Here is a 54,543-nt window from a genome sequence, read left to right on the forward strand (position 1 = left end):
CGACCCCATTAGTTGCAGCGTCGCACCAAGATCTCTCTCTCTCTCTCTCTCTCTCTCTCTCTCTCTCTCTCCTCTCTCGGCGATTGTCTATCTAAAGGACCTCCGACCACTCGTCTTCACCGCCGATGACACAGGTATGCCATACTTCACTCCTTCTTTTTTGATTTCCTCTTTTGCGGTTCGATTTTGAGATTTTAGGGCTTTTTGTTATTTTTTTGATTTGTTTCTCGATAGGGTTGTCACCGGAGATTTGCCACCTACGATGACATTTATTACGACGTCCGGCCACCATAGTAGCAGTTGCAAGTAAGGTTTTTTGATTTCTCAGTTTTTTTTTCTGATAATGGTTGTTTTCTAGTGAACACCAGCCACCATGTCGACTTCCCACTTCCAGCCACCACACCACCCACCATCCACAGAAATGTCAAATTTGATATATGTTGTTTGATTTTGTCGCACCCCAAAACCGGAACGGCGGAAACGTTCTGGGGTGGAGGACGTCATGTTTAGTATCACAAGTAATGCATCATAGTAAGCAAAGTAATAAACAACCATTTCATTAGAAAGAAATTGTTTACAAAGTATGTGATTCACATAATATAGAATACATAGCAAATCACAAAAAGACATGAAGCTCTACTGCTCCATCTTCTGAATCCCAGAGCGCGTACCTGTCTACTGGTCTCCTGAGAATACAAGTTATTTTGAAAGCGTAGATCAACATTTAAGCTGGTGAGTTCATAAGATTTTAATGATGTAGTAAGTAGTAAGAAAGTTGTAGAAAGTTGTAGTAAGTTATGTTTTTAGAAAAGTTTGCCTGTTCCTACAGAAAATCCTATATTTCCTGCTTTGATGAAAGATAAGTAAAAATGACTCTACAGTCCTTTCAATGAGTATTAAATGAATACAATTTATATAAAACCCAAAGTAAACAAACAATCGATTGTGTGTATATGCCCTAAGCCCACAACCAAACAACGAACAGGAAATGAGGCGGAAGGCACACATCCCATTGTTTGTTAGATCATCGTTGTATACAACCCTGGCGTATTCACTCGGTACTCACGGAATTAACTGTAATAGTTCCTTTATATTTGATGAAAAGATTATTTAAGAAAACCCTTATTTCTTATAATAAAAATGGTAACCACAGTGGTTCCTTCTATAATCACTTAGTTTATACTAGCTATATATAATCTAATATCGAACAGATAGTTAATTGTGTGAATCTGCCCTAGGCCCACAACCAAACAAGGAAAAGGGAATGAGGCGGAAAGCATACATCCAACTACCTATCGGATATTAATTATATATAACCCTGGTGTATAAACTAAGGTATTATAGAATTAACTACCTAAGGTCCTTTAAGTTATACTAGTCTAATAAAATGGATTAAACCCTTTACTAGTTAAGTTTCTAGTTTTGTATTCAAAAGTTCCTTATTTGAAAAGTATGTTTTGTACTAGAAAACGGTGCATTGAATTAGTGTCCTATGACCTGACCCATACCTGGTACCCCTTATGATTACTTAGTGTATACGGAAACATATATATATATATATATATATATATATATATATATATATATATATACATATATATATATATATAAGATCGGATAGATAGTAGGCTGGGTGTATCTGCTCTAAGCCCACAACCAAACAAGGAACATGAAATGAAGCGGAAAGCACACATCCTACTACCTGTCGGATTCGATTAATATATATCCCTGAATGCATACACTAAGGAATCATAACGTTAGCATTATAGGTCCCCTTCTACTGAATGTACTAGACTCGACTGTTCTGTTTGTCGTTTGTAAAATGTAAGTTTTCCCTAGTTTATAACTATCTTGACTCGAAAATAGTTTGCATTAACTTTCAAGTGGAACTGTCACAAAATGAAAGTAATGGGAAATTATAAGTACACAGTTGTCTTTTGAATTGACATCCTGACGTACTGATTGCCTTAAAACATGTTTGTTTTATTAAGGTCATAATGTGATGGCTAGTACCCATACTATACGCTCTCCCTGTTAAGAGATTCTGGGAACCAAACGCGACTTCCGCAAACAAGTTGCTAGGCCGTGTACATCCACATTAAAGTTATACGATCATGTATACCCAATTTAACTATCGCCTTTTGTTTAGAACAATCAGTTAGTGATTCATTGGTATAATTAGATCATGTCGTGTTCTCATGCTATAGCATCTTAGTATGTTCGTTCTGTTATAGTATCTTAGTATGTTCGTTCTGTTATCATGTATAGTGTATAGTATGTCTTTCTGAAGTATTGTATCTACCTCCCTGTTTCTCTTTATGTTATCGTGTATTGTATCTACCTCCCTGTTTCTCTTTATGTTATCGTGTATTTAATCTACCTCCCTGTTTCTCTTTATAGTATGTTCTAGCATCTAGTATGAACTGAACCTATAAACTATACCCCTTATAGTTTACTAGTATTTTACTTGAACTGTTATTGAAAAGACTCATTTTACTACTAAGTTATGCTTGTACTTTAAAAACGGAGTTTTGTTAAACTATAAAGTAACATAACTTTAAAAGAGTTTTTGAAATGTTTTGACTACTCATAAATGACATAAGCAATCCTTTGAAAATGTTTATTACAAACAATTACACAATTGTCATTGTGTTCAACTTGTATTCCCCCCCCCCCCCCTTAAAAGCATTTAAAACAGTTAAAAGATTCATTACGGGGTATGAACTCACCTTATGTGGGTGATTCAAACGAATACGTGTGTAAGGATGAGAAGTTCCACGAATGAAGTCCCGAGACTTAACGAGTCCTAATGACATATAATGGCATATATTGATATAAATATAGTGTTTAGAAGCAACCAAATGCAAGGAAACACCTTACGGGACTAGGAAACACTTTGACCAAGTGTTGGAATCACATGTGATTCACTTATAGGGAGTGTACGGCCATATGAAGGAGTGTGCGGCCATGGGTGTGAGGCCAGGGAGTGTGCGGCCGCACAATCATGGTAATGAGTGCACAAAAGTCTATTCTAATGGTAGGGAAGCTTGTAGGACTAATGCTCAGCAAGTGGTGAAGCCAGAAATGCATTTTGGAGGCCATTTTGGGGTCTTTTAAGGGGTGTACGGCCACACTTGAGTGTGCGGCCACACACACCATACCATTATGAGTTCTGATCAATTCTAAGGCCTTAATCTAGTGTTCTAAACATGATTCAAGCAAAGGGAAAGAGTACTTACGATCCGGAGCCTCGAGAAGGCTCAAAATCGCCAAGAACAAGTGTGTGTTCTTGGTGTTCTTGGTGAAATGGATGGAGATTTGAAGATCTAGTCAAAAGATGATTTCAAATGGATGAAATCAATGGATGTAACTAGTTTATGAAGATTAACAACAAATCGGGAGAAGAACACTTACAAACTCGAAGATCTAGGCTGCAAATCGGATGATAGTTGAGAGAGAATTCGTGTTCTAGGCTTGGGAGGGTGAAAAGAGATGAAAGGAGGTTGAGTCTACCTTTTGTACACGAGAGTGTGCTGCCAGGAGAGGGGTATGCGGCCGCACACCCATGTGTCCAGCCGTACACTCCTTGTGTTAGAGTGTAAGGCCCAGTTTTGATGCTAGAATTGTACGCGATCCATTCCTATGCTCGAGGCTTGAATGTACTCAGCTTTGAACCTTTAAACGGACTCTAAACAAGGCTAAACGATAGCAGAAATGAGTCTTACACTCAGTTGTGTTGAATGGTTGGACTTACTAGGCAAAAACTTAAAAAAATTTCGGGTTGTCACATCATCCCCCCGTTAGATGGAATTTTGTCCCGAAATTAGCTCTCTTAGCAGTACTATTGGGGTTGCGCTCTTGCGATGGACAGAATACCCACTCGTAGACCGGACACTTTGCCCTACTATTCATGATAAGATTCATACTTGGTCCATCTATCATTATCTCGTGTATACAAGTCGTATATAATTAGGATTAGTTAGACGGTCGGATGTGTGGCTCTACCCCAGGTCCACAACCAAACAAGGAACAGGAGATAGGGCGGAAACACACATACTAGATTTGCATAATCAAAATCATATACCACCCTCGCGTATACACTAAATAGTGATAGGTGGGCTGTATTCATCCTTAGCCTATGTGCTCGAACTTGGTCTGTTGGACGAGTGGTATTTCGGAAAGGTTTGTGGAACATACGACGGCAAGGTTTCGGAAGACAAAATACTCTTCGCATCAGTACTTCGGGGTTTAGAATACGAAAGACAAAATAGAGGTTTAGATCGGACTGTCGTTATGAATGATGAAGGTTTCGTGAACTTGACGGTCGAGGCGATAGAAACATATAAACTTAGTATGGTGAGGACCACGCCAACTCATGACGAATGATAGTAACGGACTCTTTATTGAACAAGGTTTTGGCCGATTTGAATGAAACGTTTGTTACACGATGATGTACTTCTCTAGTGTGCTCGAAAGTGTACTCTTTGTAAATGTTCTAGTGCTTTCTGTTTTCCTCTTGTTGATAACACTTCTACGTATCGTACCGCGATGTGCGCGTACATACCGTGAAAGTGCTTTGTTATCTAGTATTGATACTTAAACTAAAATCCTCCTTGGTACCACTACGATCGCCTTGAATATACAAGTTATGAATAGTCAAAATGAATTGGACGGTCGACTGAGTAACTCTGCCTCAAATCCACAACCAAACAAGGAACAGGAATTAAGGCGGAATCACTCACTCTAAGTCTACAAAATCTTAGCTATGCACAACCCTTAATGTACATACTAAACCATCATAGCTTCTCAGAACGGATCTCTTAGTTCTCTTGAATATTGTGAGTTATTTCAATAAGTGAGTTATTATAATTACTTTTAAGTGTTATCCCCAAGTTTTAATCTTATATAAATATAAATTAATTTTTCAAAGTAATTACTAGTTCGAAAACGTACCGCTGCTCGCTGGTGACTCCGAGGTTGATTCTCCTGTGTTGATCATCAGAATTCGTCCATCCGCTCCTGAGTTCCTTGTTATCGGGCAGTCCTGCTGGTAGTGTCTTGTCTCACCACAACCATAACAGGCTTGGTCCTCTTCTTCAGCTCCGGGGACTTGGGAGATCGGTTGAGCCGGTGCCCTGCAGAAACGGACTGTGTGTCCCTTTCTGTGGCAGTTCAGACACTGCATTTCCCGGCATACTCCGGTGTGGTGATAGTTGCACTTTCCACACTTTGGGAGGGTTGCAGGATATCGACTGGCAGGTGCTGGAGTAGCAGGTGTTGTGGCGGCATATATAGTACTCGTTTGTTCCTCCTGCGGGGTTTCCTGTGTTGTTCGCTTCGTCTTCCTCTTGTTCCCCGACTTCTGGCTATTGTCCTCTTCCCTCGATGGCTCGGGAACGGGGACTTCCACACCATGGCAGACTCCATGGTCGATGAGTCGTTGGGCCAGGCGTTTGGCACTAAAGAATACGGCTGGGTTAGAAGATAGCACATCTCCTTGGATCGGGGAAGATAGACCCCAAATGTATCTTTCTATCTTCTTGCTCTCCGGGGTAACCATCCTGGGGCATAAAGCTGCTAGGTCGCTAAACCTGTCAGTGTAGGCCACTATGTCTGAGCCGACCATCGCGAGCTCCCATAGTTCTTGTTCCAGCTTTTGAACTTCGCCCAACGGGCAATATTCTTCCAGCATTAACTCTTTTAGGTTCTCCCAACCTATTGAGTTAGCCACTAATAGGGTTAGCGACTTAACATGGCTGTTCCACCATGTCAGGGCTCTGTCAGAGAAGGTGCAGGCAGCAAACTTCACTTTGCTTCCTTCAGGGCACGAACAGATTTCGAAGACCGACTCTGTTTTCTCGAACCATCGCATCAGAGCGATGACTCCAACATTTCCATCGAAGGAATTGGGTTTGCAGTTCATGAAGTCCTTATACAAACACTCCATTGGGTGTCCGTGAGTAACTCCGAGGTTGGTTAAGTGGGTACCGCTACCAGATCCGAGGGTACCACTTTCGCCGAAATGAGCTAGAGCAGTTGCCACTGCGGAGGATATCACTGCTTGGAGAGCAGCAGGATCGAATTGTGGCGGTGGAGTTGGAGTTATCGGAGTAGTGTGTCTGTTTCATCTGTGAGGAGGCATCTTTGCTAAAAGAATACAAAGATGAGACGGAATAAGTCTAAAGCAATGGACATAAGCCGAAAGCTGAAAAGACAAGGTTATCCTAGTTCTGAGTGTATCGGGTCCTGACTTCCACATGGTTCTAGAAATAATTCATAAAAGAGTCTATACCAAATAAACTTTATGAATTTTGGAATGGCTATCCTCGAATGAATATTTGTTACCTGAATAACTGTTACCAGCTGCATGTAAGAAAATAATCCTAACACATAATGTGAGCGGTGCTTCCACTAACTCATTAAGTTAACAAGATTATTATTTATTAGTGTGACGCATAAGACGTTTTGGGTACTTCGGTTGATCCTTCTTTGAAAGCTTCTCATGAATTAGCTCTTGTTCCTCGTGGACACTTCTGTTGTCTATTATGAGGAAGTGGTTATATCTATCTGGGTTTGTCGTGCGAGAATGGAAGTGACTAAAGAATCTATGAGTTTTAAGTGAAACATTATGGGGTAATCCTTACAGGGTCCTTCTATAATTTCAAAATGTATACAAGTTGTATATAATTCAAGATAAAATAGACCTTCGAATAGGTGATCCTACTCCAAAACCACAACCAACCAAGGAACAGGTAGTGAAGCGTAGATCACAAATTCTAAGTCTATAAAATCTCCATTATATATAACCCTGGGAGTATACATTGCAAGATTATAGACCTATCCGTAAAGGTCTTTTAAGTTATCAAATAAGTTATTTATTTAGTGCCTAAAATACTCCTACAATATTTTAATGTAGTGAAGTTGGTATGTTTTAAACTTGTTATCGCGTTATAGTATCATAGAATACTCCTATAGTATTCTAACTCTATGTACTTGATCTAGTATTCTCTTGACTAGTATTAGGTAAGTTTTAAGATTGTTGCAACACCACATCACTCCTAAACACATGTCGGTCACATCTCGAATGAATATAGTTGATCAGACTATATTGATTCTAGCTATGATTACATAACTGTCCCGGTTTGACTATAGTTTTCAACCTTTAACTTCTTCTGTTCTGTTCTTCTCGTGATACTTGTTCTAGTATGTATATATGTATAAGAAAGTATGTATACTTTTATAAGGTATACTTATATATTTAAAATATATTCTTATCCAGAGCACTTCGGCCCCATTGTATTTATAGTTGTATATCTTTTATCGGTTGATATACTTAGTTCACTATAAACAATGCTCTGATACCAATCTGTCGCACCCCAAAACCGGAACGACGGAAACGTTCTGGGGTGGAGGACGTCATGTTTAGTATCACAAGTAATGCATCATAGTAAGCAAAGTAATAAACAACCATTTCATTAGAAAGAAATTGTTTACAAAGTATGTGATTCACATAATATAGAATACATAGCAAATAACAAAAAGACATGAAGCTCTACTGCTCCATCTTCTGAATCCCAGAGCGCGTACCTGTCTACTGGTCTCCTGAGAATACAAGTTATTTTGAAAGCGTAGATCAGCATTTAAGCTGGTGAGTTCATAAGATTTTAATGATGTAGTAAGTAGTAAGAAAGTTGTAGAAAGTTGTAGTAAGTTGTAGTAAGTTATGTTTTTAGAAAAGTTTGCCTGTTCCTACAGAAAATCCTATATTTCCTGCTTTGACGAAAGATAAGTAAAAATGACTCTACAGTCCTTTCTATGAGTATTAAATGAATACAAGTTATATAAAACCCAGAGTAAACAAACAATCGATTATGCGTATCTGCCCTAAGCCCACAACCAAACAAGGAACAGGAAATGAGGCGGAAGGCACACATCCCATTGTTTGTTAGATCATCGTTGTATACAACCCTGGCGTATTCACTCGGTACTCAGGGTTGTTAGATCATCGTTGTATACAACCCTGGCGTATTCACTCGGTACTCACGAAGTTAACTGTAATAGTTCCTTTATATTTGATGAAAAGATTCTTTAAGAAAACCCTTATTTCTTATAATAAAAATGGTAACCACATTGGTTCCTTCTATAATCACTTAGTTTAACTAGCTATATATAATCTAATATCGAACATATAGTTAATTGTGTGAATCTGCCCTAAGCCCACAACCAAACAAGGAACAGGGAATGAGGCGGAAAGCACACATCCAACTACCTATCGGATATTAATTATATATAACCATGGTGTATAAACTAAGGTATTATAGAATTAACCACCTAAGGTCCTTTAAGTTATACTGGTTTAATAAAATGGATTAAACCCTTTACTAGTTAAGTTTCTAGTTTTGTATTCAAAAGTTCTTTATTTGAAAAGTATGTTTTATACTAGAAAACGGTGCATTGAATTAGTGTCCTATGACCTGACCCATACCTGGTACCCCTTATGATTACTTAGTGTATACAGAAACATATATATATATATATATATATATATATATATATATATATATATATATCTAAGATCGGATAGATAGTAGGCTGGGTGTATCTGCTCTAAGCCCACAACCAAACAAGGAACATGAAATGAAGCGGAAAGCACACATCCTACTACCTGTCGGATTCGATTAATATATATCCCTGAATGCATACATTAAGGAATCATGGCGTTAGCATTATAGGTCCCCTTCTACTGAATGTACTAGACTCGACTGTTCTGTTTGTCGTTTGTAAAATGTAAGTTTTCCCTAGTTTATAACTATCTTGACTCGAAAATAGTTTGCGTTAACTTTCAAGTGGAACTGTCACAAAATGAAAGTAATGGGAAATTATAAGTACACGGTTGTCTTTTGAATTGACATCCTGACGTACTGATTGCCTTAAAACATGTTTGTTTTATTAAGGTCATAATGTGATGGCTAGTACCCATACTATACGCTCTCCCTGTTAAGAGATTTTGGGAACCAAACACGACTTCCGCAAACATGTTGCTAGGCCGTGTACATCCACATTAAAGTTATACGATCATGTATACCCAATTTAACTATCACCTTTTGTTTAGAACAATGAGTTAGTGATTCATTGGTATAATTAGATCATGTAGTGTTCTCATGCTATAACATCTTAGTATGTTCGTTCTGTTATAGTATCTTAGTATGTTCGTTCTGTTATAGTATCTTAGTGTGTTCGTTCTGTTATCATGTATAGTGTATAGTATGTCTTTCTGAAGTATTGTATCTACCTCCCTGTTTCTCTTTATGTTATCGTGTATTGTACCTACCTCCCTGTTTCTCTTTATGTTATCGTGTATTGTATCTACCTCCCTGTTTCTCTTTATAGTATGTTCTAGCATCTAGTATGAACTGAACCTATAAACTATACCCCTTATAGTTTACTAGTATTTTACTTGAACTGTTATTGAAAAGACTCATTTTACTACTAAGTTATGCTTGTACTTTTAAAAACGGAGTTTTGTTAAAGTATAAAGTAACATAGCTTTAAAAGAGTTTTTGAACTGTTTTTACTACTCATAAATGACATAAGCAATCCTTTGAAAATGTTTATTACAAACAATTACACAATTGTCATTGTGTTCAACTTGTATTCCCCCCCTTAAAAGCATTTAAAACAGTTAAAAGATTCATTACGGGGTATGAACTCACCTTATGTGGGTGATTCAAACGAATACGTGTGTAAGGATGAGAAGTTTCACGAATGAATTCCCGACACTTAACGAGTCCTAATGACATATAATGGCATATATTGACATAAATATAGTGTTTAGAAGCAACCAAATGCAAGGAAACACCTTACGGGACTAGGAAACACTTTGACCAAGTGTTGGAATCACATGTGATTCACTTATAGGGAGTGTACAGCCATATGAAGGAGTGTGCGGCAATGGGTGTGCGACCAGGGAGTGTGAGGCCGCACACTCATGGTAATGAGTGCACAAAAGTCTATTCTAATGGTAGGGAAGCTTGTAGGACTAATGCTCAGCAAGTGGTGAAGCTAGAAACGCATTTTGGAGGCCATTTTGGGGTCTTTTAAGGGGTGTACGGCCACACTTGAGTGTGCGGCAGCACACACCATACCATTATGAGTCCTGGGCAATTCTAAGGCGTTAATCTAGTGTTCTAAACAAGATTCAACCAAAGGGAAAGAGTACTTACGATCCGGAGGATCGAGAAGGCTCAAAACATGGATGGAGATTTGAACATCTAGTCAAAACATGATTTCAAATGGATGAAATCAAAGGATGTAACTAGTTTATGAAGATTAACAACAAATCGGGAGAAGAACACTTACAAACTCGAAGATCTAGGCTGCAAATCGGATTATAGTTGAGAGAGAATTCGTGTTCTAGGCTTGGGAGGGTGAAAAGAGATGAAAGGAGGCTGAGTCTACCTTTTGTACAAGAGAGTGTGCTGCTAGGAGAGGGGTGTGCGGCCGTACACTACTTGTGTTGGAGTGTAAGGCCCAGTTTTGATGCTAGAATTGTACGCGATCCATTCCTATGCTCCAGGCTTCAATGTACTCAGCTTTGAACCTTTAAACGGACTCTAAACAAGGCTAAACGATAGCAGAAATGAGTCTGACACTCAGTTGTGTTGAATGGTTGGACTTACTAGGCAAAAACTTAAAAAAAATTCGGATTGTCACATCATCCCCCCGTTAGATGGAATTTCGTCCCGAAATTAGCTCTCTTAGCAGTACTACTGGGGTTGCGCTCCTGCGATGGACAGAATACCCACTCATAGACCCGACACTTTGCCCTACTATTCATGATAAGATTCATACTCTGTCCATCTATCATTATCTCGTGTATGCAAGTCGTATATAATTAGGATTAGTTAGACGGTCGGATGTGTGGCTCTACCCCAGGTCCACAACCAAACAAGGAACAGGAGATAGGACGGAAACACACATACTAGATTTTCGTAATCAAAATCATATACCACCTCACGTATACACTAAATAGTGATAGGTGGGATGTATTCATCCTTAGCCTATGTGATCGAACTTGGTCTGTTGGACGAGTGGTATTTCGGAAAGGTTTATGGAACATACGACGGCAAGGTTTCAGAAGACAAAGTACTCTTCGCATCAGTACTTCGGGGTTTAGAATACGAAAGACAAAATAGAGGTTTAGATCGGACTGTCGTTATGAATGACGAAGGTTTCGTGAACTTGACGGTCGAGGCGATAGAAATATATAAACTTAGTATGGTGAGGACCACGCCAACTCATGATGAATGATAGTAACGGACTCTTTATTGAACAAGGTTTTGGCCGATTTGAATGAAACGTTTGTTATACGATGATGTACTTCTCTAGTGTGCTCGAAAGTGTACTCTTTGTAAATGTTCTAGTGCTTTCTGTTTTCCTCTTGTTGATAACACTTCTACGTATCGTACCGCGATGTGCGCGTACATACCGTGAAAGTGCTTTGTTATCTAGTATTGATACTTAAACTACGATCCTCCTTGGTACCACTACGATCGCCTTGAATATACAAGTTATGAATAATCAAAATGAATTGGACGGTCGACTGAGTAACTCTGCCTCAAATCCACAACCAAACAAGGAACAGGAATTAAGGCGGAATCACTCACTCTAAGTCTACAAAATCTTAGCTATGCACAACCCTTAATGTACATACTAAACCATCATAGCTTCTCAGAACGGATCTCTTAGTTCTCTTGAATATTGTGAGTTATTTCAATAAGTGAGTTATTATAATTACTTTTAAGTGTTATCCCCAAGTTTTAATCTTATATAAATATAAATTAATTTTTCAAAGTAATTACTAGTTCGAAAACGTACCGCTGCTCGCTGGTGACTCCGAGGTTGATTCTCCTGCGGTGATCATCAGAATTCATCCATCCACTCCTGAGTTCCTTGTTATCGGGGCAGTCCTTCTGGTAGTGTCTTGTCTCACCACAGCCATAACAGGCTTGGTCCTCTTCTTCAGCTCTGGGGACTTGGGAGATCGGTTGAGCCGGTGCCCTGCAGAAACGGACTGTGTGTCCCTTTCTGTGGCAGTTCAGACACTGTATTTCCCGGCATACTCCGGTGTGGTGATAGTTGCACTTTCCACACTTCGGGAGGGTTCCAGGATATCGACTGGCAGGTGCTGGAGTAGCAGGTGTTGTGGCGGCGTACATAGTACTCGTTTGTTCCTCCTGCGGGGTTTCCTGTGTTATTCGTGTAACACCGGGTTCATGGTATGATTTTATTTAAGTTTTTATCTTAATTTTGCTACGAACTCGGCGAGTCTGCATCCCGACTCGCCGAGTAGCAGCAGGGTGGACACGGGATTTGAGCGGTGAACTCGGCAAGTCGATGCATGGACTCGGCGAGTCCACCTGTCTGGATGAAACTCTATTTTCAGACATTGCACCCTATTTTACCCATTCTAAAACACCCATTTCGTCTCATTCTCTTCCAGAAGAACTGGAGAGCGAAACCCTAGCCCATTTTGATCCTTGAGAGTGATTTTGGCTTGGTGAAGGAAGTTTGAAGCTTAAGAGAAGAAGGAGGAAGTTGGAGGGTGCAAGGAAGTGTGGTAGATCCGAAATCTACCCTGGGAGAAGCTCCTAACCAGGTAAGAATGCTCCTTCTTAATCTTTAGTATAATAGATTCCCTTTTTGTCCCTTATATGTGGATTTCAAGACCTTAAACCTCCCAAACTCCGTGTGTTTATGCCCTAGGAGCTTAGATTTATGGTTTGGAACCATTGCATGTCTTAGTTTTGGCCAGAATGGGTGAAGAGTCGAAGGGTACTCGGCGAGTGTCCAAGTGCACTCGGCGAGTTCCATGAAGATGGCCTTACACTCGGCGAGTCCTATGAAGATTGCCTGGTACTCGGCGAGTCGTTCTTCAAACTCGGCGAGTCCCTTGAATATAGCCTTGAACTCGACGAGTTGTTCTTCCAACTCGGCGAGTCATATGATCAGTCACTAGGATAAGAAGGGTTTAAGTGTAGGAGGTCCAATCCTCCGTAGTCGCACGTGGAATTAGCAATTTAACGTGTAGCTACAGTCCCAGAATCTCCAAATCTCCAAGGTTGATGTTCTGATGGAAGATTGGAGCGATTTGTGAGATCTGTTCGTCGGACTCGGCGAGTCACCCCCTTGGACTCGGCGAGTCCAGTCGCGGGTTTGTTAGTTGTCCCCGTCTAGCGAGTCAGGCTGACTCAATGAGTGGGAACAGGGACCCGATGAGTCAGAGTCGGGCTAGACATAGAAGGACTCGGCGAGTCGCCATATGGACTCGGCGAGTCCAGTCAATCAGAAGGTTGACTTTGACCAAGGAGTTGACTTTGACCAGTCATTTGACCTTAGGGGTATTTATGAGTACCTAATCCATGTTTACGGATTTATAGCTGGAGGGATTACCGGTGCGGCAGCTAGGCGTAGTCTGAGCAGGTTTTCGGCAGCTACTCTCGAGGTGAGTTTCCTTCCAGTAGGGACGGGTCTAAGGCACCAAGGCCGGCCCGTATAGACGATATGTTAGTATCGGAGTGTGGGCGGAGCCCGTATCTCATAGCTGAGTTTGATTGTGTTATATGCCGGTATGATAGAATTGCTTATACTTGTTGTCTGTGTGATACTTGTATGTTATGGTTTAGTAGTGGGGTGTGGGCGAGGCCCGTATCTCCATGGATAGCGGAGTGTGGGCGAATCCCGTATCTCCATGGATAGCAGAGCGTGGGCGAGGCCCGTATCTCTCAGAAAGTAGAGTGTGGGCGAGGCTCGTATCTCCTAGCTAGTAGAGTGTGGGCGAGGCCCGTATCTCTATGGGTGTGGGCGAGGCCCGTATCCCTTAGCTTTTCATTATATGATTGCATGGTATGTGGCATTATGGGGGAACTCACTAAGCTTCGTGCTTACGTTTTATAGTTTTGTTTTCAGGTACCTCTTCAGCTAGGGGAAAGGAGCCGGCGCGGTAGCGGCATATCACACACTCTCATGTTTTCCGCACTGTGGATTTTCTGGGATGTACTCTGAATATTTTGTTATGAACGTTTTATAACGATGTTTTATGTATTAACCTAATTTAAAAATGAAATTTTTTTTTAGTTGGTATTTTTGGGGACGTTACAAGTTGGTATCAGAGCCCTGGTTTGAGGGATTCGGACACACCTTCGGGGGTGTCTGGACTCAAATCGAGGGCTTAAAAGATTTTTATAAAGAAATGATTTTCTAAAGACTAAGTAAAAGGGGTTTCTAAAAAGAAAAAGGAGTGTGATGTGCGCGACCGGCCGAGCTCAAGTAAGCTTTCCCCAAAGTACCCATACAAGTTTACGTTATGATTATCAGTTTCAGTTTCAGTAGAACAACATGCTAGAATAGGACTAAGGATCTAGGAATGATGCCTTATGTGCCTGCTTTATGTGTTTCGGCTTTTTGAGAATTGCATGCTAGTACAGATCAGTCAGTATGATAGCCAGAGTAGTATATACTTGATTATGTGTACTCAATGCCCGAATGCTGCTTGCTTTGTGCTATTAGGAGTTCTAGTCGTCTTTCACTAACTAGTGAACGAATATGCTAAGTTACATATTGCAAGGATTAAATAATTTCAGAAGGTTGGGTCTAGCCCTATTTCGTAGCTCTTGTTTGAGTCCAACCGTTGTAGGGTAGGACCTCTCATTCGAATAATTATCTAGTCTGAGTAATATGTAATAGTATTCGCGAGCTAGTTAGGGAAAGAAAGCAGGGACTTCTTGTGCAGCTGATGGCAGAGAGTGGGATGGCGATTACTTAGGGCAAGCCTAGGGCGAGAGTAGCACGAGAACCGCAGTATTAGTAGAAAGGACTTGGTTGAGTTGAGGCAATTCTTGAGGAAAGTACGAATAGACGTGGAAGGTAGTATGGGCCCGTACTACTGAAAGCGGAGGATCCGTACTCGATTCAAAAAGGGCCGAGGCGAGACCGGGGACTAGTGGTATGTATGTGAGCCTCGTTAGTGGAATATCGTTTGACGGTGGTTATGCTATGTTTTTCAGTATGGTGACCACACGACAGGGAGCGGGAGGCTCAGGATCGGGATCGGGTTCGGGTTCAGGGTCCGAACCAATTGATGAGGGTCTACGTAAGTTCATCGCGTCAGAGATTACCAGGGGCATCCTTGAGTCGACTCCCCTCATCTTCGGGTCGATCAAGGAGGGTATTGTTGAGTTGATGGAGGATCGCCTCAGGGCGTTCAGGAGTGATATGGCGGCTAGCCAGTCAGGATCTCGCACACTGCCCTTCAAGGACTTCAGGAGCAGCGGTGCGACAGATTTCCATGGCGCGAAGGACGCCATTGTGGCCAGACGATGGATCGCAGACATTGAGTATGCGCAGCTGACCAGCTTCTGCCCCGAGGGGTCGAAGGTGAGGTATGCAGCAGGATGTTTGAGAGACCGAGCTAGGGATTGGTGGGAGTCTGTTGGTGACTCATTGGGAGCATCGGCTGTTGAGGCTATGACGTGGTCGGACTTTGTGACCCGGTTCAGAGCGGAGTTCGCACCTGCAGTGGAACTCCAGCAGTTAGGCAGAGAGTTTTTGGATATGAGACAGACGACGGAGACTGTGGCGGAGATCACCGCCAAGTTCCGGGAGAGGGCGTTACTGGTGCCCCAGTATGCAGGTGATGAGGATATGAGGAGGACCCGCTACCATGACATGCTGCGAGCCGACATTCGGGAGCATGTCAGTTTTTCAGCTTGCCCTACCCTGGATTCTATGATTGCTAGGGCGAGGGAGAGGGAGATAGATCTGGAGCACATCCGGAAGAGGAAGGCAGAGGAGGGACAGACGATAGGGGCTTCGGGAAAGAAGCCCAAGGGATCAGATGGTAGGCCGAAAGGCCATTCAGGACCGGGCCGCTACAGGAAGTGCGGCAGGTCGCACGAGGGAGCGTGTAGATTAGGATCGACAGGCTGCTACAGGTGCGGCAAGACGGGACACTTCAGCAGGGATTGTACTGCCCCTGCTCCGGTTATTCAGACATCTGAGTTGATGTGTTTCCACTGCAACCAGAGGGGCCACAAGAGGGCCAACTGCCCCCAGTTGACAGCAGCAGCGCCAGTACAGGCGCCAGCTCCAGCGACCCTGCGGATTACAGATGGCCGGCAGGGCAAGGCAGAGGCTCCGGTGGTGAGGAGCCGGGCATTTCAGCTGACAGCCGAGGAGGCACGCGCCGCACCCGATGTGGTGACGGGTATGATTCTTTCCCTCTGACCTATTTATATGAGATTTATGATATTGATATGTGCTCTGTGTATATACGTTTAGGATCGTTCCATGTGAACGGTATTCCAGTCCAGGTGTTGTTTGATTCGGGGGCTACCCGATCCTTTGTTTCTCTTGCACTTAGCAAGAAGTTTCCTGAGTCCTCGAGCATGTTGGATTGCCCTTTAGAGGTCGAGATTGCGGACGACCGGTCGGTGCGAGCATCAGAGGTCTTCCGAGATTGTGTATTGAGGTTGTTCGAAGAGGGGTATTTGGTTGACCTAGTTCCCATTCCATTGCGGGGAAACAAGGTCATTATTGGTATGGATTGGCTGAGTCCCAATGGGGCAGTGATAGATTACGCGCAACAGTTAGTACGAGTCAGAGCCCCAAGTGGGGGAGAGTTAGTAATTCAGGGTGAGAGATCACAGCGAGGGCCAGCCTTCTGTTCGGCAGCGAGGGCAAGGCGTTACCTTCAGCAGGGTTGCGCAGGATATGTCGCATATGTCATGGACACCCGGGAGGCGGGTAAGGCGACGGTGGGCGATGTGCCCGTAGTACGAGAGTTCGCGGATGTATTCCCCGAGGAGCTGCCTGGGATACCTCCAGAGCGACAGGTGGAGTTCAGGATCGACCTAGTCCCTGGTGCGGATCCGATAGCCAAGGCATCGTATCGGTTGGCTCCTCCTGAGATGCAGGAGTTGTCTACACAGCTTCAGGAGATGTTAGACAAGGGTTTCATTAGACCGAGCAGTTCACCCTGGGGAGCCCCGATTCTGTTTGTGAAGAAGAAGGACGGGTCGCATCGGATGTGTATCGATTATAGGGAGCTGAATAAGGTAACGGTGAAGAACCGCTACCCACTCCCGAGGATTGACGACCTCTTTGACCAGCTTTAGGGAGCATCTTGGTTTTCCAAGATAGACTTGCGTTCAGGGTATCACCAGGTGAGGGTCATAGAGGAGGATGTGAAGAAGACGGCATTTCGGACACGTTATGGCCACTATGAGTTCGTGGTGATGCCTTTCGGGCTCACCAATGCTCCTGCCGCGTTCATGGACCTCATGAACCGCGTGTGTAGACCGATGTTAGACCGGTCGGTGATAGTATTTATTGATGATATCTTGGTTTACTCCAAGACGCGAGAGCAGCATGAGGAGCATTTGCGGGAGGTTTTGGAGACCTTGAGAAGGGAGAACTTGTATGCTAAGTTCTCCAAGTGTGAGTTCTGGTTGTGCGAGGTGCAGTTTCTTGGGCACCTTGTCAACCAGAACGGGATTTCGGTGGATCCGGTCAAGGTGGAGGCCGTGATGAGATGGGAGGTTCCGAAGTCTCTATCTGAGATTCATTCAGGATTTCTCCAAGATACCATTACCCCTGACCAGGTTAACGAGGAAGGATGTGGTCTTTCGTTGGGGGCCTGAGCAGCAGGCAGCATTCGAGACACTGAGACAGAGATTGTGCGAGGCGCCAATCTTAGCCTTGCCAGAGGGTATGGAGGATTTTGTTGTATACTGCGATGCGTCCATCTCAAGTTTGGGCGCGGTATTGATGCAGAGAGGGCATGTCATCGCCTACGCATCGAGGCAGCTGAAGCCTCACGAGGCGAACTACCCGACGCATGATTTGGAGTTGGGGGCTGTTGTGTTCGCCCTCAAGATTTGGCGTCATTACCTCTATGGGGTTCGCTGTACGATTTACACGGACCACAAGAGTTTGAGGTACCTCATGGACCAGCCAAATCTGAATATGAGGCAGCGTCGGTGGCTTGATGTGGTAAAGGATTATGATTGTGAAATTTTTTATCACCCGGGGAAGGCCAACGGGGTGGCCGATGCGCTTAGCCGCAAGGCGGCGCCGATCGGGGATATTTGCATGCGGATGACAGTGGTGACTCCGCTTTTGGAGCGGATCCGGGAGGCTCATCAGGAGGCTATAAAGGAGGAACATCGGAAGAGTGAGCGGATTGTGGGACAGGTTTCCTCCTTCGACCATGACAGCAGGGGATTATTGACATTACACCGCAGGGTGTGAGTTCCATATCTCGGAGGCGTGCGCCAGGTTCTGATGGAGGAGGCGCACAAATCCCGATTCTCCATTCATCCAGGGGCAACGAAGATGTATAGGGATCTTCGTCTGGACTATTGGTGGCCCTGCATGAAGCGGGATGTAGCATGGTACGTTGAGCGGTGCCTGACCTGCAGGAAGGTCAAGGCCGAACACCAGAGACCGCTCGGCAAGATGCAGCCGTTGGATATCCCGCCGTGGAAATGGGAAGACATCACGATGGATTTCATCACCAAGCTTCCCAGGACCGCGCAGGGAGTGGATTCGATATGGGTCATCGTCGATCGATTGACCAAGAGCGCCCACTTTATCCCGATTCAGGAGAGCATCTCGGCCGAGAAATTGGCCGATATCTACATCAGAGAGGTGGTGGCATGGAACGGGGTGCCAGTTTCAGTGATTTCGGATAGGGATGTGCGGTTCACTTCCAGGTTCTGGAAGAAGTTTCATGACGAGCTGGGTACTCGTCGGCATTTTAGTACAGCCTTTCACCCGCAGACGGATGGCCAGAGCGAGCGGACCATCCAGACTCTGGAGGACATGCTGCGGGCGTGTGTTTTAGACTTCGGTGGTAGCTGGGATACCTATCTTCCTTTAGCCGAGTTTTCATACAATAACAGCTATCACGCGAGTATTGACTGTCCTCCCTTCGAGATGTTGTACGGGAGGAAGTGCAGGACCCCGATATGTTGGGGCGAGGTTGGACAGAGAGTCATGGGGAGCACCGAAGTAGTGCTCAAGACGACAGAGAAGATTCAGCAGGTCCGGAGCAGGCTTCAGACTGCTCAGAGTCGGCAGAAGAGTTATGCCAATAGGCGCCGATCAGACCTGGAGTTCCAGATCGGGGATATGGTTCTCCTGAAAGTGTCACCGTGGAAGGGCGTCATCCGATTCAGGAAACGGGGCAAGTTGGGTCCCAGGTATATTGGACCGTTTAGGGTTGCAGCCCGGGTGGGCAAGGTGGCATATCAGCTGGACCTGCCAGCCGAACTCAGTCAGATCCACAGCACTTTCCACGTCTCCCAGCTGCGGAAGTGCATGGTGGACGATTCAGCAGTGGTACCTTTGGAGGACATCCAGGTTGATGACAGCCTGAATTATATCGAGCGGCCTGTGGCTATCCTAGACCGGAAGTCGAAGGAACTGAGGAACAAAAGGGTGGAGCTGGTGAAGGTGCAATGGCAGCATCGGAAGGGCTCGGAATGGACTTGGGAGCCCGTGGATGAGATGATGGAGCATTATCCGGAGCTGTTCCGGAAGGGAGCGGCAGACTTCGAGGACGAAGTCTAAAATAAGTGGGGGAGATTTGTAACACCGGGTTCATGGTAAGATTTTATTTAAGTTTTTATCTTAATTTTGCTACGAACTCGGCGAGTCTGCGTCCCGACTCGCCGAGTAGCAGCAGGGTGGACACGGGATTTGAGCGGTGAACTCGGCGAGTTGATGCATGGACTCGGCGAGTCCACCTGTCTGGATGAAACTCTATTTTCAGACATTGCACCCTATTTTACCCATTCTAAAACACCCAGTTCCCCCCATTCTCTTCCAGAAGAACTGGAGAGCGAAACCCTAGCCCATTTTGATCCTTGAGAGTGATTTTGGCTTGGTGAAGGAAGTTTGAAGCTTAAGAGAAGAAGGAGGAAGTTGGAGGGTGCAAGGAAGTGTGGTAGATCCGAAATCTACCCTGGGAGAAGCTCCTAACCAGGTAAGAAAGCTCCTTCTTAATCTTTAGTATAATAGATTCCCTTTTTGTCCCTATATGTGGATTTCAAGACCTTAAACCTCCCAAACTCCGTGTGTTTATGCCCTAGGAGCTTAGATTTATGGTTTGGAACCATTGCATGTCTCAGTTTTGGCCAGAATGGGTGAAGAGTCGAAGGGTACTCGGCGAGTGCCAAAGTGCACTCGGCGAGTTCCATGAAGATGGCCTTAGACTCGGCGAGTTGGATAAACAACTCGGCGAGTCCTATGAAGATTGCCTGGTACTCGGCGAGTCGTTCTTCAAACTCGGCGAGTCCCTTGAATATAGCCTTGAACTCGACGAGTTGTTCTTCCAACTCGGCGAGTCATATGATCAGTCACTAGGATAAGAAGGGTTTAAGTGTAGGAGGTCCAACCCTCCGTAGTCGCACGTGGAATTAGCAATTTAACGTGTAGCTACAGTCCCAGAATCTCCAAATCTCCAAGGTTGATGTTCTGATGGAAGATTGGAGCGATTTGTGAGATCTATTCGTCGGACTCGGCGAGTCACCCCCTTGGACTCGGTGAGTCCAGTCCCGGGTTTGTTAGTTGTCCCCGTCTAGCGAGTCAGGCTGACTCAATGAGTGGGAACAGGGACCCGATGAGTCAGAGTCGGGCTAGACATAGAAGGACTCGGCGAGTCGCCATATGGACTCGGCGAGTCCAGTCAATCAGATTGTTGACTTTGACCAAGGAGTTGACTTTGACCAGTCATTTGACCTTAGGGGTATTTATGAGTGCCTAATCCATGTTTACGGATTTATAGCCGGAGGGATTACCGGTGCGGCAGCCAGGCGTAGTCTGAGCAGGTTTTCGGCAGCTACTCTCGAGGTGAGTTTCCTTCCAGTAGGGACGGGTCTAAGGCACCAAGGCCGGCCCGTATAGACGATATGTTAGTATCGGAGTGTGGGCGGAGCCCGTATCTCATAGCTGAGTTTGATTGTGTTATATGCCAGTATGATAGAATTGCTTATACTTGTTGTCTGTGTGATACTTGTATGTTATGGTTTAGTAGTGGGGTGTGGGCGAGGCCCGTATCTCCATGGATAGCGGAGTGTGGGCGAGGCCCGTATCTCCATGGATAGCAGAGCGTGGGCGAGGCCCGTATCTCTCAGAAAGTAGAGTGTGGGCGAGGCCCGTATCTCCTAGCTAGTAGAGTGTGGGCGAGGCCCGTATCTCTATGGGTGTGGGCGAGGCCCGTATCCCTTAGCTGTTCATTATATGATTGCATGGTATGTGGCATTATGGGGGAACTCACTAAGCTTCGTGCTTACGTTTTATAGTTTTGTTTTTAGGTACCTCTTCAGCTAGGGGAAAGGAGCCGGCGCGGTAGCGGCATATCACACACTCTCATGTTTTCCGCACTGTGGATTTTCTGGGATGTACTCTGAATATTTTGTTATGAACATTTAATAACGATGTTTTATGTATTAACCTAATTTAAAAATGAAATTTTTTTTTAGTTGGTATTTTTAGGGACGTTACAGTTCGCTTCTTCTTCCTCTTGTTCCCCGACTTCTGGCTATTGTCCTCTTCCCTCGATAGCTCGGGAAAGGGGACTTCCACACCATGGCGGACTCCATGGTCGATGAGTCGCTGGGCCAGGCGTTTGGCACTATCGAATGTGGTTGGGTTAGAAGATAACACATCTCCTTGGATCGGGGAAGATAGACCCCAAATGTATCTTTCTATCTTCTTGCTCTCCGGGGTAACCATCCTGGGGCATAGAGCTGCTAGGTCGCTAAACCTGTCAGTGTAGGCCACTATGTCTGAGCCGACCATCGCGAGCTCCCATAGTTCTTGTTCCAACTTTTGAACTTCGCCCAACGGACAGTATTCTTCCAGCATTAACTCTTTTAGGTTCTCCCAACCTATTGAGTTAGCCACTGATAGGGTTAGTGACTTAACATGGCTGTTCCACCATGTCAAGGCTCTATCAGAGAAGGTGCAGGCAGCAAACTTCACTTTGCTTCCTTCAGGGCACGAACAGATTTCGAAGACCGACTCTGTTTTCTCGAACCATCGCATCAGAGCGATGACTCCACCATTTCCATAGAAGGAATTGGGTTTGCAGTTCATGAAGTCCTTATACGAACACTCCCTTGGGTGTCTGTGAGTAACTCTGGGGTTGGTTAAGTGGGTACCGCTACCAGATCCGAGGGTACCACTTTCGCCGAAATGAGCTATAGTAGTTTCCACTGCGGAGGATATCACTGCTTGGAGAGCAGCAGGATCGAATTGTGGCGGTGGAGTTGGAGTTATCGGAGTAGTGTGTCTGTTTGATCTGCGAGGAGGCATCTTTGCTAAAAGAATACAAAGATGAGACGGAATAAGTCTAAAGCAATGGACATAAGCCGAAAGCTGAAAAGACAAGGTTATCCTAGTTCTGAGTGTATCGGGTCCTGACTTCCACAGGGTTCTAGAAATAATTCATAAAAGAGTCTATACCAAATAAACTTTATGAATTTTGGAATGGCTATCCTCGAATGAATATATGTTACCTGAATAACTGTTACCAGCTGCATGTAAGAAAATAATCCTAACACATAATGTGAGCAGTGTTTCCACTAACTCATTAAGTTAACAAGATTATTATTTATTAGTGTGACGCATAAGACGTTTTGTGTACTTCGGTTGATCCTTCTTTGAAAGCTTCTCATGAACTTGCTCTTGTTCCTCCTGGACTCTTCTGTTGTCTATTATGAGGAAGTGGTTATATCTATCTGGGTTTGTCGTGCGAGAATGGAAATGACTAAAGAATCTATGAGTTTTAAGTGAAACATTATGGGGTGATCCTTACAGGGTCCTTCTATAATTTCACAATGTATACAAGTTGTATATAATTCAAGATTAAATAGACATTCGAATAGGTGATCCTACTCCAAAACCACAACCAAACAAGGAACAGGTAGTGAAGCGTAGATCACAAATTCTAAGTCTATAAAATCTCCATTATATATAACCTTGGGAGTATACATTGCAAGATTATAGACCTATCCGTAAAGGTCTTTTAAGTTATCACATAAGTTATTTATTTAGTGCCTAAAATACTCCTATAGTATTTTAATGTAGTGAACTTGGTATGTTTTAAACTTGTTATCGCGTTATAGTATCATAGAATACTCCTATAGTATTCTAACTCTATGTACTTGATCTAGTATTCTCTTGACTAGTATTAGATAAGTTTTAAGACCGTTGCAACACCACATCACTCCCAAACACATGTCGGTCACATCTCGAATGAATATAGATGATCAGGCTATATTGATTCTAGCTATGATTACATAATTGTCCAGGTTTGACTATAGTGTTCAACCTTTAACTTCTTCTGTTCAGTTCTTCTCGTGATACTTGTTCTAGTATGTATATATGTGTAAGCAAGTATGTATACTTTTATAAGGTATACTTATATATTTAAAATATATTCTTATCCAGAGCACTTCGGCCCCATTGTATTTATAGTTGTATATCTTTTATCAGTTGATATACTTAGTTCACTATAAACAATGCTCTGATACCAATCTGTCGCACCCCAAAACCGGAATGGCGGAAACGTTCTGGGGTGGAGGATGTCATGTTTAGCATCACAAGTAATGCATTATAGTAAGCAAAGTAATAAACAACCATTTCATCAGAAAGAAATTGTTTACAAAGTATGTGATTCACATAATATAGAATACATATCAAATAACAAAAAGACATGAAGCTCTACTGCTCCATCTTCTGAATCCCAGAGCGCATACCTGTCTACTGGTCTCCTGAGAATACAAGTTATTTTGAAAGCGTAGATCAGCATTTAAGCTGGTGAGTTCATAAGATTTTAATGATGTAGTAAGTAGTAAGAAAGTTGTAGAAAGTTGTAGTAAGTTGTAGTAAGTTATGTTTTTAGAAAAGTTTGCCTGCTCCTACAGAAAATCCTATATTTCCTGCTTTGATGAAAAATAAGTAAAATGACTCTACAGTCCTTTCTATGAGTATTAAATGAATACAAGTTATATAAAACCCAGAGTAAACAAACAATCGATTATGTGTATCTGCCCTAAGCCCACAACCAAACAAGGAACAGGAAATGAGGCGGAAGGCACACATCCCATTGTTTGTTAGATCATCGTTGTATACAACCCTGGGGTATTCACTCGGTACTCACGGAGTTAACTGTAATAGTTCCTTTATATTTGATGAAAAGATTCTTTAAGAAAACCCTTATTTCTTATAATAAAAATGGTAACCACAGTGGTTCCTTCTATAATCACTTAGTTTATACTAGCTATATATAATCTAATATCGAACAGATAGTTAATTGTGTGAATCTCCCTAAGCCCACAACCAAACAAGGAACAGGGAATGAGGCGGAAAGCACACATCCAACTACCTATCGGATATTAATTATATATAACGCTGGTGTATAAACTAAGGTATTATAGAATTAACCACCTAAGGTCCTTTAAGTTATACTGGTTTAATAAAATGGATTAAACCCTTTACTGGTTAAGTTTCTAGTTTTGTATTCAAAAGTTCTTTATTTGAAAAGTATGTTTTGTACTAGAAAACGGTGCATTGAATTAGTGTCCTATGACCTGACCCATACCTGGTACCCCTTATGATTACTTAGTGTATACAGAAACATATATATATATATATATATATATATATATATATATATATATATATATATATATATGTATATATATATATATATATATATATATATATATATATATATATATAAGATCGGATAGATAGTAGGCTGGGTGTATCTGCTCTAAGCCCACAACCAAACAAGGAACATGAAAAGAAGCGGAAAGCACACATCCTACTACCTGTCGGATTCGATTAATATATATCCCTGAATGCATACACTAAGGAATCATAACGTTAGCATTATAGGTCCCCTTCTACTGAATGTACTAGACTCGACGGTTCTGTTTGTCGTTTGTAAAATGTAAGTTTTCCCTAGTTTATAACTATCTTGACTCGAAAATAGTTTGCATTAACTTTCAAGTGGAACTGTCACAAAATGAAAGTAATGGGAAACTATAAGTACACAGTTGTCTTTTGAATTGACATCCTGACGTACTGATTGCCTTAAAACATGTTTGTTTTATTAAGGTCATAATGTGATGGCTAGTACCCATACTATACGCTCTCCCTGTTAAGAGATTCTGGGAACCAAACGCGACTTCCGCAAACATGTTGCTAGGCTGTGTACATCCACATTAAAGTTATACGATCATGTATACCCAATTTAACTATCACCTTTTGTTTAGAACAATGAGTTAGTGATTCATTGGTATAATTAGATCATGTAGTGTTCTCATGCTATAGCATCTTAGTATGTTCGTTCTGTTATAGTATCTTAGTATGTTCGTTTTGTTATCATGTATAGTGTATAGTATGTCTTTCTGAAGTATTGTATCTACCTCCCTGTTTCTCTTTATGTTATCGTGTATTGTATCTACCTCCCTGTTTCTCTTTATGTTATTATGTATTGTATCTACCTCCCTGTTTCTCTTTATAGTATGTTCTAGCATCTAGTATGAACTGAACCTATAAACTATACCCCTTATAGTTTACTAGTATTTTACTTGAACTGTTATTGAAAAGACTCATTTTACTACTAAGTTATGCTTGTACTTTAAAAACGGAGTTTTGTTAAACTATAAAGTAACATAACTTTAAAAGAGTTTTTGAAATGTTTTTACTACTCATAAATGACATAAGCAATCCTTTGAAAATGTTTATTACAAACAATTACACAATTGTCATTGTGTTCAATTTGTATTCCCCCCTTAAAAGCATTTAAAACAGTTAAAAGATTCATTACGGGGTATGAACTCACCTTATGTGGGTGATTCAAACGAATACGTGTGTAAGGATGAGAAGTTTCACGAATGAAGTCCTGAGACTTAACGAGTCCTAATGACATATAATGGCATATATTGACATAAATATAGTGTTTAGAAGCAACCAAATGCAAGGAAACACCTTACGGGACTAGGAAACACTTTGACCAAGTGTTGGAATCACATGTGATTCACTTATAGGGAGTGTACGGCCATATGAAGGAGTGTGCGGCCATGGGTGTGCGGCCAGGGAGTGTGCGGCCGCACACTCATGGTAATGAGTGCACAAAAGTCTATTCTAATGGTAGGGAAGCTTGTAGGACTAATGCTCAGCAAGTGGTGAAACTAGAAAAACATTTTGGAGGCCATTTTGGGGTCTTTTAAGGGGTGTACGGCCACACTTGAGTGTGCGGCAGCACACACCATACCATTATGAGTTCTGGGCAATTCTAAGGCCTTAATCTAGTGTTCTAGACAAGATTCAAGCAAAGGGAAAGAGTACTTACGATCCGGAGGCTCGAGAAGGCTCAAAATCGCCAAGAACAAGTGTGTGTTCTTGGTGTTCTTGGTGAAATGGATGGAGATTTGAAGATCTAGTCAAAACATGATTTCAAATGGATGAAATCAAAGGATGTAACTAGTTTATGAAGATTAACAACAAATAGGGAGAAGAACACTTACAAACTCGAAGATCTAGGCTGCAAATCGGATTATAGTTGAGAGAGAATTCGTGTTCTAGGCTTGGGAGGGTGAAAAGAGATGAAAGGAGGCTGAGTCTACCTTTTGTACACGAGAGTGTGCTGCCAGGAGAGGGGTGTGCGGCCGCACACCCATGTGTGCGGCCGTACACTCCTTGTGTTGGAGTGTAAGGCCTAGTTTTGATGCTAGAATTGTACGCGATCCATTCCTATGCTCGAGGCTTGAATGTACTCATCTTTGAACCTTTAAACGGACTCTAAACAAGGCTAAACGATAGCATAAATGAGTCTGACACTCAGTTGTGTTGAATGGTTGGACTTACTAGGCAAAAACTTAAAAAAATTTCGGGTTGTCACAGATTTCATGTTTATAATTGTTTGAAAATGCCTAGTATGATGAACGATGAATTGTATAATTGTTTGAAACTGAAATTTGGTATATGTATTGATTTTGAGTGCTTCTATATTTTGATGTTGATGTGCTTGCTTGAAGTATGATTTTGGTATGATATTGGAGTGATTCTATGCTTGAAATCTGATTAATGCTCAATGTGATGTATCAAATTAAAGGCATGAAACTGAAATTGGGTATACTTTGTTTGATTGTGTGTTTAGATGTATTCTATATTTGTATAAAATTTAAATTGATGTGTAAAATGTAAGATGCTAATGTTTATTAGTTTATAGCATTTAAATGTATCTCATAATTGTATAAAATCAGAATTGGTGTATAAAATTGGAATTTATGTATATTTCTATAAAATTGGAATTGATGTATACTTGTATAAAATTGTATGTATTGGAATTGTACTATACTTGTATGAAATTAGAATTGGTGTATACTTATATAACATTGGAATTGATGTACAAAATTGGAATTGATTTTGTTAGATGTTTAGTTTTATTATTTTGAATGCATATAATATGAATTGATAAAGTTCTTAATTGATAAGTTAAAGTGCTTGTATTTAGAAAAGTAAAGAACTAAAGAGCTATGTTTCTTTATATACTTGTGAATATAATATAATATAAAAGTATGATGCTATAATAGAAAATAAACAAAACTATAATGTTATAATTAACAAAAATATGATACTTTTGTTAATTATAACATTATACTTTTTTATTTTCTATCATAACATCGTACTTTTAATATTATAACTTTCAATATCTATATATAATATAATTTTTAATAACTATATATACAATATAATTTATATAGCCCAAATACTATCTAGCTTTCAATATATATATATATATATATATATATATATATATATATATATATATATATATATATATATATAATAATTTTTAATAATGAAACAACAATGACAATCGATAAGAGTTGGATTGGAGAGAACCGAATGTCTTCAAAATGCTTGGAAGGTCTTAAAAACTTTATGAAGATTGATGAAAAAGATGTCAACTCTAGAGTCAAAGTGTGTTGCCCTTGCAAATCATGTGTGAATTCGTATCGACATGTTTTGCCTATGGTTTATGTCCACTTACATGACATTGGGTTTTTAGAAACATATACTACTTAGGTTCATCACGGTGAGAAATATGTTGGTTCCAGTGGCGGACCTTAGTGGTGCCCGGGGGTCCCGATCCACTGCTCCGATTCCGGCACGCAGTGTAATTTTTTTTTATGTTTTTTCTATTAGGTGCACCGGCTTAAAATACAAATGCTACTACTAATTTAGATTTTTTCGGAAAATTTTTTTTAGTGTCACCCCTAGTAAAACCTTCTGCGTCCGCCACTGGTTGGTTCTTCGGATTTATGCTACAATTCGACTCCAAGAATAAACACTCCTACAACTAATGACATGTTTGATGTAACTGATGATGTTATGGCAAAACAAAATACAAATGAAGAAATTATAAATGAGGAGGGACGAGGTATAGACCCGGAATATGATGCTTTGTTTGAGGAGCTCAATACCATGTTATACCATGAATGTAGCGAGATGTCTTCCATAAACTTTTCAGAAAAGTTGTTGCATATTAAAGTGATCAATTAATGGAAAAATAGTTCGTTTGACCAACTTGTAGAGTTACTAAGAGCTGCTTTCCTGAAAAGAAAGATTCCAGCCTCACATTATGAAGCTAAAGAAGAAGTTGAGAAATATAAGGTTAGGATATCAATTGATCCACACTTGCAAAAATGACTGTGCTTTGTTTTGAAAAGAGAATGATTCCATGCAGAATTACCCGGTTTGTAAGGAGAGTAGATGGGTGGACGCAACTACAAATATGAAAAAAGTACCACAACAAATGTTGCGGTACTTTCCTTTGACTCCAACGCTTCGACGAATGTATAGCTCTAGATTCACAACTAAAGATATGAGTTGGCATAATATAGGATGCTTAATAGATGGTATGATGCATCATCCGACTGATGGGAAGTCATGTCAAGATTTTGATCAGAGATATCCATAGTTTGCTAAAGAACCTGGAAATATTCGAACATGTTTGGTTGTTGATGGCTTTAATCCAGTCGGCAACTTTAATATTACTTATAGTACTTGGTTGGTTATATTGACTACCTACAATACACAACCATGGATATGTATGAAAGAGTCTTCCTCCATGCTAACTTTGTTGATTCCTTACCCTAAATCATTCTCATATGATATTGATGTTTTCTTGAGGCCTTTGGTCGATGAGTTGAAAATATTGTGGGCCGAAGGAGTCGAAATGAGAGATGTATCAACCAACACTTTTTTCAATATGCATGCGATGTTGTTATGGACTATCAATGATTTTCCAGCACGTGGCAGTATGTCTGGATGGAGTGGTCAAGGTTATTTAGGATGCCCTACTTGTAACGCATACACATCTTCCATTCATGTGACTAACAAGATGTCTTATGTTGGTCATAGATGATTCTTACATACAAATCATAGTTGGAGGCATAGTTTATTGTTCAATGGTCAACTCAAGAGAAGACCACATCCAAGACGATTCTGTAATATAGCTATATTGAAGCAATTGGCTCGTCTCCCTAATCGTATTCCAGGGAAACATATCCTGAGCATGGAGGTGCAACAAAAAGGCGCAATGACAAAACAAGAAAAAGTTAGTTAAATTGGACGAAACATAGTATCTTCTTTTTGAGCTTCAGTATTGGTCTTCCCTCGAGCTAACACAACTAGAAAACAACCCTTTAATGACATGCAAACAATGACACACACCGATTTACGATACATATTTTTTTTGTGTCCTAAAAGTAAAGTCGGCTTTCCAAAATTTGAAGGATTGAGGACACGCATTTGTGCGTGCCCTAAAATTAGTGTCCAAAACAAACAATTGCAAACATAGAGGGCGCTTATCTTAAACGCGCGTCATCTACAAATTTCACTTTATAATTTTTTATTCAAACATACATTTTTAAAGTGGGGAAATGAAATCGTATGAAATTTTTAAATTTTGAAGTACATCGCTTCCGCAATCTCTCCTTTAGTTCATTCTTTCACTCCCTTCTCTCTTCAAACCGTAAACCATCATCACCACCATTGAACCCTAAAAACTCAATCCACACTTCACGCTTCTATGATTCTCTCCTCTTCAGCTCTCCAATATACAATTTCACTCTAAAAACGTCGATCGGCCTCCTCGCTTCACCTACCGTCTACCCAAAATCATTGCTGATTGCAACACCCTTCAATCACAATGCCTTTCTGCTACACATCTAGAACAAGAACATACATCACTATCAAACACCCCCTTAGCTTCTTCATTATTTTCGATGTCTTGTGATTTCTAGGGCTCGAAGAAACCTCCTCCATATTACACTAAAAATCGTTTCTCCCTCCGCTCCCCATCCCTTTGGTGCAATTTCTAGGGCTTGAATCAACATTTACCGACATCGACACTCCATCTGATTCCTTCATCGTCTTTTGTTACTTTTTAAGAATTATCTTGATGCAATCTGTATCCTCCGTGAGAAAGGGATAAACCGTCGAGATCTTTAACATATTTGAGCATGTAAGAACATCTCTTAATTCATTTGTTCGAAGCTCTAGCATATTAAATGCCCTCCTTTATTTGGTCAACTACTGCTGATTGAAATTATTCATGAAATTGAAAGGTATTAATTCTCGTGTTTTAGGTCGGTTTATTGGTCTACATAGCCCTTGTGAGGCATGATTTAGCCTTTGTGATGGAAGTCCCATTTATAAACCAATCCCCTGAGAGTTTGATGACTGACTTCTTTGGTGGCCTCCAAAAGATCCATCAGAATTTTCTGGTCCAGGGATCTTCGATGAGAAATTGTGTTCTAATGAGTTCATTTGCATTGCAATTCCATGGTGTGTTGATCAATCCACCTTGTGAAGAAGCTCTAATATATTTTAACTGATAAATTCAATAACACAAATCATAAATAGTTTTTTTTTACAGGATCTTGTGAACAAAAGGAAGGAAAAAGATAAGGTGCTTCCTGTGGCAGGAAAAACATGACATATGTTGTGATGTGATGTGTATAGGCAACATCTGGCTTGGGTGCTGCAATAACTCTTGCTCTTTCAAAGAAATACATGTATGTGGTCCTTAGTATGTTTAGTGGGACCATTTCTCTTAATTATTTTCTTTGAAAACCTATTAGCAAGTAGCAAGTCTCACTGTTACTCTTAATCTTACTCTTTTCTTTATCACATGTCATATATAAGGGAGGAAGGATTCATTCCCTCCCAACCCACTGAACCCACTGCCACATCATTTTTTCTCTTTTATTTTTCATCATCTTTCCTAACCCACAACGCATGGAAACCCTATCTTTTTGAACCCACTCAACCCATTCAATTGAAAAAAAAATACAAAACAATCAAAGGTAAAATCTTTATTAACAATAGAGTTACCGGCGGTACCACTCCCGCTTCAACGGGTTGGTTAATTGGTTTCACTAACCCACTTCATCACCTCTCTCTACTTTCTCTCTGTCTCTCTCATTTTCTCTTGTATCATGTGTTTTAAAACTTGTACCTTAGTTGTTTTGTATTTTTTTTAATTGAGTGGGTTGAGAAAGATAGGATTTCCGTGTGTTGTGGGTTGGGAAAGATGAAGAAAAAGAAGAGAAAAAAAGTGATGCGATAGTGGGTTCTGTGGGTTGGAAGGGAACGACTCCCTCCTCCCTAAGAGATATATAACTGAAGTCTTTATATCTAAATTCTTAATGCTCTAGTATTGAATATAAGTAATCACCTTGATGTATAGGGTCAGAAACTATCTTAAGTGAAAGTTCTTTATCTGGTAGATGTAAATTTTTTCGAGAAAATTCTACTAATTTTGATTGAACTAATTAGTCATATATATATACATGCAGAGCCTTTAAAACATTCATCAGAAACTCTGTTCATTTGCGCGTTTGGTCCCTAACTTATTTTTTTTAACTCGGAAGATCCCTACTGTTTGTTTTTGTTACGCGTTTGGTCTCTACTGTTTGTTTTTGTTACGCGATTGGTCCCTGTCTTACCTAAAAAAACTATTATTTAAATAGGAAAAAATGGTGGGGTAGATAACTTAAGGTGAGGGGTGGGTTTGGGGGTGTGTTTATTTAAAATACGGTAAATTACACGAATGGTCCTGTGGTTTGGGGTAGTCTGCGTGGTTGGTCCTAACAATTTTTTTTAACTCGGATCGTCCCTACTTTATATTTTTGTTGCACGCTTGATCCCTGGTAGACATAAAATGACAAGATTACCCTTATTATATATATATATTTTTCATTATTAATATATTATTATAAAGTATAAATAAAACATAAATTTAAAAAATTTTAAAAAAAACTTAAATAAAATAAAAAAAATGTATATAATCGTCATCATCCCTTCATACCCTATTATCTTCATCCCCATTCCTTCTTCCTTACCACTGCATCTTTCCCTCTTCTTTAAACTCAAGAACCCTAATGGACAACTAAACCCACCATCGCCGGACACCACTTCCAGGCCACCACCACCGACCGGAAACCTCAGCAAAAGCCGCCGACCATGCCTCACCACCTTTATACTCTATGTAAGCCACTCTAAAGCCTCCATCGAGCGGTCGCAAAGCGTCGATCTGCACTCTAGAGCCACCGTCGACTGTCGACATCATCCACCACCTATCTACTTCGCCGGAAACCACTCTAAAGGCGCCATCGGCCCCGATTTACACTCCAAAGTCACGATATTTCGATGAAACGACAATCATTTGGTTTAAAACACAGAAAGCAGATTGGAAACGACCACCAAATCTCTCTCTCTGTGTTTATCTCTTTCTCTCTTCCCCCCTCCCTGTGTGTCTCCCTCTCCCATAGCATCGACGAAATCCCTGCTCATTGTTATTGGGAATATTCACAGGAAGGGTTGACAAAGTACCGATAATCTGAGAGCATCATGACGGGATTCAAATGTGATATGCTTCATTAATTGTTTCAGATGGGGTTTCATCATGAAAGTGTTAGGGTTTCAAACATTTTGATTTCAAATTTTAATTCTGATTTATAGGTTTCATCTGAACTTAATTTCTGATTTCTAGTTTTAATGTCTTTGTTGCTTAACTAGGTTCAGTTTCAATTTCAGATTTCTAGGGCTCTTAATTGTAGCATTGGTAATGACCGGAGGTTGGTAGTGGTGGTGGCGAGAAGTAATTTTTTGGGGGCAGTGATCGGAGGTTAGTGGCGATGGTGCCCAAAAGTAATTTTCCGGTGACCGGACGTAAGGTGGGGAGGAGGGTTGGGGATAGGGATGGGTTACATTTTAATTTATTTTATTTTTTAAATAATTAATAAATAAATATATATAAATAAAACATTAATTAAAAAAGAAATGGATGAGGGTAAATTAGTCATTTTAGAACGGACAAGGACCAAGCGTGCAACAAAAATATAAAGTAGGGACGGACCGAGTTAAAAAAAAGTTGTTACGGACCAATCATGCAGATTACCCTAAACCACAGCGACCATCCGTGTGATTTACCCTTTAAAATAAATTAAAAAATCAAGGCTAGAATAGTATTTTTAGGAAAGATAGGGACCAAACGCGTAACAAAAACAAACAGTGGGGGCCTTCCGAGTTAGGGAACAAATACGCAAATTACACTAAACCATAGTGACTATTCGTGTAATTTACTCCAAATTTTGTTAAATAACAAAATCTATGTTAATGTTATTAGATAGAACGTGTACTACTCTTGTGATGCAACATACTGCAACCGGCTACAAATTGAGTTGGAAAATGCCAGAATTGACCCTCAAGACATTTCAAACAAAGAGAAATAGAGAGCAAATCGTGTAGCTAGGGAAACATTATCTGCATCCATGGCTTTGCTAGTAAGTGAGTAAATTATAAAATTACGGATTTACCCCTATATGTTTGAATTTTTCTACGGTAATTCTGAATTTTTACCATTTTGAATAGGATAATATTTATGAATCCATGGAACCCACAAACCTTGAATTGTAAGCTACTGCGATGCTTTGTTTGCCTTATGGTGAATGTTTGCCTCCAGATGCCCCACAGTGTACAACACTCATAACTACTCTTTATTCTCCAGTAAGTGAAGAAGTTGTGTCATATCGCCGGTTGCTGATACTTTTCCTTCACTTTTTGGTATACTATAATATAAAAAAATAATATATTTTGTATTGTTATTAAAACAAAATCATGTTCAGGTTAATGTATCTATTTGTACAAAAGAATTAATTTGCTACCATTATATTTGTTCATCTTACAAATGTAATTTCATCTTGTTATTTCAGGTGAAGGTTTTCACAAGAAAAGTTATTTCACCAATAATCAGCCTACTTCTAAAACAGAAAAATTTTGTCCCCAACTACCCTGTCCCTCCTGCATACAGGTAATGGTCTAGACATAACAAACGGATAATTAAAAAATACAGAAGACAAAACTCCCATTCATGGATCACCATGAAGTTAGTTGTTTGGGTCATGAGCTGCTTTAAACATTCGGGCTTTCCTTTGATAGACCATAAAGACTTAGGGCTTATCATTATCATTGTTTACATGCTGTGTTTTGTATATGCTTGAACTTGCATCAAGGATAAATGGAAATAAATCATTTAATAATAAACATGTCAAAATATCTTTATTTATTTATTTATCTTTTTTTTTATATGTGACTGAAATAAATTATGTTATTATATATAATAATTATTGCAGGTTGTTGAAGTACTTTGTGAACATTGGCAAAATTCTTCCCCAAAATCAATATTTAGAGATCTGAAGGAGCTTAGTCCTTTATTGTGTGACTACCAACGTCTGATTAGTCGCCAGCAGTTGTAAGAAAAGAATACATCTTCATTGACTTGTTTATTGTAGCATCCGACTTTCATAGTTAGATGATAATTTATTATAAGTGAACCACCTAATAAGATTTTGTTTTGAAGTACAATGCTATGATCGAGCATTTTTCAAAGTACAATATGGTTAGTTTCTTTCTTTGCTTAATAGTAAGTTCATTAATTGTTTTATATTAGTCAACATCAGTTGATTAATAAGGTGAATTGGTTATTTTATTCAGTGTGACACTAAATAGCATAACAACTAGCTAATACTCCAAGGGTTTACGTGTCATCCATACCACCTGGTGGCAGCTGCCCAAGATACCAAGTTTAACATTTTTACCTCTACTTGGTACACCTGGTGGCAAACCAATGACACCAAGGATTTTTTGACATCATATGTGAAACATGCAATGTATTACATTTATTTAGCATTTGAGAGATTATTTGTATTTGAAATACTTATATAATGTGAAAAAGATTGTCTTTTCTTGTGTATAATATGTTATTTTGTATGATAGAACATTAACTGTCATTTAATTTAAAAATTAGTAAATCTATAAAACTATATATTTTTTGAAACATTTAAAATTATGACATTCAAATATGTGTGTCGTCTTCCGTTATGACAGGGGCTTCAATGATACGCAATGCGAGTCATAAATGTGTGTCGTAAGACTATCACACGCAAATGCATGTCGTCTTCCTTTATGATAGGGTCTTCCTTAATATGCAATGTGTGTGGTAAATGTGCATCATAATAAGACGACACACAAATGCATTTCTTCCTGCTTTATTGTGACTTCCCCATTTTCACGGCCAGAAAAGACCGATTTGTTTATGCTTTATTTTGAAATCAGAGTAACGTTTTAAAGAAAAGTGTTGCGGAATTTGTTCCCAAAAAAACATGATAAATACGTTATCAAGCATTTCCGAAGAAATGTATTTTAATTTTTAAAACATTGGGATGTCATCGTCAATACAGAAACATAAGCATAAATAGTACTTACATTCATTATCACTAGTGATTTACATCTCCTTAATCTCTCAGTGTAATGTAACTTCATATCGACACCTGTGATACAAATAAACTGAGTAGGTCAGGTTGGGAAACCTGGTGAGTACACAGGGTTTTCAATCCACAATAATATAATTATTATGTTTAATCATCAAACAATTAACCCAATTACCTATCTCCAATATCTTCTTTATTCTTAAGAGTCTACCCTAAGAATCATTTATCCTACATTCGTTCAATCCGAAGTCCATTGCTTCCAGGGTTTATACGACAAGCACTAAATCCATACCTTCCAATGCTCATTCGTAAAGCACTAAATCCATAACTGCTAATGTTCATTTATCAGGCAACAAGTCCATTGCTGCCAGCGTTTATCTAACAGGCACTAAGTCCATAGCTACGAGCGTTTATCTAATAGGTACTAAGTCCATAGCTACCAACGTTTATCTAACAGACACTAAGTCCATAGCTGCCAATGTTATTTATTAAACACTAAGTTTATAGCTGCCAATGTTTACTCATATCATCTTTCATCTCTTATCGTCCATCTACCCATGTTTTACCCAACATATTCGTAGATATAAAATACATATACAGTTTAAATCATTTAAAACATGTATAAAATCTTTCATCCAGCATAGATAGCAAGTATACCGATAATATGCACACATAGCACGTAATTTATATAAAATACTTCATATCTATGTGTAAGATGAAGGTAACTATGCACTCACTTGTTAAAGTGATGATTCCAATCTCGGGCAGCGCTTCGCTTCTAACGATTCTATTTTCCTTTGATGAAACCTTGCATTATTATCGCTAAGTTTTAGTCTAATCTTTATTGCGACTAATTATTAGTCTAGATTCATCATTAACTCAAATTCTACATTCATGATCTATCATGTAAAGAACAACCAGGTAGGATCATAACCGACGTAGGGTCCGTTTGGTATACAAAGTATACTGTTTGGAAATCCCACTTTAAACACCTCACTAAATCACAGCCTAGACACCATCCCCGTAAGTAGATCAATCAGTATAATGACTTGGAATCACTGATAAATCTTGTTTATAGGTTATTAATAACGATAATTAACTTAAACATAAGTTATACTTAAAGTAGGGTAAGCATAATTCACTTACAAGGGTGTTTAGCGAAGAACCGGGCTCTGCGCGGGCATAACTTCTGAGCGAAAGCTCTTCTTCTCGGGGCCTTGTGGCGCTCCGAGACTCATTGCTAACTCCTAAGAAAGGATAGAGAAAATCCTTGAGGCTTTGGCGGTATTTGGGAGAGAAGTTGAGAAAAGGTGTGAAGAAAAATGAGGAAAAACGCCTCTATTTATAGGTTGTCAGAGCCGAGTACGCTGAGCATACTCAAGTATTACGCTGAGTGTAATAGGTTTTTAAGGGTTACGCTAAGCGTACTCAAAATTACGTTGGGCGTAACGTGCCACGTGTCGCGATTGTTGGATTAGTGTCTAAGCCCGTAACTATATTTGGTAAGTACTTGACCCGGTTGTGCATGGTCCTTTTGGGTTGCCTTCACCAAAGCAACACGATAGGATGATTTATGAATAGAGATATTAATATGGTTTATTAATATATTATATGAATAATATATTAAAAGAGAAATCATATAATTAAATTAATATTAGACAAGAATTAATTAAGAAATTAATTCTGTGGCTAAAAGACATTAATTTAAATCAGGGGCTTAAACTGTCAAATGTGTGATAGTTGAGTATTGGGCTGCGGAGCCTCTTGGACTAGGCATGGACGAAATTAGGATGTGTTCATCCATAATTTCGGCCATAAGGCCCTATTCCAGAAGCTTCCTTGGATAGCTTAAGGCCTAAACTATCCATTAGGGTTTAGGCTGAAACCCTAGCAGCTTCAGTATAAATAGGACCCTAAGGCTTACAATTTGCGGCCACTAGAAACCCTAGAAAGATCATAGCCGAAATTATGCCTCTTGCAACCTCTTTCTAAGATCATTCTTTTGCTATTGGTGTTTGTAAGCCATTAGAGGAGTGACACTTGTGACTCTAAGCTTCAAAGACAAGAAGATTCAAGCAACTAACAAGAGGTAATCATCTAGATCTGATTTGTCACATTAATTTCGAATTATTCTCATTAGATCTAGGGTTTGAAAGTCTTAGATGAATGCATATACAATTAGAGAAACCTAGATCCAAGCATTAGGGTTTGCATGAGCACATAGGATGTTCTTTTCGCTCAAACCCATCAGTGGTATCAGAGCTTTGTTTGGTTTCTATTGTATTGATGCCTTGCTTGTTCATCCTCTCTTGAAAATTGATTTTTGTGCTCTCTACCTTATGAACTCGGCGAGTCCCAATGTGGACTCGACGAGTAGGGTGAACTCAACGAGTCCATAAGGGGACTCGGCGAGTCGGAGCGTCAGACAGAGGGAATTTCGGGATTTCTTGCAGTTTTGCTTAGCGATAATTGCCTAAATCATTTTTGACTAATAAAATCCGAATTTTATTACTGTTTTATGATTATCTGTCACACCCCCAAAACCTATGAACGGCGGAAACGTTCTATGATGGAGGACGTCATGTATAGTATCACAACAATGTAAAGTAGTAAACAAGCAACAACATCATCCATTGCATTAATAATATAATTTTATACAAGTGTGTTCTGTCAAGTTATATAGACACCAAAAATATACATCAAAATAAGAGAGGAGTCTTGAACGAGCTCCAGCTTCTCAAAACCTGGCACCTGTACCTGTCTACTGGTGACCTGAGAATACAAGTTATTTTGAAAGAGTTTATCAGCTTTAGAGCTGGTGAGATCATAAGTATATTAGTGTCTGTATTTGTAAGAATGTATTTGTAAGTATTTGAAGTGTGAGTATGTAAAAGTTTTGAATATCCTAGAAAACCCTATGTTTCCTACTGAAAGTAGCCTTCTACCAAGGCATCTAGTATCTGTGTGTGTCTCTTGTAAGAGTGTATATTTTCCCAAATCTGACTATCATTTATCCAAAAATATAGTTTTAGCATTTCTGTCTATTGTGTGAAAATCACAAAGTGAATGCAATGGGGAAATGAAATAGTACTATAGTATTATAATGAATAACTATTGCTGTACTAACTACCTTAAATCAATTATAATTTAAAGTACCATGTGATCGGCCTGTAATCCTGCTACCGACTATAGAACGCGACAATGTAAGATGTCGGAGAAAAAATGACGTTTGACACCCATAGACATTTAAGTCTCACTGTAGCTAGCAGCAAGGTGTAGGATAGTCAATCCAGTATAGCTATACACAAACTCATACGCTCCCCAATTAAGGAGATTCTGGATACATGCACGGTCATGGCAGGTAGTGTCATGCCCCGTACGTGGCTCACATAACTGTAGTAATGTATATGTAATGAATGTGCTAGCTGTATTGTATGTTCTCCCTCTGTCTAGCCTGTATGTTTTGTTTCTCATCACTCTGTATTGTATTGTAATGTACTGTGTACTAGCTATAATGTGTGTTCTTTCTCTATCTAGCATGTATTGACTCATGTATGAACTGACTCATTGTAATTCATTGTTCTAGTAATAGTATTAGAACTCCCTAAGCTACACCTATAGTAGCTTACTAGTAATATGATGTGGATGTATACCCTTGCTACCCAAGGGTATTGAATTGACTAGAAGAAACTTTTATGACTATATATGTATACATGATATATAACTAATATTTAGACGACCTTCGGACGGATAATCGATACCCTAAAGCCACATCCCAACGAGGAAAAGGAAACAAGGCGAGCTAGCCGTTCTAAGTCCTTTAAACATTACTTATATAACTATACATATACAGACATGCATTTGAATAGGATATAAGTGTAAAAGAGTTTAAGTAAAAGCATTTGTTATGCAAAAGAGTTTGTAAAACATTTTGAAGTAAAACAGTTTAGTAAAACAGTTTGAAAAGGAAGAAAACCACTTGTTTGTTAGTTATTAATCACATGTGATTGATATAATAACTATAATAGATCAACTTGTATCCCCCCCCATAAAAGGATTTAAAAACATTTAAAAGGTTAATTAAGGGGTATGAACTCACCTGTAGTGAGTGGTTTGGATGAACTGAAGAGATAGGATTGCTAGGTGTCAAGTGAAGACTTGTACACACACAATGATTCTAGTTAACATATAAATACACATATATGTATTCAATTAGTCTTTAAACAACTAATTAACAAAGTTAAGACATCCTAAGACATGTAAAACACCTTATATAGGTGTTATAAGTCCCAAGGATTGCATCTAAGTGTTGTAGGACAAAGCTATTGGGTTTAGGGTTCAAAGGAACCCCTTATTGGAGTTTACGCTTTCTTGACCTCAACTCATTGAGTTTACGGTCATAAACCCATGAGTTTATGGCCGTAAACTCATACTCCTTTGACCATTTGTTGATTTGAAGGTTTCTAAGTCCTTAGAAGTGTTTCCACTTGAAGTATAAGCCTATGGAAGAAGTTAGGGCACCATTTCACTCCTAAAAGGAATTTAAGGCCCTAAGACCATTTCCCTTTGGGTTTACGGTCGTAAACCCCCATGGATGATGGTATTTTGATGTTTTCAAGTCCTAAACACATTAAGGTATGAGTCTAGACTAGTTTCCAAGGCTAAAGAAGGGACTAGGGCCACTTTGGCCCCTTAAGAAGGGTTTACGGTCCAAGGTGTTCTTGGACCGTAAACACCTTTGATCTTGGTGTTTCCTTATGTTTTCTTGATGTAAAGAAGTGTATGAAGCCTTAACATACTCTAGGATAGAAGTACTTACAATATAGAAGCTTGAATGAGCCAAAAGTCCAAGAACACTAGTGTGTGTTCTTGGTGTTCTTGGTGAAACTTGAAGATTCAACCTTTTGGAAAGATCTAACGGATAGATGTGTGTTAAATCACTAGACTAAGTGATATACTAACTTAAAAGGGCTAGAAACACTTACTAGATGAAGATCTTGAAGAAAACTTTGGATGATACTTGAGAGAGTTTGAGATTTGTTCTTGAAAAAGTAGAAAAGTGTTAAAAATGGCTAAGTGCCACTTATATACCCCTTTCCCTTAGGGTTTACGGCCGTAAACTCTAAACTTTTGATGTGTCGGGACTTTATTGTTGCACAATAAACCCTAGGGCATCCTCTCTCCTGATATCTCCTAAAGTATTAATCCTAAAATACTCAAACTTATTCCAAAAAGCTTGAAAGTTTTCAGAATTTGATTTGACTTCTAATGAATTGAAATGTTGTACAGGATAGAAATTTCGGGTTGTCAGATTATCCTTACCAAATCAAAAGATAATTACCAATTGTTTGAATAATAAATTCATTATTTGATAATATTTGATTATTTGAATTAATTGTTGAATTATCTTGTAAATAAAATTGATTAGGTCAAATTTAGATAATCATTAAATTAATTGTTTAATTTAAATTATTTGTTTTTTGATCCTTTATGTTTTGAAAGGTTCAAAACTTGTCCTCAAATTTTGAAATTTAAATTTTGTGATTGAATGTTTAATTTGAATTATTTAAATTTCAAACCCTAGAATTTTACAAGTTTTAAAATTCAACCTTATACTTTATAATATTATAAGATTAATATATATATATATATATATATATATATATATATATATATATATATAACTTAAACGCTAGTCTTACCGTTAGTAGGTCTCATTCACGAATGGTTGGATCCGCAACATCCGAATGGTCACTCGCTACGAGGACAAAGAGTATGTCGTCGATGAGAAGCTGAAGGAAATCAACATCAACACTGCCTCTGCTGAAGAGATCGCTGCCTTTGAGGCCCATGAGCGTGATGCCACGAAAGTCCATTGCATCATGCTAGCGACCATGACTGCAGAACTCCAGAAGTTCTATGAGGACATGTATCCCTATGAAATGCATCAAGACTTGCTGGACCGGTACCACCAAAGTGCGAGGCAAGAAAGGTATGAGATCATCACTTTGATGATCACTACCCGAATGGGTAATGGAGAGTCCCTTACCGCTCATCTACAAAAGATGCAGAGATATGTTGATCGCCTGCTAAAGTTAAATGTTAACTTTGATGAAGAGCTGGAAATCGACATCATCCTTCACTCCTTATCTCCCTGCTACAACCAGTTCCGCATGACCTACCACATGAATAAGGAAGAGGTCACTTTGAGCAAGCTTCAAGGCTTGCTAAGGACTGCTGAGAGCAATGTCAAAGATAAGTCTGTTGCACCAACTCTAACTCCCGCTGCTGCCCCTGTCTTGGCAATAGGGCAATGGAAGGGTAAGAAGAGGAAGGCTCCCTCAAAGAGCCACCACAAGGGAAAGTCCCAAGATGGTACCTCTTCTAGTGGAGCCAAGTCTGGTTCTGCTAAACCCAACTCTAACCCAAAGGAGGCAGAGTGACATCACTGCCACAAGATAGGGCATTGGAAGAGAAGCTGCCCAGAGTATCTGCAAGCTATCAAGGATGGGAAGATCAAACCATCCTTCGCAGGTATTTACACTATTAAATCTAATGATTCATCGCAAGCTATTTCTTGGGTTCTTGATACAGGATGTGGTTTTCATATATGTTCTGATTTGCAGGGACTAAGAAGAAATAGGGATGCGGAGTGAGGGAAGATAAATCTAATCAGGGGAAACAGAAGATCGTCGCCTGTCACCAAGATTGGAGTATATTCCTTACTGCTTAGTAATGGATTAGGTTTAGATTTAAACAATTGTTGCTATTCGCCAGATATGGCAAGAAACATCATTTCATTTCATGGTTCATATAGACAAGGTTTTAGATATTCATTTGATAATGAAAAGGGTTCTATTTATTCTTATCTTAATGGTGTTTTATATTTTGAAGCATTGCCTTGTAATGGAATATATGAAACTGTGATGATTGTAGATAACTTAGGAAATGATGTATTGTGTGTTGATTCTTCCAATAGTATGGATAAAGCATGTTTGTGGCATTGTCTTCTTGGACATGTCAACAAGAAACGCATAGCCCAACTCCAAAAGGATGGAGTGTTGGAGTCATTCGACCTTAAGGACGATGACGTGTGCAAGTCTTGTTTACTTGGAAAGATGACCAAGTCACCCTTCACCGGCACTTGTGAAAGGGGTGAGGGTTTATTGGATCTCCTACACACCGATGTGTGTGGGCCCTTTAGATCCACCACAAGAGACGCGAACCGCTTCTATGTAACTTTCACCGATGATTATAGTAGATATGGGTATATCTACTTAATCAAACACAAGTCAGAAACCTTTGAAAAGTTCAAAGAGTTTAAACAAGAAGTGGAGAATCAGTTGGGCAGGAAAATCAAGATGCTTCGATCCGATCGAGGAGGAGAGTACCTAAGTCTTGAATTCCACGACTATCTCAAGGAATGCAGAATTATTTCGCAATTGACGCCACCTAGGACACCGAGTTGAATGGTGTGGCTGAGAGGCGTAATCGAACCTTACTAGACATGGTTCATTCCATGATGAGTCATGCTTCACTACCTATCTCATTATGGGGGTATGCCTTAGATAATGTCGCCCATATCCTTAGCTTAGTCCCTATGAAGAAGGTTGCCAAAACACCTCACGAGATATGGACAGGGAAATCTCCCTCGTTGTCACATATCAAGGTTTGGGGTTGCGAGGCTTTCGTAAGACGAGAGACTCACGACAAGCTCGAACCTCGTAGTGAGCGGTGTATTTTCATCGGCTACCCGCATAAGTCCTTTGGATATCTCTTCTATAGACCGAGTGACAATGTTGTCTTCGTTGCAAGAAGAGGGGTTTTCCGAGAACGAGAACTTATAAGCCAAGGGGACAGTGGGAGGCAAATCGATCTTGAAGAGATTCAAGAATCGAGCGATGAAGGAACCTCTAACACTGGCACTCAACCCGAGGAGGAAACTCCGGTTGATCTAATTGACGAGTCCTTACCTCTTAGACGTCCCGAAAGGGTTAAGGTTCAACCCCAGTTTTATGGTTTTCATATTACTACCAAAGGGGATACGTTCATTAGTGATAGTACACTAATAAATTTGGACGAACCTAACAGCTATAAGGAAGCCATGGCAGGCCCCGAGTCTACAAAATGGAAAGAGGCGATGGACAGCGAGATTCAATCCATGTACGACAACCAAGTTTGGAATTTGGTTGACAATGTGCCAGGTCGTAAGACGGTCGGGTGCAAATGGATCTTCAAGAAGAATACGGACATGGATGGGAATGTGCACACTTATAAAGCGCGATTGGTTGTGAAAGGTTTTACTCAAACTCCCGAAGTTGACTATGATGAAACCTTCTCACCAGTTGCAAAGATAAAGTCTATTAGGGTGATGCTAGCGATTGCTGCATTTCATGATTATGAAATATGGCAGATGGATGTCAAAACCACTTTCCTTAATGGGAAGTTAACTGAGGATGTTTACATGGCTCAGCCAGAAGGTTTTCTTAATGCGAAGCATCCCAATAGAGTGTGTAAGCTTGAGAAGTACATTTATGGACTTAAGCAAGCATCTCGCAGATGGAATCTTTGTTTCGATGAGAAAGTCAAAGAGTTTGGCTTTCTACGAAGCGAGGATGAATCATGTGTATATGTCAAAGTGAGTGGGAGTATAGTAAGATTCCTCGTATTGTATGTCGATGACATACTGCTCATAGGAAACGACATCCCGACACTGCAGGAAGTAAAGTCCTGGCTCGGGAAGTGCTTCGCTATGAAGGACCTCGGAGACGCTGCTTATATTCTGGGAATAAGGATAATGAGAAACAGAAGTAAGAGACTAATAGGACTTAGTCAGAACACTTACTTGGACAAGGTACTAAAACGTTTTAGTATGGAGAATTCAAAGAAGGGAGAGTTACCAATCCAAAGTAATGCCAAATTGAGTAAGACTTAAAGACCGAGTACCGAAGTCGAGATAGCATAAAATGAGCCGAGTACCTTACGCTTCCGCAGTTGGCTCGATTATGTATGTTATGACTTGTACTCGCCCTGATGTGGCCTTCGCTTTGAGCATGGTCAGCAGATATCAAGGGAACCCTGGCAAAGCACATTGGACCGCAGTCAAGAATATTCTTAAGTGCCTTCGGAGGACCAAGGAATGGTTTCTAGTCCTTGGTGGGAGTGATGACTTAAAAGTGCGAGGGTATAGTGATGCCAGTTTTCAGACCGACAGGGACAACTATCCTTCACAGTCGGGATGGGTCTTTACTCTAAATGGAGGAGTAGTGACTTGGAAAAGTTCCAAGCAAGAGACCGTAGCCGATTCAACGTGCGAATTAGAGTACATTGCAGCGAGCGAAGCATCAAAGGAGGCAATATGGTTAAAGAACTTCATTAGAGACCTTGGAGTTGTGCCGGCCATACAAGAGCCTATGGAAATTTTCTGTGATAACGAAGGAGCGGTTGCCTTGACCAAGGAACCAAGGGATCACGGCAGATCTCGACATATCGACATAAAATATCACTTTATTCGAAATCGGGTGGAAGAAGGACTCCTCGTAGTAAAGAGGGTATCGTCAGAAGATAACCCAGCAGATCCGCTTACGAAGGGACTGAGCAGGGTTAAACACTTGCAGCACGCTAGGAGCATCGGGCTGAAGGATGATATTAGTTTAGATTAGATAGTTTAGAAACGTGTAATAGATAAATTGTAATTAACATTTGATGATTAAATAAAAGAGTATTATTTATTAGTAATGTTACTGTCTTATGTTAATTATTTAACTATTGTTTCAATTTTGCATGTTTTGACTTCTTGAATAATAAGATTATTCGAACGGTCCACGGTCGTTCATACGTTGGAAGTAGGTATGAATGAAGACTGTCATGAATTGGTGTGTAGATTGTTTAAAATGTATTAGACATAACAAAAGTTTGCTACAACATTCATGCGTGCTTATGAACTTGATTTGAGCATTGGAATAAACCCACGCTTGTTGGAATCACTTCATGGAATTTATCACGAGTGATCGCAAGACGATAATATCATATGGTCTTAAAACCTAGATATATGGTTTATTGTTTGCTAATTGGTTATGCATTGATAATGCGTAAACACATAAGTAAATTGATGTTATAAAACGCATTGTTGTGTATGATTTGATTAGTGGATAGTAAATGCATGTAAGTTGAAGTTTATCTGTTTCTTTTATCCTAGGAGGGTAAAAGCGATATCAGTGTCCCTCGATGATTTGATTTGACTTATGTGTCGGGCCCGGTCAGGACTGAATTGATGTGTTCAATTAAGTTCTATGTCAAATGAATCTGAGATTGAGAAACAAACTGTTGGACAATAAGTATGACTATGTTCCATGTGATTGTCCGCATGATATCTAGAATAGAGGATTATAAGATCCCTTATCTGAAGGACAGGTTACTGATAAGATCAGAGTTCGACAGAGTGTTTGAGAGCTACGATTGCTAATCGGATTGTGCTTACATTTGTAGTTACTAGACTTATCCAAGTGGGAGACTGTTGGATTAGTGTCTAAGCCCGTAACTATATTTGGTAAGTACTTGACCTGGTTGTGCATGGTCCTTTTGGGTTGCCTTCACCAAAGCAACATGATAGGATGATTTATGAATAGAGAGATTAATATGGTTTATTAATATATTATATGAATAATATATTAAAAGAGAAATCATATAATTAAATTAATATTAGACAAGAATTAATTAAGAAATTAATTATGTGGCTAAAAGACATTAATTTAAAATCAGGGACTTAAACTGTCAAATGTGTGATAGTTGAGTATTGGGCTGAGGAGCCTCTTGGACTAGGCATGGACGAAATTAGGATGTGTTCATCCATAATTTCGGCCATAAGGCCCTATTCCAGAAGCTTCCTTGGATAGCTTAAGGCCTAAACTATCCATTAGGGTTTAGGCTGAAGCCCTAGCAGCTTCAGTATAAATAGGACCCTAAGGCTTACAATTTGCGGCCACTTTAAACCCTAGAAAGATCATAGCCGAAATTGTGCCTCTTGCAACCTCTCTCCAAGATCATTCTTTTTCTATTGGTGTTTGTAAGCCATTAGAGAAGTGACACTTATGACTCTCAGCTTCAAAGACAAGAAGATTCAAGCAAGCAACAAGAGGTAATCATCTAGATCTGATTTGTCACATTAATTTCGAATTATTCTCATTAGATCTAGGGTTTGAAAGTCTTGGATGAATGCATGTACAATTAGAGAAACCTAGATCCAAGCATTAGGGTTTGCATGAGCACATAGGATGTTATTTTGGCTCAAACCCATCAGCGATCTCATGCAAAGCCGTCGGGAAGAAGGTGCGGCTCAGATTGCGCCACGTGTCACTCGCTGGTTACTCTAAAAACTAATTATCTTCTAAAATCTGTAACTTTTGCATACGAGCTCCGTTTTTGACGTTGTTTATATCCATCCGTAGGTGGGATCGTACTCTACAAGTTTCGTTTAGACTCCATTGGCTAATTTTGATTTATTTTTAAAGTTATATTTTTAACAGGCCGGGACAGGAAAAGTCCGTTAAAAATTCATAACTTCTTCATCCGACGTCTGTTTTCGTCTGTCTTTTTACCGTTGAGCTACTATTAACAAGACCTTCGATTCTCATTTAGGTTATGTCGGCTAAAACTCGGTCGATCTAATAGTTGAATTCCGGGCTGTATACTGTTATGCGAAATCTTAGAAAAATCATAATTTCCTCATACAAAGTCAGATTTTGACGTTATCTTTATGCACGCTCTTGATTTAACATATACTACAACTTTCATTTAGATATATAAGGCTAAAAAGTAGTTTATTAAAAATTCACTTTTTACGATTCCCGGTGTCGTGCCGGTTTTGCCGTAAAACTTCGACAGGTCATAACTTCTTCGTTATAACTCGGATTTCGGCGTTCTTTATATGTACGAGACCTTTGTGACATATACTATAAATTGGTTAATATTACATATTCTAAATAATCTTCTATCAAAAATTCATTTTTGACGCTCATTGTCTCTAAATTGACTAGCCCGAATCTGCGGGCGTTACATTTATGATATGGCCTTCCTTGACACACATTTGGATGTCATCAGTGGGTTTTATGAAACACAATGTGTGTCATTAAAGGGTGTTTTGTAGTAGTGTAAAACACAATATAGATGTTATGCATGTAGAGAAAAATATGGATGAGAGTGTGTTAAATACTGCACTGATGAATAAAAAAACCAAAGACAAAAAAGAAGCAGGAGAAGACTTGAAAAATATGGGAATTCAGCCAGATCAATGGCCAAAAGAGAAAGTCAACAAGACGAAGAAAGTCAACAAGAAGAAGTAAGACAACAATAAGAAGAAAGTAATACTACCACATACTAATTACTCTTTCAAACCAATTGATCGACCACGTTTCTATCAATTCATTAAAGGAGTGAGACTATCTGTTGGTTTTGGATCGAACTTTAAGAAGAAGGTGAATGATACTGAATCAAATTTGGTTGGACTAAAGTCTTACGATCATCACATCCTCATGCAGATATTGTTGCATATAGGGGTTCGAGCATGTCTCCCAACAAATGTTTCAACAGAAATCATTGACTTGTCTACATTCTTTAAACAAATTTGTGCACGATCATTGGATGTTAACGACATTAGAAATGCCAAAACAAAAGTCGTGAAGATTTTATGTGGTCTTGAGTTGATATATCCTCCAACATTTTTCGACATAATGATTCATCTAATTCTTCATTTACTGAAAGAAGCCGTTTTTTGAGGGCATGTACACATGATAAGGATGTATCCCTTTGAAAGATACATGAAAAACTTAAAAATTATATCAGAAGGTTATGTTGCAGACAAATCTTTGACATGTTGCTCTGTGTATCTTGAGGGTATGCAAACCAAATTCAATCGAGTTGATAGAATTGAGGATCTTGGACTTCCAAAAGGGCAATTTTCTGTGTTCTCACCACAATTTCGATCGATGTCCAGTAAGAAGCTCCCTGAACTTTGTAAAGAGGCCAAAAAATCGTTGCATTGGTTTGTACTAAAGAATTACGATGAGGATGAGATAAAAGGCTACAAATCGTAAGTTTTATGATCTATTAACTACTTTTTTATAGTGTTATGATATCTTCAAAATATTCTAATTGTTTTGTCCCACATCCAAGGAATTAGAATCAGAACTGCCTGAAAGTGATTTGAAAAAGGAACTTCCTCCATGGTTCAATAGAAAGGTAAATATCTTATATTCTAATTTATAATGTAAAACTAATTTATATTATTACTTAAGCGTACAATATTATATTTCCTTATAGATTTATCGTCTCCAAAAAGAATCGCCTCCAGAATGCACTAACGAATTAAAGGCGTTGACACATGGTCTTTTGAATGCAACCTCTTACACTGCCTAAATAGTAAATGGTGTTGGATTTTTTTTTCTTAGCCATGATCGCTAACACACTACTCAAAATAGTGGTATTCTTACATTAGGAGTAGATGGTACACCATTCTACGGTTAATTGGAGGACATCATAGAGTTGCAGTATTTACACGGTTACTCAATGGTACTCTTTCGTGGTAAATGGTTCAATGCGTCATTAAGTAATGGACGTTTAATTAATAAAAAGAGTACGGATATCGATACTATTCATGAATTGTATGTCGGTAAAACACGGTTTGATGATCAGTAGTACATCTTAGCAACTCAAACTAAACAAGTGTTTTATCTCCAAGATCCTACTCGAAACAATAACCGGAAAGTTGTGGAAGATGTTAATCATCAAAAAATTTGGGATCATCCACGGTGTGAATGAGATAGATGTGGTGAACGACACTCAATCAAATGATTTTTCCTTGGATGTCGACTTAGACAATGCTGCTGATACATACTCTGATGACGGTAATGATATGAACTCTTTAGATAAAGATGATGATGGTGAATCAAGTATGCCACCTACTATAAGCAATGGCTCTTTCATTAATGATGAAGATGATGGTGGTGAAACGTACTCTTCAGATAACAACGTCGATCTCAGAAATGATGATGAATTCATTAATGATGATCTTGTACATGTATATTGTCTAGTGATGATTCTGATTGATGGTGCGTTACGGTTGTTATACATTTTGATTACTTAAAATTGTTTATTAGTTCTTTTAAGTATTTTTATTGATGGTATGTTACAGTTGTTATACATTTTTATTTCTTAAATTTTTTTCCAATATTTGTTAAACAGATGGCAACAAATGTTGCGAGGGGGCATGGAGGAGACGGCGGGGAAAGACCTCCACACAGGGGTGCTGGCAAGAAACCAACGGGTTGTCAATCTTGTAAGTTACATGAACTTTTTAATTATATTGGATATATTTTTAAATTTTTGAATTTCTAAATTTCAATTATACGTGTCAATGTAGCATACCCGACACGTCGGCATGGCAAGGGAATAAGTTTTACAATGTGAAAAAAGTTCTCGGCCAGCGGTAAAAAACCTTTACTCGTGGATTTTGATAGTGACAGGGGTGCCTATAAATTCATAAATGATAATGGAAAAATGTTGACCAGATTTATCTTAAATTATGTGGCAAAACATGTACCACTCCATTTTAGGACTTGGAGGTGTGTTCCTTTCCATTTCTATAAACCTATGTATCCTGAAATAGAAGTAAGTACACAATACTATTTATATGTGAAAAAATTTATTCTTTTTAAATATTTTTTTACTAATTAGTTTTTTTATTGCAGACAATTTTTGGTCTTGATATGTATCGGGGTACATGTATGTGGGAAACCGTTCGAGCATGTTGTGAAAAAATATTTTGATGAGGTTGGCGGATATGATGATGTGGAAGGTGCAAGACAATGTCCACCGGAAGATAAGGAAGACCAAGCTTGGGATGACATGATTGATCTTCTTTTTTGGACGAGGGTTATAGGAATCAGTGCCAAAAAGGTAAATAAAGTAGGGCCAAACTTCCATATACGAGTTGCCATGGAAGTATATCATATGTAGAAAGACATCGTGAGGAGGTAATTAGATATATTAATTGTTTATGTCTTATTATAGAGAGCAAATGGACTAGACCTGCAACATATCGACAGTAGGAGACAAATGCAATTTTAAGAAAGTTGGGGTTGGTGTACACCGCAAGCAGAAGTAGCTTAGGTAAGTAATAAACAAAGTTAATACGTTAGTGTATAGATTTAGTTATTTCTTTTAATTAATGTATGTTTATTGTTTTCTTTATTTTAGGAAAAAATTCAACGAGAGAAGATGTTGTTGCAAGAAGAGCTCAGCGAGAGCGAAAAGTTAAATGAAGAACATTGTCTCACTTGTGCCATCGGTTAGAGACACGGACATATTCACGGAGTTGGAAGGAAACCAAACATCAACAATAGTTTATTTCCAAATGAACATTCCAAACGTTCCAAAGCTTCCACATCCCACTCTTCAGATACTTCCCAAGTTGCTGCATTAACCCAACAAATGCAATACATGCAACAGCAAATGCTACAAATGCAACAAATATATAATAAAACATTCACGTCCTTCATTCCTAACTTCCAACCACAACCAAAGTCAGAATTCTAATTCAATCCCAATATGTTTTTACATAATACCCACAAACCAACCAACCAACCAACGAGCTCGAGGAGAACGAGGACGAGAATGAGAACGAGAAAAATGAAGATTCTGATTGATATTTTATGTTATTTTTGAACAATGTTTGTTGAAAACTTGTTTTTTTTCTATGTAGTAGATTTTGAATTTGAATGTAGTAGATTTTGAATTTTAACGGGTTGTGATGGTTATTAAGTATTTGATATTATTCTACATATATAGTGTTTAGATTTGTTTTAAATAATAGGCTTGGTATATATAACACAATTTGTGAAAAATATTTAAAAAAGGCTATATTGATGACATGTCGACGTTATAGCTTTATAACTGTAAAAACGGTTTCACCTCTACTGACGACATGTTGTCTCTATTACTAGAACGGAAGTTGTTTGCCACCCCCTTTTCCCGACCACAAGTCGTCTGTATTGCTTACACCTGTCCCAATGACTTTCGTCGGTAAAGGTGACCCTTATACTGAAGATAAGTCGTCGGAATAAGTTTATAGTAAAACTTTTTTTCCTCGAAAATTACTCCTGATGGCCCTTTCCAACGACATGTTGTCGACATTGGTGGCTCTGTACCGACGACATCTATCCTGACAACATTTTCCATTTTTACCGATGGGGCTATGTCGACGACTTCATACATACGACAAGTCGTCGGTATAAGCTTTCCCGACTACATGTCAGCGGCATAGTGGCTGAAAGTGTCATCCGCATAGGCCTCATTCCTTGTAGTAAAAATATGCTAAACTTCTTTTCATTTGTGTTTCTTTGTATTAATCATCACAAACATAGAAATACCCACCCAAAATTGATTTAGAATGTAATTTCGGGTTGTACCTATTTTGGGGCTACTTTTTGAATACTTTATCACATTTAGGATGCAAACATGTATTACATAATTGTTTGTTTAAGAAAGATTCAACTGTCATTTTCTCTTTGCTCCTCGAGTGTGTATATATATATATATATATATATATATATATATATATATATATATATATATATATATATATATATATATATATATATTACATAATTGGAAGTGATGTCATATTTCTCTTAAAGAGACAATCATGTAGTACACGCTCACATTGATGAGTTTCGAGCCTAGTCAAAGACCAAAATAATGGGCAGCAGAGACAACAATTTTGGTCTAATAGACAGGAAAAAACAGATCAAACTCAACAATCAATGCAACTTATAGTACATAATATATTGAACCATACCTTTGATTTCTTATTGGGTTTCTTCTCTTGACGATCTAGTCAATTGGACTAGAGAACTCAACGCAAAGTTCCTCGCCTATAATCGCACCCAAATAACAATGTAGAAGCAGATTTAAGCAATCCTCGAACTATGAGCTGCAGACTAAATCTAAAACTCGATTATGCGACAGACAATGACATGGTGATCAAGGTGCCACGTCCTGGGAATTACACTTCGGGATTCTTTTGGGCTTTGAGGGTTCTGAACTTTGATAGCTGAATGGTCTTTTCAAATGTGTCAAAATCGGATTTAGAGCCATCTTTATATAGGTTGATGATTTGAACCCTAAAGATAATTACCTAATATAATAATAATCTATGGAATTTAAATAATTCTGGAATATTTCATATTCCATTATTTTCCAATTAATTAAATAAACTATTAATTAATTAAAAAAAACAAGTCCCTCATATAAATATCTTTTCAGTTCCGTTATATTTTGTTCTTGCGTGTAACCCAAAAGTACATTGCTATTTATAGTAATATTACCGAGCTTGTTATGGATATAGGCACTAATATCCATTAGCTCCCACTATACTTAGACATCAACAATTGACCGGTCCAATATATACTAGAGACAATAGTGAGTGACAGTCCAATGTAACTACTGTATTTATAACAACTTTGCTATAAACAACCACAAGACCGATAACTTTAAATTCCTATAATCTTAATGATATCTTATTATATACTAGAGACATGGATATAGGTCAATCTCGTGGTTTAATAATATGTTTTCCGATACCGAATTGTGGTGACCTTCAGGCTGACTATCAAATCAAATCAACTCAGTCTCAGCTTGACCAAGCATCTTTTGTCAACACCAAATCAATGAGGGCCCTATATATATATATATATATATATATATATATATATATATATATATATATATATATGTATATATATACTTCTCCATTTTTGAAAGAAGGATCAAAGAAACTTCGACTACATAGGTCAGTACTATTCCTGATGTGATATCTAGTCAAACCCTGTATGGCATCCTATTACAGACAACGTTGGGAAAGACCAAGGTACAACAAATTTTATAACAAAGCCTCATGCATCTCCATTTGAAGAATAATAAATATAGTCGTGTTAATTTACTCATGACATGATCCATTTTCAAGTATTCATCAGTATTGGTCGCAAGGCTTTGTTATGTTCATCGCTATAAACAATCTACGAATACTATGACAATCTTAATTCACTACTATCTTCCAAGAGTAGGATTGATTATGGAAGTTTGAATAATAAAAGATCATTCTATAAGTGGTTCTAAACATACACAAGAAGGAACACTTGTAAGATGAACAAACATAGATACTTATTATTAATAATCACCAAGAGCATAATATCTAAAAATTTTCCAAAAGATTAAACTACAAATTGTGAAATCAAACCAATTCACCAACAAATCTAATGCCAATAAAACTAATATTAGCATCATGCTTGATCTATGAAAATGGTTTAGTGAGCGGACCAGATGGATTATCTTCTGATGGTACTCTGTTCACAATGATGTCTTCATCTTCAACCAACTTGCATATATAGTGGAACTATCTATCTATATATATATATATATATATATATATATATATATATATATATATATATATATATGTCTTGTGCGCTTTTAATCTTGAGGTTCTTTAGCTAAGGAAACCGCACCCTCATTATCATAGACGATCTCAATAGGTTCGGCTATGCTAGGAATAACACCTAAATCA

At 39.2% G+C, this 54,543-nt stretch overlaps 1 long non-coding RNA gene across 5 annotated transcripts; it reads left to right on the forward strand.

Moving 5' to 3' along the window:
- Positions 1 to 32,468: 32,468 nt before the first annotated feature.
- LOC145166645 (uncharacterized) lies at positions 32,469 to 35,369 on the forward strand. 5 transcript variants are annotated; one of them, XR_013740642.1, is made up of 7 exons: positions 32,469 to 33,066; positions 33,190 to 33,329; positions 33,782 to 33,938; positions 34,027 to 34,218; positions 34,368 to 34,465; positions 34,788 to 35,053; positions 35,149 to 35,369. It is a non-coding gene; the product is annotated as an uncharacterized LOC145166645 (long non-coding RNA). The 5 variants fall into 5 exon arrangements; XR_013740641.1 differs by having other exon boundaries at positions 32,469 to 33,329; positions 33,782 to 33,942; XR_013740640.1 differs by having other exon boundaries at positions 32,469 to 33,329.
- The last annotated feature ends 19,174 nt before the right edge of the window (positions 35,370 to 54,543 follow it).

The sequence above is a fragment of the Lactuca virosa genome, chromosome 3 (genome assembly GCF_052849685.1).
Source record: "Lactuca virosa cultivar CGN04683 chromosome 3, Lactuca_virosa_CGN04683_v6, whole genome shotgun sequence".
NCBI classification, from domain to species: Eukaryota; Viridiplantae; Streptophyta; class Magnoliopsida; order Asterales; family Asteraceae; genus Lactuca; species Lactuca virosa.